The sequence below is a fragment of the Aricia agestis genome, chromosome Z (assembly GCF_905147365.1).
Source record: "Aricia agestis chromosome Z, ilAriAges1.1, whole genome shotgun sequence".
NCBI classification, from domain to species: domain Eukaryota; kingdom Metazoa; phylum Arthropoda; class Insecta; order Lepidoptera; family Lycaenidae; genus Aricia; species Aricia agestis.
This window is the reverse complement of record NC_056428.1, coordinates 44,807-105,754: the sequence shown is the minus strand read 5'-3', so window position 1 is coordinate 105,754 and position 60,948 is coordinate 44,807. Positions and strand designations below refer to the sequence as shown.

Sequence of the window (60,948 nt, the reverse complement as noted above, 5' to 3'; positions counted from 1 at the left end):
TGCGAATACGTATTTTTACGTAACGACGCCGTAAGGAAACCACTTCAAACACCGTACGACGGGCCGTACAAAGTTCTCCGACGAGAAGAAAAATACTTCGTAATACAACTACCCGATCGCACAGCAACAGTATCCATCGATCGTTTGAAGCCCGCCTACATACTGAGTGAAGATTACCTCAGCGAGTCAACGAGCAATGTACAACAGTCACCGGTAATTCTCAACTTACCTAATACCAATTTACCTGTTACCTTACCTTCACATACCAATAATTTACCTCAAAATACCTCATTACCCTTACCCGTTACCTCATTACCTTTACCTGTTACCTCACAACCATTACCAAGTGCAACACCGATCAAGCAGAAGTTACCAGCAAGTCCAGCACAGAAGACAACAAGAACAGGCCGTGTCGTCAGACTGCCGGTACGCTTCGCTTGAGGGGGAGCACTGTAGCAGTACCTACGTTCGTGCGCCGATTGAAACAAAGAAAACAACGCGCTCTGAAAAGAACGCACGCCGTCTTTGTATACGTTCGTTATAGAAGTTGAAACACAGAAGAAAATCGCTCTGCAAAGAACGTACGTTCGCAATGACAAGAGAAACAGCTGTCCGTGTAATAATACCGGACATGAACCGGCCTTGAAAAAGGCATTTTTCTAATAAGAATTCTTCGCAACAACACTACGCGTCTTCACATCGCGGCTACGTCGAGCGAGGGATCTTCGCAGCGTGGCTACGGTCTTCATGGCGTTTGCAGAGCTTCCATCTTCACAAAATGGCGGCACTACAATTATTACCGGCACGGCGTCGACCGGCAGCGAGACGTCGTCGGTATGGAATGCGCGCGCGGACTGAATTCGCGGCCCGCGAGAGCCCATATTTATACTCGGGCGATGCCAGCGCCGCGCGCCGCGGCGCGGCCAGTTTCTCGCGCGGCAATCATAATTACCTTGTAAATATTTCTTATTCAATTTTTTTCCCTTTCTAATTTTTGTAAATGTTTTTATCCCTTTCTGTACATCTCTTTCTAATTGTAATAGCCAATCACAATCAATCTTTTAACCTTTGTACATTTTGTAATAATAATAATTAACTCATTTTTTTGTATATAAGCAGCGCATTTTTGTAAATAAATCACTTCAGTTCACCACAGTATATCGAGTTTTACTCTATACTCCTCCGACCTCTAGTGAACTCTTAGAGAGACCAACCGGTCCTCTAAAGCTGCTTCGCGACGCGCGCGGTGCTACCCTGCTTTCGAGGAAACTCGGGAGCATTAAGCGTAACCAAAGGTGTGCGCGCGCGGCACCTGGTTAATGTCCTCGACACGGGATAGTCAAACGTGTCTCCGTGGGTATCAGAAGGTTACATAAAATTTGTGATGTACCCGAAGTTGGTCACACCCGGTTACACTCGGCCACATCTGTGACCGCATGTAACCGATCGCTACCGGAGACACGTCCGTTAACGTGTATCACTCCACGCGACCGCGGATGTTGACTCGCAACTCACTAACACTAATTCCACTGTCTGTTCACCAATATCACTGTCTGCGCCTGGGAGCGTCCCGGCGATGGTAACGGCAGCCGACCGGTAGCTGCTTCGCGACGCGCGCGGTGCTGCCGCCAATGCCACTGTCTGATTCACAAATATCACTGACTGCGCCTGGGAGCGTCCCGGCGATGGTAATGGCAGCCGACCGATAGCTGCTTCGCGACGCGCGCGGTGCTACCCTGCGTTCGAGGGAACTCGGGAGCATTAAGCGTAACCAAAGGTGTGCGCGCGCGGCACCTGGTTAATGTCCTCGACACGGGATAGTCGAACGTGTCTCCGTGGGTATCAGAAGGTTACATAAAATTTGTGATGTACCCGAAGTTGGTCACACCCGGTTACACTCGGCCACATCTGTGACCGCATGTAACCGATCGCTACCGGAGACACGTCCGTTAACGTGTATCACTCCACGCGACCGCGGATGTTGACTCGCAACTCACTAACACTAATTCCACTGTCTGTTCACCAATATCACTGTCTGCGCCTGGGAGCGTCCCGGCGATGGTAACGGCAGCCGACCGGTAGCTGCTTCGCGACGCGCGCGGTGCTGCCGCCAATGCCACTGTCTGATTCACAAATATCACTGACTGCGCCTGGGAGCGTCCCGGCGATGGTAACGGCAGCCGACCGATAGCTGCTTCGCAACGCGCGCGGGGCTACCCTGCGTTCGAGGGAACTCGGGAGCATTAAGCGTAACCAAAGGTGTGCTCGCGCGGCACCTGGTTAATGTCCTCGACACGGGATAGTCGAACGTGTCTCCGTGGGTATCAGAAGGTTACATAAAATTTGTGATGTACCCGAAGTTGGTCACACCCGGTACACTCGGCCACATCTGTGACCGCATGTAACCGATCGCTACCGGAGACACGTCCGTTAACGTGTATCACTCCACGCGACCGCGGATGTTGACTCGCGACTCACTAACACTAATTCCACTGTCTGTTCACCAATATCACTGTCTGCGCCTGGGAGCGTACCGGCGATGGTAACGGCAGACGACCGGTAGCTGCTTCGCGACGCGCGCGGTGCTGCCGCCAATGCCACTGTCTGATTCACAAATATCACTGACTGCGCCTGGGAGCGTCCCGGCGGTGGTAACGGCAGCCGACCGATAGCTGCTTCGCGACGCGCGCGGTGCTACCCTGCGTTCGAGGGAACTCGGGAGCATTAAGCGTAACCAAAGGTGTGCGCGCGCGGCACCTGGTTAATGTCCTCGACACGGGATAGTCGAACGTGTCTCCGTGGGTATCAGAAGGTTACATAAAATTTGTGATGTAACCGAAGTTGGTCACACCCGGTTACACTCGGCCACATCTGTGACCGCATGTAACCGATCGCTACCGGAGACACGTCCGTCCTCGGCCGCGGTCGGCGCGAGACTAGGTTAGGTTAGGTTAGGTTAGGTTTGCCAGTGCCCGGTAGACCGCAGTCGGAATTGCTTCCGCTGTGGAAAACCGGAGCACAAGGCCGCCGAGTGCCGGGAGAAGCAACCCAACTGCTTCTCCTGCGAAGCACTCGGCAAGGAGAGCGGGCACGTCCTGGGAAGCGGCGGCTGTCCAACAGGCAAGAAGCCGCCCCCCGCTTCGAAAAAGCGCCGCAGGAGAGGAGCTCCCTCCGACAAGGCTCGGCCGCATGAGCCTGGAGCCGGTGGTGCCGGGGTTAGTCAGCCCCGGCCCGCCATGGAGGTGGAGCAGTAGGACCGCGGGCGGTTGATCGGGGGATCACCGTTCGCACCAAGGGCCCCGAGAAGAAAGCTCCCTAGATGCCCGGGGAGCTCTCGGTGATGGAAAGCGGCGGCAGAACATCAGCCGCCGCAACGGAGATGTGCCGGACGCGGCTAGCACCGTGGGACGCGGAGTTTTGTAAAGAGTACCCGTGTCCCACTGGAATGGTGCAGGAAGGAGGGCATGGGGGGGTTTTAGTGGGTAAACCTCGTAGAGGGAGTCCCACATACCCCCGCCCCTTCCCCCGAGGGGGCGGGGGATACGTAACGTATTTCCCCTCCTCAAAAAAAACAAAAAAAAAAAAAAGGTTAGGTTAGGTTAGGTTAGGTTAGGTTAGGTTAGGTTAGGTTAGGTTGGGGGTGATACCGGTTCCTCCGAGTTGGTGTCCCTGGGCCCCTGGGTGCGCCATCCCGCCCTTTACACGGGGTGAGGTACTCAGGGTGGCTGATCGCCGGTCTATTTCTATCTTTATCTCTTTTTATTAGTTCTCTTGTGTGCTTATTATATTTTATATATTCTATCCTTTCAACGTCTTTTCTTCTCTATCTTTCACTTTATTTATTCCTTCTCTACATCAGCGTGTGTTTGTGTGAATAATATGTCAGTGAGTGTTTGTGTGACGGATGGACCCGTGGGTCCCCAAATCAGGGTTCTGGTGCCCGGCCGTGGGTTGCGTGACGAGAGGGTGTCTACGTCGCAAGGGCACTGGGGCGGAACCACCCCAAATTGGTCAGGTCAGATCGGCCTTAACGATCAACAATGGAGAAGCGCATTGAAAAAATAAGTCCCCGGGCGGGTACCGACTCAGTCGGAGAATCCCGCACTCCTGGTTCACAATCAGGAGTCTGGCCCACGTATACGGGGGGTGCCATCATTGCGTGTGAAGAGGGGGCCGCTACGGCGGCGAGTAGTGTGGAAGAGGGCGCGATTACGCGCGATAGTCCGGGACCGGTGCTCCTCACCGCACCGGCAACGGACTCGATCTGCTTTACCAATGACCTATGCTCAGCAAAACGGACACCGACGGTGCTCTTGGAACGGATTGACGACTCCGACTGTTCTGCCTACACCATGAGGACAGCCGGAAGCTCTCGCGCTTCATCACGCGATCGAGCAGGTGGGAGTTTGAGGGGCAAGCGAAGACTGTCTTTGTCCTTGTCCGGCTCAGACGACGGAGGCTCCGAAAGGTCTTTCCGCTCGGAAACTCGGAAGAGGAAATCCGCCAAAAGAGGACGAGGACGCCCCCCTACATCAGGGGATTATATAGAGATGGCTGCAGCTAAACGGAATCTCCTTGAATTGGAGCAAGAGGATCTCCGTTTGCAGGCTGAAAAAGACGTAGCTAAGGCGCTCAAGCTAGCTCAGCGAAAAGCAGCTCAAGCTGCGAAAATACAGGCCGAAAAAGCGGCATTTGAAAAACTCCCGCCCGCCACCAAACTTAAAGTTATGGGGGAGCAGGGCCTAGAGTTAATCAAAATGGTCCGCACGAAAAGTGGCAACCTGAAGGGTACCTTCACGAAGGCCCTGAGGGAAGGAGAAGCGAAGGTTGAGGAGTCTGTCCTAGGCCTCGCGACTCTCAGAGAGGAGACAATAAGGTTGGAGGCTGAAAACCTTCGCCTCCGGGAGGAACTTTCACGACTGCAGGAGGAGGCGAGTCTGGTACATGATACTCCATCAAGACCCCCTCCCCTGGTCGGTGAAACGAACAGAGCTCCAACACCAAAAAGCGGATCTGAAGAGTTGTCAGTCTCAATACTGCGGACCATGTTCGAGGAGTTCTCTCGCTCCATCATGGAAAGGACCTCGAACATGGTCAACGCACGCATCGAGGGACTGCAGGGACGCTTGCTCCCAGAAAAGAGGCTCCGTCCGCCGCTCGCAGCGGATCAAAGGAATAACGCAGCTGGTACTCGCCTTACTGAGGATTGGCCCACCATCCCACAGGCTGGGCCCCCCCGGCAATCGGCGACTCCAGCTCGGGCGACGACAGCTAGAGCAGCAGCGGCTCCATCACCACCAGCAGCTGCACCTGAAAACGCCAGGAAGGGAAAGAAGAAGATCCAAAAAGAGAAGCCGGCAGAACAACCGCCGGCCTCATCAGCTGCTGCTGTTCCCGGTCCCTCGACGGAAAGAGAGGGCTGGAGTACGGTGGTTCGAAAGAAAGGAAGGAGGAAAACTCAACCGGACGCGACAAACTCGGCTAAGACACAACTGGATACGACGAAGGCAGGGACTAAGGGGGCCTCCAAAGCTTTCCGAAGACCGAATCCCAGGAGCAGGCCGAGGAGGAGGAGAAACGTCGCTCCCACTGCGGCCGCGGTAGTCGTCACGCTACAGCACGACGCAGTGGAACGTGGCGCTAGCTACAAAGACGTCATTGAAAAGGCCCGCCAACAAATCAACCTGGCGGACCTGGGTCTGACAGAGGGCGTCCAATGCAGGCATACAGCCACAGGAGCCCGAATAATGGAACTCCCGAGCACCGCAACCAGTGAGATGGCTGACCGCTTTGCGGAGAGGCTGCGCAGTGTCTTGGCAGGAATAGCCAGAGTCGCCAGACCGGTAAAATGCTTTGACGTACGCATTTCTGGTCTGGACGACTCCGTAACGAAGGAGGATGTAATAGCTGCGGTTATTACAAGTACGACTTGCTCCCCGGAACACGTAAAGGGGGGCGACATCCGCGCCGGTCCCGGAGGAACCGGCACTATGTGGGTGCAGTGTCCCGTAGCTGCCGCCAACACCCTGGTGGCTGCGGGCCGCCTTCTCGTTGGCTGGAGCTCGGCGCGAGTTCAGCTATTAGAACCGCGTATTATGAAATGTTACCGTTGCCTGGAGGTGGGTCATACAGCGCGGCGATGTGAATCAGAGGTGGACAGGGGCCAGCTATGCTACCGGTGCGGTCAGGCGGGTCATAAGGCCTCCGACTGCCGTGCGAAGCCCCATTGCGTTGTCTGCGCAGCGGCGGGTAGAAACTCGAACCACACTGCGGGCGGTAAAGGATGTGCCCCTCCGAAGAAAGGGCGTAAAGGAAGAGCAAAGTCTCGAACGACGGGTCGGCCACAGGCCAGACAGGAGGAACTGATGGAGACCAATAATGGCTAGACAACCATCACAGTTTCTCCAGACGAACCTGAACCACTGCGCTGGCGCCCAGGATTTGCTCCTCCAGGTTCTTGCGCAGTGGCAGGTAGATGTCGCAATTGTGGCCGAGCCCTACTATGTCCCCACCCGCACCAACTGGATAGGAGACATGCCGGGTTCCATCGCCATTTACACTTCCGAAGCCGGCCCACCGCTTGTACAGCGGGACAGGGGCCAAGGATTTGTTGCGGTGGACTGGGGGGAGTACACGATCTTCGGCGTTTACTTCTCCCCCAATAAAAACCTCGCCGAATTCGAGGACTTCCTGGGCGAATTGCAGGCGGCAGCCTTGAGAGCGGCTCCTAGGCCCGTTCTTGTCGCCGGCGATTTTAACGCCAAGCATTCTGCCTGGGGGTCTCACGTGACTGACGCCCGTGGTGACGCCGTGTTGGAGTGGGCCATCATGACTGGTCTCTCGCTTTTAAACCGCGGGAACGCACCTACCTGCGTCCGGCATCAGGGGAGCTCAATTGTCGATCTCTCCTTTGCCAGTCCCGCGGTTGGAGATCTGGTCCATGACTGGAGAGTAGTTGGGGATGTCGAGACGCTGTCAGATCATCAATACATCCGATTTAGCGTCTCCCCCTCATGTGTAGTACAGGCTGACCTGCGACCACCAGCGAGTGCGCCCCAGTTTCCACGCTGGGCGCTGACGAAGATGGACAACGAGGCGCTCGACGAAGCGGTACTGATTGAGGCGTGGACACCAAAGCCTACAGCTCCCATCGCCGTCAATGAGGAGGCGCTCTGGTTTCGCGGGGCCCTCACCAGGATTTGCGATGCCGCGATGCCCCGTGCGAAGAGCCGCCCAGAGAAAAGACAGGTGTATTGGTGGACGGATGAGATCGCGGAGCTCCGGCACCAATGCATCAGGGCGCGCCGGCCGTACCAGAGGCAGCGAGTGCGCAGGACCAGGAATGAATCTCTAGAGAGGAGACTCGAGACAGAGTATAGAGCCGCCAAAAACGCGCTACGCGTGGCCATCAGGATGGCTAAAGAAACTGCTCGGGAGGAGATGCTGGAGGACCTTAATCGGGACCCATGGGGTCGTCCGTACCGTTCAGTGCGGAACAAGTTCGGCCGTGGTCCTCCAGCACTGGAGACATTGCCCCCAGAGCAGCTGCCTGATATCCTGTCGGCGCTTTTCCCAGCTGCGACAAACTTGGAGCCTCTCGAAGATATAGAGCCGGCCACAGGCGAGGAAGTGGCACCTGTATCGGAAAGCGAGATGGAGGCCGCCATTCTCAAACTAAGTGGGCGAAAGACTGCCCCAGGCCCCGATGGGATCCCTGGTCGAGTGTGGGTTAAGTCGATGGGCCCGCTCAAGGACAGAATGAGGGAACTATTTAGTGCATGTTTGGTGCAGGCGGAATTTCCTGAATGCTGGAAGGAAGGTAGGGTCGTTTTGCTGAGAAAGGAAGGTCGTCCCGCCGACTCTCCGTCGGCCTACAGACCTATCGTCCTACTGGACGAAGCCGGAAAACTCTTGGAGAGGGTGATTGCGTCTAGAGTCATAAAACACCTAGAGCGAGAGGGGCCAAACCTCTCTGAGGCGCAGTATGGCTTCCGGTCGCAACGCTCGACAATAGACGCAATCCTCCAGGTCAAGGAGCATACGGAGGAGCAGATTGCGAATGGCAAAGTAGTGTTGGCGGTGTCTTTTGACATCGCCAATGCCTTCAATACGTTGCCCTTTGAATCCATCGAGGCAGGCCTCCGATATCACAACGTGCCATGGTACCTCCGGAAGATCATCAGGAGGTACCTTAGAGGCCATGTGATAATCTGCGTCGGCCGCGACGGTGTTGTAGTCCGGATCGCGACTGAGTGCGGTGTTCCACAGGGGTCCGTCCTCGGCCCTCTCCTGTGGAACATTGGATTCGATCGCCTTCTGCGTGCGGCACTACTCCGAGGGCTCAGAATCGTAGCTTACGCCGACGACACTTTTATGCTGGCTCAAGGCGAGACGTACGAAGAAGCCATCCGCCTGGCAAGAGTCGGAGCGGCATTGGTGGTGGCACGCATTGAAGCGCTAGGGGTCCGAGTCGCGCTACACAAAACAGAGGCCATTTTCTTCCATGGCCCCCGAAGGCGCCCTCCTGCTAACTCGATCCTCCCCATTGGAGACATTCAGGTGCCGATCGGAACGGAACTGAAATACTTGGGTCTGGTGTTGGACTCCAGGTGGTCCTTCGTCGCTCATTTCCGCCGGTTGGTACCTCGACTAAAGAAGACGGCCGTAGCCCTTGGACGCCTCCTGCCCAACTTGGGGGGTCCTGGGTCAACTTGTCGGCGGCTCTATAACGGGGTACTTCAGTCCATGGCCCTGTATGGAGCTCCCGTCTGGGCGGAACATCTTAACGCCCAGACCAGGGCGCTACTACGAAGCCCACAGCGATCGATGGCGCTGCGAATCATCCGCGGATACCGCACCATATCCTGCGAAGCAGCGCTCATCCTCGCCAGAACTCCGCCTTGGGACTTGGAAGCGCGGGTTCTGAGCGAAATTTACTATCGCACGGTGGAGTTTAAGGAGAGAGGAGACAGAGTTTCCCTTGAACTGACCACACGGTGGAGGCGTCAGGCTCGCATAATTATAATGCGCACTTGGGAGGACAGGTTGGCGACTCCAACGGCTGGACGTGCAGTGGCGGCGGCATTTCGACCGCACCTGGAGACGTGGGTAACCCACTGCAAAGGCACCCTCACCTTCCGTATGGTGCAGATGTTGACTGGGCACGGGTGTTTCGGCCATTACCTGCATCGCACGGCTAGGAGAGAACCGACGACGCAGTGCCACCACTGCGATCACGGAGACGACACAGCGCAGCACACGCTCGAGGACTGCCCGGCATGGGCGGAGCAACGAGCGGTGCTCTGCGCAACCATCGGATACGACCTCAGTCTCCCGGCCATAGTGACAGCTATGGTTCGGTCGAGCCAAGGATATGACGCTATAGCCGACTTCTGCGAGGCTGTCATCTCGCAGAAAGAGGCTGCCGAACGGGAAAGAGAAGCGGACGTGGCTGCAGATCCCGTTCGAAGACGGCGCGGAGGGCGCAGGCGCGCTATACACGAACGCCAGCTCCCGCCGTAAACGGGGCTTGGGCGGAGGATTGGGGAATTCGCTGCCCATTGCACGAGCCCTGCCCGGTAGAAGAGCGCCCGGTGCCTCGGGCTGCTCCCCGGAGGTTTAAGCAGCTATTAGCTCGCAGCGGAGGAGTCTGTACAAGCAGACACCGCTAACTGGGCTGCCGCAGATATCGCCCCCGTAGGCGGGTCCGGTGGCCCAGCAGCGTAGCGGAGGAAGGAGGCACCGGTGGGTTTTAGTGGGTAAACCCGGGTGTTCCTCTTTACCGAAGCACCTGGGGAGCCCCACATATCCCGGCGGCCTTTCCCCCGGGTTGCCGGGAATGCGTAATGCATTTCCCACCGGAAAAAAAAAAAAAAAAAAAAAAAAAAAAAAAAAAAAAAAAAAAAAAAAAAAAAAAAAAAAAAAAAGGTTAGGTTAGGTTAGGTTCCCCCCGATGGTTGCACGCCTTGTCGTGGCGGTGGGGCTCTAGTAACCACGGCTTGGACAACCGCGGTGAAGCGAAGAGGCAACCAGGGCCGGCCGGTGTCGCCGCCTGGCCCGAGGAGGGCGCTCCCAGCGGACTGGAGGAGTCCGCTGCGGATGCGCACCGAGGTGGGGCCGCAGAGGAAGAGGCAAGTAGGTATTACGGTGCGCCGCTTGCCCTATCCTCTGCGGCCGAGGACGGATCGCGGGGGGGAGAGGCATTGTGGTAGGTTGCCGCTTTCCCTACCCCCCCTGCGAGCTGGCGGGGCCGTTCCGTTTGAACGGCATTGGTGGGGCCGCAGAGGAGGAGGCAAGTAGGTATTACGGTGCGCCGCTTGCCCTATCCTCTGCGGCCGAGGTGTGGTCGGTGGCAGAGCCACAGACCTGATCTGCCACATGGCCTCCAAGTAGCAGACTCGGGGGGCGTCTGCTACAGCCTTGGTGGGGGCCGAGGAGGAGGGCGCATGTGTTGTGCGCCCATCGTGGAGTCTTCGGGCCGCTGGCGGGGTCGCAGATGTGTGTATCGTTCCTGTGGCCCCGTCAATATGCGGCGTGGCGGAAGATGGGGGGGGGGTTTTAGTGGGTATACCGTGGTCTCATTAGCTACGGGAGTCCCACATAACCACTCGGGTCGCCCCCTGCGCCTGGGTGGTATGCGTAATGCATTTCCCCCTCCGGAAAAAAAAAAAAAAAAAAAAAAAAAAAAAAAAAAAAGGTTAGGTTAGGTTGGCGGCGATGGGGGCGATACCGGTCCGTCCACGTTCGTGTCCCTGGGCGCCTGGGTACGCCACCCCGCCCTTTACACGAAGTGACGTATCCAGGATGGCTGAACGCCGGTCTTTCCTGTCTTTCTCTCTTTTTATAGTTTGCTCTTCGTTTGTTGTTTCTTTTATTTTGTCTATCTTTTCACCGCCTTCTCTATGCTATCTTTCTCATTTTGGTTAACTCTTCTCTACATCAGCGTGTGTTTCTGCGTCTAAATGTGTGAGTGTGTTTGTGGATGGATGGACCCGTGGGTCCCTAATCCCCGGTTTGTGGTGCCCGGCCTTGGGATGCGTGGCGAGCAGGTGGCTTACGTCGCAAGGGCACTAGGGCAGAATCTCCCTCTAAAGATCACATCATGGAGAAACGCATCTTGGAAAATACTCCCCGGGCGGGTACCAGTTCCACTGGAGAATCCCGCACTCCCGGTTCTCCGGGAGTCTGCCGCACGTATACGGGGGCGGCACCAACTGCGTGTGAGGGTAAGGGGGCCGTTGCAACGGCGAAAGAAGGAGTGGGCGCGACAACGCGCGAGTTTCCGAAGCCGGCGCACCTAACCGCGCCGGCGGCGGACGCAATTACGGATGAGGACGTAGACTTCTCCGTCTACCAGCCTAACGGCTCGGAGCGGGTAAGGAGATTGGCGCAGAGAAAGAAGGAGCGGGGTTGTCCGATCCGAGACGTACCCAACCTGCCGCCTGTGCTGCAGTGGCGGGACGTTGCCGAGCCGAAACCCGGCACACCTGGACATGATGAAGAGGTCGGTATGGGGTTGACGCGTTCACCTCGCGTCGTTCTGCGTGACGTGATGCGCGAATTCTCCGTACCACCACCACAAGGACGAGACCATTCCACCGGACGTGACAGTGAGGACTGGCCCGCGGACTCCGACGATACTGCCTCGGACATATCAATGGACTCCGAGGGCCTGCCCACAATACCACCGGCTAGGACGCACCTGAAAAGGCGCAATTCAGATGACGACATGGAGCCGCCCATCAGTAAAGGGGCGGTGCCCAAAGCAAAGAAGGGACGTGGCCGGCCAGCAACCAACGGCCAATACGTCGGCTTTGGAAGAGCTCAAGCAGAGCTTAACAAGGAGAAGGAGGAGGAACGCCGGGCTACATTCAGGGCGAAAGTCGAGGAGGTAGCCCGGGCGGCGCGGGAAGCACGAGAGGCGAGGGAAGCGCGAGCCTCCCTTCGCGCAAGCCCTGTCCCGGCCGAGGACACGGATCAGACCAGCGCCGACCTGGCAGCTGACGTAGAGAGGGCCTTAGATATGGTGACCATGGTCGCCACAAGGTCCTCCAACCTGAAAGGGACCTACCAGCGGGCCCTCAAGGAGGCGGTCGCGTCTATCAAAGTGGCCGTCACCGAGATGAGGGGCCGCGGTATGAATGAGGAAATGCGGGCACTGGAGGCGCAAAATGACCGCCTTCTGCGCCAAGTGAACGTGATGCGCCGGGAGTTAGAGGAGCTCCGCCGTCGCGTCACTGGTCCCGCAGCTGACGACCTGCAAAAGATGTTGTCGGAGGTCTCACGATCCAACATTGAGACCTTCGGCAACATGCTTACTGCTAGGATTGCTGGCTTGGAGGACAGGCTCCTCCCGGAGCCCCGAAGAAGGCCGCCACTGGCGGCGGACAGTGCTGGTCCATTATCCGGCGCCCCACCAACAGCGGCCTCAAAAAAGAAGACACCGAAGCCGAAAAAGTCGGCGACGGCGAAGGCACCGGACGAGAGTTCGGCGGGCGGCGCGGCGGCTCCTTTACAGCCGCCAGCTGCTCCCGCGGAGAAGAGGGCTGTGAAGCCCCAAAAGAAGAGAAAGAAGCGACCATCAATGGCCGCTCAGGAGGCAGCTAAGGGGGGGCAGAACACTAACGCCCCTCCTGCCGAGGCCCCGTGGACCACAGTCGGTCCGCGCAGGTCTAAAAAGAAGAAAGGGGCAGCTACTCCAGCTAAAGCCACCCCCAAGAAAAAGAAGAGGGCGAAACTCCGTGCCCCCGCAACCGCGGCCATCACCGTCACGCTGATGGAGAGCGCCGCGGCGAAGGGGGTCACTTACAAAGATGTCCTTTTAAAGGCGAAAGACGCCGCAACGGCCGGGATGGTGGAACTCAACATCGACAAGCTTGAGTTCCGCTTCCGTCAGGCCCAAACCGGCGCGCGCGTTCTCACCATACCTGGTGTGGGCGCCAACGAGAAAGCGGACGCCCTCGCCGCAAAGATGCGGGAGGTGTTGGACCCGGAGGTGGCGAAGATCGGACGCCCGGTGAAATGCGTCGAAATGCGCATCGCCGGGCTGGACGACTCTGCGACGACCGCCGACGTCATCGAGGCGGTCTCGAGGGAGGGAGGGTGCCCGTCCAACTCTATCAGGACGGGCCCAATAAAGATTGGAAGGTGGGGCGACGGTTCGTTGTGGCTGAGCGTCCCCGTCGCGGCCGCTAAAAAGCTTATCGGCATGAAGCGGCTGCAAGTGGGCTGGGTTTCGGCGAAGGTAACACTGCTGGCCGCGAGGCCTATGCGGTGTTACCGATGCCTTGAGACCGGCCACCTGGCGACGACATGCCAGTGCCCGGTAGACCGCAGTCGGAATTGCTTCCGCTGTGGAAAACCGGAGCACAAGGCCGCCGAGTGCCGGGAGAAGCAACCCGACTGCTTCTCCTGCGAAGCACTCGGCAAGGAGAGCGGGCACGTCCTGGGAAGCGGTGGCTGTCCAACAGGCAAGAAGCCGCCCCCCGCTTCGAAAAAGCGCCGCAGGAGAGGAGCTCCCTCCGACAAGGCTCGGCCGCATGAGCCTGGAGCCGGTGGTGCCGGGGTTAGGTTAGGTTAGGTTAGGTTAGGTTAGGTTAGGTTAGGTTAGGTTAGGTTAGGTTAGGTTTTTTTTTTTTTTTTTTTTTTTTTTTTTTTTTTTTTTTAATGGCCCCTATATGGGACCTCTTGTTCCCCCATACATAATAAGGGACAATTGTTTGCATGTCACATTTTATCCTTAATTTGTTGACAAATTGTTTACATTAATCATTTTTACATTTACATATTATATACTTAAAGCTTAATACTACATCAATTTTTATTCGCGGGAGTGTTCGGTGCGAATTTGTTTTGCTGGAGTTATTTACTTACGAAATAATTCTTACAATTGAGTGGGATGCATGACGTACAGTTGCATATTGTTGGTATTTCTATAGCATTGAAATTCCATTAACATCTTATACATAATCTTATATACCTATATATAATTTTAATTTGGTTTGCTTTACATTTTATTTTTATAATATCTTTTTTATAATATCTATTTAGTACATATTTCTGATTCCTCAGTGTTGTTTACATTGTTATCTATAATTTACATATTATTGATCTCTATTTCTATCTTGGACTATATTATGGCTACCTTATAATTACCTATGTATAATTTTACAATTGTTTGTTACAGTTCTGTTTCATACTATCTTTTTGACACATTTTTTATATTTCTTTAGTATTGTTTACATCATTATATATAAGTTACATATTATATTCTTCTGTTATATTACATATCACACAATTACATATATTCAATTTCATAAACATCTGTACGTAAATACTTTTCTATGTTATAATATATTGTTCGTATAATAAATATTTAATAATATATTCTTATGTATAAAAATAATTGTTACTGCTTATTTATTTGCTTAGTCTATATATGCTTTGTTATTTTTATCATAACCATATATATGACAAGTGTTTTTTTTTTTTTTTTTTTTTTTTTTTTTTTTTTTTTCAATTTATAGTATTACATTGTTGATATAACTATTCTAAATTATATACTGCGTTTTTTGGGTCCCTTAAACTCAGTTTAAGGGATTTCCAATTTGCATTCCTTACATACTATATGTATAATTATATGATATACTATATTTATTTATTTTACATATATTTATTTTAAGTTGCTTACATAATATTATTAACGATGACTTATGGATTGTCAATGCTATTGGTCATCAGGGTCATATGCAACGGTTGCCCGTGCTATTGCGTCCCATCTCATTCGCACCGGACACTCCGCGCTGAACGCGTCGTGCTTGGTGTCTTTACAACCGTCTTTTTCACAATTAATACAGTTCGGATTTTCTTCCAATTTGTCACACTCAAATTTACGATGGTCCCCTCCGCAGTGGCTACACTTATCGGGTTCGGATTCGCTATTGCAATGTCGCCTCCCATGTCCGTACCCTAAACAGCGCGAGCACTGTATAAGGGGGGACTGGTCGGCGACACGCACCCGCTGCATGCCTATATAGACGTACCCGGCTTCTGTAAAGGTCTGCCACAGTCGAGGGGACAACGTACACACCACATGTTCTGTCTCTTGGTCTCTTCCCCTTCGCCTATACTTTACTTCAAAGTTGTATAAAACGCCCGGAGGTGGTACCGGTTGAAGGTGCTTATTTTGATGTCTAATGGCATAAAATATGTCGTCATCCGTTGTCGTCTTTAGCACCCCATACAGCACCACCTGCGGGTTTTTATTGGCTATCGTCTCTACGTTAAAATTACTATCACTTTTCTCTATTTTCTCTTTTATTTTATCTCTTTCATTTTTATCGCTAAAACCTATAATAACTTTTCGACCTTTCGCTCTTCTTATCCTATCTATTTTAATTCCTTCCTTGGTGGGCTCTATTATCTTTCCTACTTCCGACACAATGTCGGTCGTCGACATAAAATTTTCCTTATCAGTGACTACAAGGGAGTGGAGGGTCTTGGGCTTTGGCTGTCGCTTGCCGGCTATCACCGCGGGGGTGGCGGGCGGCGGGGTTTGTCTCCCGTCGCGCGCCACCTCCGCGTACGTAGCGGTTCGCGGCTCGGCCGAGGCCCTGGCCTCCCACTCCTCTATAGCACTGTTTACATTATTTTTAGATTCCTCTATTATAAATTTAGCCCTAGCTATACCTACTTCCTCTACCCTTACTGTTTGAGAGTCAAGCTGAGATCTTATTTCGTCGCTCAGCTTGCTTCCCAAGCACTGTAAATTACCTTTAAGCTTATCATACATTTCCTGGATAAGCGCCTTGCAATCACAGCCACAGCTTCCACTCTTGATCTCCCTGTCACACTGAACTCCTAAGTCCTTTGTCATTCTATCCTCTTTTCTCACTTTTTCTCGCATCTTATTAGATTCGAGGGCTTTTCCTATCCTATCCTGTATATTTTTCAAGTTGTCTGCCAAGCCAGACTTTAACTCTCCCTTCATGTTCCTAGTCTGGTTTAGCAGACTTATACTATGTTTCGTCAAACGAGATGTATCCATTAATATAGAATTAATGTCATCCAAATTATCGCTAGTGTCCATACTAAAAGTCTTGGAAGCCGGGCTGTCCTGCAGGCTGTCAAGCGAATGTCTATTTACTAGTTTTCGGGGTTGAGACCCTGGGCCACACGGCGTACGTACCGTTGCCATTTTAATTAACTAAGGGGGAACGCGTCAAATAATAAAATTGTATATAAAAATAATAATTGTAAAAATGTATAAGTTAAAATATATTTAGGCTAATTTTTTAAAAAGTAAATGTTTGGTTTATATTGATAGTAAATGACTAGAATTTTTGTAGTTTATTTGTTATTAATGTTTAAGACTCTACTTATAATAATTTATTCTAATTGCTTGTTATTTAGTGTTGTTTTATTTTACTTAGAAGCCAGTTATGTCCTAGGAAATATGAGCTGACTTTCGATATATATTGGCAGAACACAATTACGATACTTTTTGTTGCTATTTTATTTATGAAGGGACTTTAATATAGTTTTGTATGGGATATTTAGCCCCTGTCCAACTTTAATAGCAATTTCGCAAGAATTTTATTTAATTTTGCAGTGTTATACTAACAATGTTCATTAATTCTAGTCAATTATTTTTAGTTATTTTACTGTTCGTTCTAATGCTTGATTAGCCTATGTGTAAAAGTCGCTCCGCTTGGAGTTCCTTGTCTTAAATACGTCAAATAGGAATATCTTAGTCTATCGAGTACACCAAAAATGATGTAATCGGTCTACACTCTAATTTACTACTGTGTTATAACTAGTCCTAACTATATTTGTAAATATGTATATATTTCGTCTAAGAATTTGTATAAAATAAATACTTATAGAATGTTTACTGGTCAAAATACTTATACTTAGTTATCACAGCTGTCCTAATTCCTTTATAGGAGCGTTCCTAATATTATATAATCTATTTTTATAACTTAATATGTTTATATTTGTCAGTATTTTAAATTTAAATCGTTAGATTATATCTATAGAGAGTCAGTGTTTCTTAAAAGCAAGAAGCGAGTCAGCCTTTTTTCGTTGCTATTTATTTGTCGTAGGAACACTATTAAATTATATTAGAGTTTTAGAGCGTCAATATCTTAAAATTAAGCTATCGAATACACCAAATATGGTGATATTCGGTCTCATACGTCAAGAACTAATTATGATAATGCTATAAAATTGTAAATATCCCTAATTAAAGCTAATTTTTTATGAATTTTATATAATATCTATATTACTTAGTCAATAATTACTTATTTAATACTCAGTCTTAAAAACCTTATTTATCACAGTTAGTCCTTACGTCCTATATACTAGCAGTTGTTCCAAAAGGAGACAAACTGGTCCTAATCTAATTTCGGTTTTTAAAACCTCGTTCAGTCAACCTTTATTTAGAGTTTTTTGACGCTTCTCGTCGGCCGAATCGAAAAAACGCTATGTCAGTCGCAAGTTTATTTTTGTTTATTTGGTTTTTGGGTATTTTCTGGGTCCAAATCTTGTTTATTTTAAAGAAAAAGCTACTTCAATTTTGGAAAATGAAGCGCCTTTCGAAATTTAATAGCAAAGTTATTGACGTCCTTCCTACGGTTAGGTTTTTTTTTTTTTTTTTTTTTTTTTTTTTTTTTTTTTTTTTTTTTTTTTTTTCTAAACTCCACAGGCCTATATGGCCCGTGCCCTGATTAAATTTCTTTTGATATTAATATATTTTCTTTTTATGCTATCGTTTTGCGTCGGATTACATTTTCGGTTTACATTATTCGCCCTGAAGGGGCTCTATATGTCGTGACCTCTGGTGTTGTTGAGGGTCTTATTTCGTTGGCCACCTGGTTGGTGGCTGCTGTCATCTTCCCGGAAGTCATCTTCTTGACTGGGATGTCCTCGAAGTCTTGATCTTCCGGGGTGATGTCATCTTCTTGATTATTTTTATCTTTGGACCTCAGTTGGAGCCCAGTGGGTAAGTCCGGCATTTTCCACTTTCCTCACGATTTGTCTCCACCCTTTGCCTTTCGGTGTTTTGGCATTGGCTCGGGTGTATAGGGGTCACCAAAGCTGGGTGGAGTTTCTGGGATGTTAAAGGTGTTGGTCCATGCCGGTCCCGCTCGCTGGGTGAGGGGTGTGTTCTTTTGTGTCTATTGTTTTCTTCTTGATTGTTCATTGTCATGTCCTCTGCCCCCTGTTGGTGGTGGGGGCGTATTTGTTGGCCACCTGTTGGTGGCTGATGTCGTCTTCTTGATTGTTTATTGTCAGTCCGGTATTTTATCAGTTTTATATGCCATCATGGAGCTTTGGCCGAGACCAGTTTTTGATAGTGGAATGGTCCCGGTTCTTAATGGCCATCTTGGCGTTGTACTCCATGATGGCCTTAACAGGTGTTTCCATCACTCCCTTTATGAGTTTGCCCAGCGCGTCATCCGTGTCGTCGGTGTAGTAGACTAGATGTTCCGTGTGACGCGTCAGGGCAACCACCGCGTGTGAAGCACTGTCGTGTAGTTGCAACTTCCTCTTTTGCTGTTTGATGACGTAGACTCTCTTGTAACACAATCCCTGGGCCTCATGTATTGTAAGTACTTTTGAGGCCTCTCCTATACCGTAACCTGACTTCCTCAGAGTTGACTTTTCTAGCTGGGTGTAAGTCAGGTACAGGGTGTTGGTGTCGGTTTTAGGGATCTCCGTCCCGGTCATGGGTGTTATTGCCAGGGACTTGATGATGTTGCTTGAGGAGTAGATGCCCTTGTGTATTTGCTTCAGCGCCATAGCGACGTCTTGCGGGCACCTATGTGTACAGAGGAGATCTTTGGCTACATCTGCGAGGTGATACGGGCGATAGTAATACAGCTCGAAGAGATTATCCCGGTCAATGTAGGGGAGCTGGTTTACGTCCCCTATTAATAGCAGGCTCTCGGCTTTGATGATCTGCGCCGCCAGTATTATGGATCCGAAGTGACTCATAAGTGCTTCATCTACAAGCAGCCTCTTGCGTTTCAGGTCCTCGAGTCCCTTCGGTCCATTTACTAGGAGGGATGCGATTGTGCGCACCCTCCTCGAAGCTTCATGGCCTGCCTTTCCCCGGATTCTCTCCACGAGGTCTTTCTTTGCCTCGATTGTTGTCGTTACAACTACATCCTCTTCGGCGTTGAAGTTTTGGACTATCCACGTCGTTTTCCCGCAACCCGGGACCCCGTTTATCCAAGTTATTGCTGGGATCGTCCATTCGTCGGGGGGCTCTACCTCAGACAGGATCTGGGATGTTTGTAGGATCCTGTCTTCCAGCCATATTTCTGTCCCCCTGGTGGTAACGACGATGGGGTCGCGAGACGGAATGTTATAGACGGGTTGTCCTCTTCTTTTAGTCCGGTCTTCGTCCAGGAGGACTATTCCTGAGGTGGCGCTAAACGCCGCCATATGGGTAGTCATATCCTGTCCCCTAAGGACGGTCGCTGTGTTGTTGTTATAGACCGTTGCATGGGCCTCCTCTAGTTGGATTTGTAGGAGGCCATCTTTGCCTTTTTGGTACGACATCATGATGTCTTCGCATTCCTTGATTCTGATGGTCTTGTTTGCCTCCAGTACGGCTACATATTCCAGGAACGCGTTGATCATATGGTCTTCTTGTCGTACCACTTTCCTTAGGGTTGGACTCTTGACCAGGCCTGCCTGTGCCTTTGTTGGGCATTGTTTTATTGGTGCTTTCTGCGGTGGTTTTGGGGCTTTGGTAAATCTGCTGAGCGCGTTTGCTTGGGTGTCTGGGCTTCGGAATGTGTCTGGTCGTAGGGGCAGCTGTCTCTCGAGACCTTCTTGAGGCTCTCTCCTGAAGTGTTGGCTCTCCTTAGTGACCAGCCGATGGATTTGCTGGTCGACTTTGGCGGCGGATGTTTGTTGTTTGGCCGCGGTGACAATCTCTTTTTGTTTTTCAGCCGTCCTTAATCTCCTTAATTCCTTTTCCTTTTCAGCCCAGATTTCCGCGCTTGATTTCGGCGTCTCAGTAGATGGCCCTGGGAGTGATAGTGCACGTTCTGTGTTTTGTGGTGTCGATGATTTTCTCCAGTTTGTCAGCGAGTTTATCTTTTTCCTGATTCTTTGCAGCACATTTTGTCTAGAATTGGGATCGAGACTCTGCCCCGCATCTGAAGGTGTTGTAGGTTGTGGTTCTGTTGTTGGGCTTCGCTGTGGTTCCACTGTGGTCAGTCTTGATGTTGTCTCGGGTGGTCTGTTTGGTACTAGGAAGCTTAGATCTTGGGATCTCCCTTCATACACCACGATCTCGTGTTGGTCTGCTGCTCTGACGCACCCGAGATAGTCTGCCACCTCTCCTCTGTCGAAGTCCACACTCATGGTGTCCACACTAATTGTCCTTGGGCCGATGGTATTGCCGTTGGCTTCGGCTAGCCTCAACAAGAACGCGCAGGCTCTGGCAAATTGAGTTTCTTCGGTCGTTTTGTCGAATAGTAGCACAGATTTGTTTTTAGTGCGTACTATCCTACATGGTTGTCCGTCGATCATCTCCTCGCCCAGTTCCTCGTATTTCCTCCTCTTCATGGTCGTCCTTGTCGTGCTGCCTTTAAGTAAGAGAGCCAGCCCAGGTGAAATGGCGACTCTCTTGTTGCCAGCGGTGGAGCAGAAACTTATTCCCAATCTTTCATAGCTGTTATTCATGAACAGAACCACTTTCCTTGTTCTGATCGAAGGTGTTCCACTCTCTCCCTCTCTTAGCCATCTCAGTATATTGAACTGGGGAGCTACCGTTCTTTGTTGGAGTGGAACACTGGGGTCCGTAGGTTCCGTTCTTTGAAGGGTGCTATTTGTGCTGTCAGTGTTTTGTTGGTCTTGGAACCTCTTTTTAGCGATATTGAAAATCTTGTCTATGTAAGCCAGGAACACTTCTTTGGCGTGCTGGTCCTCCAAGTATTTATGTACGTCCGCTTCCTGTAGGTTGGTGTTCAGCTGTTGTTCTGTATCATACCTTTGGTGCAAGAAGCGGGGACAGTCGAAGATGATGTGCCATACCGTTTCTTCAGCGTCTGGATCGCACTCGCATCCTGGGCTTCCGATCAGTTTGAAGCGGTGCAGGTAGTGAGCAAATGCACCGTGTCCAGTCATGGCCTGGATGCGGGTGGGTGTGAGAGTTGTTGTTCTTACGAAGCGGTATGACTTCTCTATCTCAGGCAGGAATCTTTTCGTTGTTCCTCCGGTATCCGCGTTCGTATATCTGTCCTGCCATTTTCGTATTGATTCCTTACGGATCTTCCTCTTTATGTAGGACAGTGGGATTTGATCATAGTCCGGGGTTTCTTTGGTGTTCAGAGCCGCCTGTTTTGCGAGCTCGTCCGCTCTTTCGTTCCCGGACGTCCCTACGTGTGCGCGGAGCCAGAAGAATCTTACTCTTCTACCCTCTTCCTCGATGTCCTTAAGCCATCTTAGCCTACGGTTAGGTTAGGTTAGGTTAGGTTAGGTTAGGTTAGGTTAGGTTAGGTTAGGTTAGGTTAGGTTAGGTTAGGTTAGGTTAGGTTAGGTTAGGTTAGGTTAGGTTAGGTTAGGTTAGGTTAGGTTAGGTTAGGTTTTTTTTTTTTTTTTTTTTTTTTTTTTTTATACATCCCCCTAACATTATCAGGGCTTGTTTTCTGCTGTTTTTTTTTTTTTTTTTTTTTTTTCATTTTTTGCTCTTTTTAAATCTGTTTCTTTTGTTTATAATGGTCTTATAACTATTTATTACAATTTTTTGGTTCCTAGATTGATTTCGTACAATTATATTTGTTCTCGTTCTTACATCTAGTACATTGTATTACAATAGTAATTTGTCAACAATAAGTACTCTTCGTACGTGTCAATTCTTATAGTAACTTTGTAAAGTATACACTTATGAACATCAAGATGTTCCATAATTTCCAAAGATTATTACAGTAAAAGACTAGCACGATAAAATATAAATTCCAATTCAATACAATAATTTCAATAAAATAAAATGCAATACAATAAAATCTGATAATTATTAAAATTCAATGTCAAAAGTAAAACGATAAAACTACGGCACAACATTCAACTAACCCTAATATCACAGTAAAGCCTACATCTAACATCACACTCATTTATCACAGTTGATCTTATTTACATATTGAACAATATATTTACAGAAAGAGAGAAATATTTCCCTCTTTTTTCCCCCCAGGATGGAAGGCAGGCTCTCACCCGTCATCGATGTGCCCAATTTCTGCTCAATATCATATCTATTGCTAGCAAAAATCGGGCACTCGAATAACAGATGAGGAACCGTCTCCTCAACTCCGGGCTGACACGAACACGACGGATCCTCCTTCAACTTGAATCTGTTCAAGTAGAAGGCGAATCCGCCGTGGCCAGTCAGTATCTGTGTTGTGTGATGTGTAATGTCTATTTTCTTGACTATTTTGTGTGCAGCAGCAGCGCTTGGGAAAAAGAGCTTCGTGACTCCGGCCGTCCCTCCCACTTCATATCTCCTGTCCCATTCCTCAACCGTATCCTCTCTTAAGATACGCTTGACGAATGAAACAGGACACAGATCGTAGTCGGGTTTCCTTTTCGAGCCCAGAGCGGCCTCCTTGGCTAACTCGTCTACTCTCTCGTTCCCTCTCAACCCTGCGTGCGCCTTGATCCAAAACAAGGAGACCTCCCGCCTCTGCAATGCAGCTTTCCGGAGGGCCGCCCTTGTTTGCACCGCCAGGGGATGAGGGGAACTAAGAGTGACTGCCTGGAGTGCCGATCTAGAATCGCTAAGGATACCGACCTTTGCCATTCCACTCTTGCAGGCTTCAGTTACAGCTCTTTGGAGCGCTAGAAGTTCGGCCTGGTAGACGGTGCAATACGGCGGCAATGCAAGCTTGACGGCCTTCGTCTCGGCTTCACCCTTCCATACGGAGAGTGCGGCTCCGACTCGACCCTCAATCTTGCTGCCGTCCGTATATATCCTATGGACGTGGCTGTTAACCACGTCAGCATATGAGTCCTCATCTACCAACCCGAACCTCAGCTCTACCTGCTCTGCCGGATGTGGGTCCTCAATCGCAGGAGCCATTCGCTCCACCTCCCTGTCCCTCAACACCGGGTGTGACACCCCCTTCTTGATCTCATAAAGCCTCGATGCTTCGAGAATTCTGAGGTCAAGAGGGAGTATCCCAGCCAACAGCATTGCAGAGTTCAGGGAGACAGTTCGATATGCTCTGCAGATCTTCTGGGCAAAACCCCGTTGAACGGAGTTTAGCCTTTTTTGGACCCCCATCTTTTCCGCGGTGGGTGCCCACGCTGCTGATGCATACAAAATAGTCGGCTCTATTACGGCAATATATATAGTTCTAACTATCTGGGGGTTAAGCCCCCATCCTACTCTCGCCGCTTTTGCGAGCTGCTTATACCGTGCGATTGCCTTTTTACAGACATTGGTCACGTGGGTGTTGAATGTAAGGCCGCTGTCTATTGTCAAGCCCAGTACTTTAATGTTGTCGTAGTATTTCAGGTCGACACCTCCCATTGTTAGCCGAGGCACATCATATTTTAATTTCCGGGTAGAAAGGAGGGCGCACGTTTTATGGGGTGCAAATCTTAATTTGTTTTGTTCTCCCCATATTTTAATTTTTTCCAATACGGCATTAGCCTTAAGTTCTATTTCCAAAGCCGTGGTCCCCTCGAACACCAACACGATATCGTCTGCGAACGCCTGGTTGAAGACACCCATCTCCTCTAACAAAGTGAGCAAGGGGTCCAACAAGAGATCCCACAGGATCGGTCCACCGATGGACCCCTGCACGCATCCCTTGTTGGTCCCCCTGCCAACTTCCACTCCCGCATATCTTACATTCACTCTTCTGCCGCTCAAGTAGCTACTGAACACCCGCCTCAGGTTCCCCGGACACCCAACTTCAGCCAACCGAACCTTTATGGCTGGCCACCAAGCACTGTCGAAGGCCCCCTCTATGTCTAGCGATACCACAACAGAAATTTTCTTCTCCTCCCTCAGCTTTCTGATGTGGTTCACCAACCTATAGAGGGCGTCTTCGGTGCTCCTTTGGGGCATGAAGCCATATTGGTTGGGGCCTATTTTGGGCAACAGGTAGAACCTAAGTCGGGCGACCAGCATCTTCTCGAAGATTTTGCCGAGAACAGGAAGGAGGCCGATCGGTCGATAGGCTTTTGGTACCCGGTATGATTCCTTTCCCGGCTTCCTCAGCACCACCACTGTCGCCTGCTTCCACTTTTCGGGAAAGTAGCCGACAGTGAGGCACCTATTCAACAGGGCAAGGAACCATTCCGGGTTACAATCTACAGCGTGCTGGCAGATGTCGGACGTGAGACCATCCGCCCCGGGGGCCTTTTTGGGGTTGAAGGACCTTACGGCTCTCTTCAACTCCTCCATGATGAAAGGAGGGTCGTCCGGACCCGTCGGCGGTTCGGAGTCTAAAGACTCCGCACGCCGGCGTGTCCGTCGATGTTCCTCGCTTTCATCACTTTCCAGGTCCGCGGGGTAGAAGGTCTCCGCCAACAGTTCTGCGGAGCTTCGGGCGTCGAGGGTTTCACTGCCCCTTGTCAGGGGCAGATCCTCCTCCCTCCCTCCAACTCTGTTCAGCACTCTGTAGATGCCCTCCCAGACCCCCTCCCTATCCTGTTTTCGGCAAAACTCCTTCCAGCTCGCTACTTGAGCCTCTTTCACTGCACTCTCATACTTCTCTTTCGCTTCCAGGTACAACCCAACCACGCGGTTTCTGCGATCAGGCGCTGCGTTTCGGATCCTGCGTTTCCTCGTGGCGACCTCCTTCTTCATCTGCGCGAGCTCATCATTCCACCACGACAAGGTGAATTTCTGTGTGTGCTTTTTGGTCGGCATAGTGTCTCTGCATGTTTGTGTTATGGTTTCTGTGTAACTGTCTATTGCGTCATCTATTTGTTGTGTGCTTTGTATTGAGTCTATCGCTTGTACAGTCAATTGTCTGTCTGACATCAGCTGGGTCAGTTTCTCACGAAACTGAGTCCAGTTTGCCTTATGAGTGTTAAAGATGCGTGTGGTACGTATTATGTTCGTGCCTGTGGATTTATGTTGTGTGATGCCGAAGGAGATGCCGTTGTGGTCCGAGCTCGTCAGACCCTCCTCCACCTTCCAGTCGCCCACTCGGTCCAGCAGATCGTCGGAGCATGCTGTCACATCCACGAAACTAGTGTACCTTTTACCCCCTCTGACGGTGTCGTACGTGGGTATGTCTCCGGTGTTGAGTATGTGTAAGCTCATTGCTTCCAGTACAGCAGACACGTCTCTTCCTCGCGGGTCTTCCACATCGCCACCCCACCACGGGCTCTTTGCATTGGCATCGCCTCCCAAGACCATCTTATCGGATCCCAACTCTCTTCCTATCCGCATAAGATGGTCCAGGTAGGGCCCCACAGGCTTGTCGGGCTCGAAGTAGAAGGACACAACAACCATCTCCCAGGCTTTGGTTCGGAGGGTGGCCACAACAATGTTGTTGTTGCTGAGGCGCGTGTGCAGCTCGACGTCCAACGTGTCGTCGAATACTGCAACACACGCCTTGACAACACCGCCCCCTTCACCATCGCTCTGGTAGACCCTCACTCCGTTGTGTGTCCTCATACTCCGGGCCCCACCTATGTAGGGCTCCTGCAGCAGCGCTACGCAGGCCTTACGCTTGGTGGCTTCGAGCATTAGCTCCCTTGTGGCGATTTGGCTCCGCTGAAGGTTGGCCTGCAGAATTCGGTACTGGAAGTACTCACCGGGGACAACCTTAGCAATACGCTACCGCCGATCTGGCCAGAGCATCCCACCTCTTCCTTTCCGAACACTCTCTGTCGAAGGCGCTATGCTCCTCGTTGCCTCTCTTTGCCTTCGCGCAATTGATGCACTTGGGCTTCTCTCCCCGCCGCCACTTGTCGCATTCAGTCCTCAGATGAGGACCGGCGCAGTGGCTGCATCGCACCTGACTCTCCTCGCAGTGCCTCCTCGTGTGCCCATACCCCAGGCAACAGGAGCACTGCACCAACGGACTATGGTCCTCCACACGCACTCTGCCAAGCCCAATATGGGCATGGCCAACATTCACGCACCTCTTCCATACCTGTGGGCTGACTCTGGCCACGAGATGTTTTTGTAGGGGGTTCCTCGCATTCTTCACGTACGCTACTTCTACCTTTTTCTCCTCCCCCCTCAAGCCCTCAAAGATGTCTGCATTCTGGTTGCAGAACGCAGTGACGAAGTCAGCTACGTCGACCTTCATCACATCTTTGAATGCTAGAAGGGGGTTTTTGTTTCTCACATCTTCAACAATTAGTTCTTCATTGGTGCTCAACCTCTTCTTTACCTTATTCCTTTCTTCCTCATTTGCACAACCTATGACTACTCTAGTAACCGCGGCTTGGACAACCGCGGTGAAGCAAAGAGGCAACCAGGGCCGGCCGGTGTCGCCGCCTGGCCCGAGGAGGGCGCTCCCAGCGGACTGGAGGAGTCCGCTGCGGATGCGCACCGAGGTGGGGCCGCAGAGGAAGAGGCAAGTAGGTATTACGGTGCGCCGCTTGCCCTATCCTCTGCGGCCGAGGACGGATCGCGGGGGGGAGAGGCATTGTGGTAGGTTGCCGCTTTCCCTACCCCCCCTGCGAGCTGGCGGGGCCGTTCCGCTTGAACGGCATTGGTGGGGCCGCAGAGGAGGAGGCAAGAAGGTATTACGATGCGCCGCTTGCCCTATCCTCTGCGGCCGAGGTGTGGTCGGTGGCAGAGCCACAGACCTGATCTGCCACATGGCCTCCAAGTAGCAGACTCGGGGGGCGTCTGTTACAGCCTTGGTGGGGGCCGAGGAGGAGGGCGCATATGTTGTGCGCCCATCATGGAGTCTTCGGGCCGCTGGCGGGGTCGCAGATGTGTGTATCGTTCCTGTGGCCCCGTCAATATGCGGCGTGGCGGAAGAGGGGGGGGGGGGGGTTTTAGTGGGTATACCGTGGTCTCATTAACTACGGGAGTCCCACATAACCGCTCGGGTCGCCCCCTGCGCCTGGGTGGTATGCGTAATGCATTTCCCCCTCCGGAAAAAAAAAAAAAAAAAAAAAAAAAAAAAAAAAAAAGGTTTGCCCCAAAGGTAGGAGAGTCAGAGCAGACCAACGCCGCTCTGATTCAAAGTGTAGAGGTTTCGTTGGAGGCTGTAACAACTGTCGCCACGAAGTCTCAAAACCTGAAGGGCACTTTTGTGCGGGCCCTCAAGGAGGCAGTCGTCAGCATCAGGGCGGCCGTCACCGAGCTAAAGGGCCGATCGATGTCGGAGGAAATGAAGAGGTTGGAGGAGCAGAATGCGCGACTTCAGCAGCAAGTGACGGATTTGCGTCAGGAGCTGCAAGAGTTGCGCCGGCAACCACCTGCTCCCGCCGGCAAGGACCTGCAAGAGTTGTTAGCCGAGGTCTCCCGTTCTAACGTGGAGACCTTCGGCAATATGCTCAACGCGAGGCTTGCCGGCCTGGAGGATAGACTCCTCCCCGAACCACGAAGGAGACTGCCACTGGCGGCGGACAACGTTGACGTCCCGCCGCCAGAAGAAAGAGAGAAGACGCCGAAGCGCACAGTAACGGCTTCCCAAGTAGCCCCAGCCGCACAGGAATTGCCTGCGGCTGAGGCCAAGAAGAAGAAAAAGAAGAAGCGGCCATCAATGGCAGCTCAGGAAGCGGCACAGAGGGAAGCACATACCAGCTCGCTGCCCAATGAAGCCCAATGGACCACAATAGTCTCAAAGGGCCAGAAGAAGAAAAAGCAGGCGGCCACACCATCTAAGGCCGCCTCTGAGAAGACAAAGAAGAAGAAGCGGAAGGCTCGTATACGGAACCCTGCTACTGCGGCTGTCACTCTGACACTGGGGGCGTCGGCCGCGGAGCAGGGTCTCACGTACAGCAAGGTCCTGCTCGAGGCCCGATCGAAGATCAACCTGGCGGAACTCAACATCTCCAGGGGGGTCAGAATACGCAAGGCCCAAACTGGAGCGCGCATAATCGCTGTCGGTGGCGAGGGTGCGATGGAGAAAGCGGATGCCTTGGCTGCCATGCTTAAGGACGTTCTTAACTGTGATCAGGTGAAAGTCGCCCGGCCGATTCCGTGCGCGGAGATCCGCGTCGCCGGCCTGGACGACTCTGTGACGGCCGCCGAGGTCATCGAGGCGGTCGCACGAGAGGGAGGATGCTCGGCTGACCAAATAAGGTCGGGGCCAGTGAAAGAGGGGCCACGGGGGGACGGATCGTGTTGGGTCCGCCTCCCAGTCGCGGCCGCCAAGAAGCTCTCCAGCTCTGGGCGGTTGCGGGTTGGTTGGGTGTCGACGAGAGTGGCGTTGCTGGCCGCGAGGCCAACGCGCTGCTTCCGCTGCCAGGACACCGGCCACGTGGCTGCCAAGTGCCAGTGCCCGGTGGACCGTAGTGGGACTTGTTTCCGGTGCGGGAAACCGGGGCATAAGGCGGCGGAGTGCGGGGCTGCAGAGCCTAACTGCTCCCTGTGCGAGGCCGCTGGCAGGGTGGAAAGGGGGCACGTGCTGGGCAGATGCCCATCTGCTAAAAAGCCGGCCCCCGGAGAGGAGAAGGCCCCGTCTAAAAAGGCTCGGCAAAAGCCGAAGCCTAAGGGCAAGCGGGCTCCGCCCGTCTCTGCCGCGATGGAGATGGAGGCCTAGACCCGTGGGCGGCGATCGGGGGATCCCCGCCCGCATAAAGGGTCCCGAGAAGACAGCCCCCCTATAGCCCGGGGAGCTCTCGGTGAGGTCCGCGGCTCAAACCGCTCGAAGAAGGTGCCGGTTGCGGCAGCGCGCTGGGAGGGGCGGAGATGTAGTCGCTCCGCGGTTCCCGTCCCTCCCGCACAAGGCGCATGAAGGAGGGCTGGGGGGGTTTTAGTGGGTAGACCTGTGTAGGGAGTCCCACATACCCCCGCCCCTTCCCCCGAAGGGGCGGGGGATGCGTAATGCATTTCCCCTCCTCAAAAAAAAAAAAAAAAAAAAAAAAAAAAAAGGTTAGGTTAGGTTAGGTTGGGGGCGATACCGGTCCGTCCACGTTCGTGTCCCTGGGCGCCTGGGTGCGCCGCTCCGCCCTTTACACGGGGTGAGGCACTCAGGATGGCTGAACGCCGGTCTTTCACTATCTTTCTCTTCTTTGTGGTAGCATACTCTTCTTTGGTTTTGTTTTGTTTTATTTATGCTGTATCTCACCACCTTTTCTTCACTATCCTTCATTTTTAGTTACACTCTTCTATACATTATTGTCTGTTTGTGTGTGTAATTCCGTGTGTGCTTGAGTGATGGATGGGCCCGTGGGCCCCGAACCCTAAGCTGGTAACGTCCGGTGACGGGGTGCATGGCGAGTCGGTGACTACGCATTGAGGACGTGGGGCAGACTCACCCCCAATTGATCAAATATGGATAGTTGCAACGTGAAAAATATTCCCCGGGCGGGTACCAACCTAGTTGGAGAATCCCGCACCCCCTCAGAGGAGGGGGTCTGGCCCACGTATACGGGGGGCGCCACCGCTGCAATAGAGGAGAGGAGGAGAGAGACGAACGATGACTTTGGCACGATATTGGTTACTGATAAGCACGACGGAATGGCTGCAATGTTAACGGCTAGCGAAGGGGAAGGCTCCAGGCACACGACCCGAACACCGGTTGTGCAGCTGGAGCGAATACCGGATCTGAAAAATGGATCGCGGGTGACAACGCCCGTGTCCGATTTGGCTTTGACCACAGCGAGTGAGGGAGAGTGTGGATCGCGTGCGATTACGCCTGTGTCCACTGGTTTGTTTTATAAACCCGGAAGTGGAAGTGACGAGAGCGGTAGTGAGTCTGCTGCCTCTCAGAACAAGGATGAAACAAGGGACCGCTTTCGACGCAAGAGGCGCGGTAGCGAGTTGGAGGACAGTCCGGAGAAGGACAAAGGAGCGATCACGAAGACCTCCTCAAAACGTGGCAGAGGGAGACCACCGACCACCGGGAAGTACATCGGTTGGGCCAAGGCCAAAAAGGACCTCAATGACGAGCAGGTCAGAGCCATGGAGGTTGAAGTTGAGCGTGACATATTTGAGTCGGCTAAGAGGATTCCGCTGCAACGGTTGCACCGGCTGTCGGAATCCTCTGAAAACTCGGACAAGACTTTAGCAGTGGACAGGGAAGCGACGGCGGCCTCGGTAGGAGCGGTGGTCTCCGAGAGCTTAGTGGCCATCACAAACGTTGCCAAGAAGTCAAAGAACCTCAAAGGGACTTCTGTCGCGGCTCTAAATAAGGCAACTCAGGCATTACAGGAGGCGTTCGCGGTCATCATCAATCGAACGGCGTCAGACGAAAGAAGAGCTCTGGAGGCGGCAAACGCGCGCCTCTCCAAGGAGCTCGCTGGCATGAAGATGGAGCTGGAGGCGGTAAAGCGCAAACTTGCTGATGCCCTACCACAACCCGCTCCCGTCAGCAAGGGGCTGGATGTGGAAGAGCTCCTACAGCGAGCGGTGCGCGAGGCGGTCGCTGTGACCAGTGCCCGGATTGACGCGCGGATAGAGGGGCTCGAGGCCCGCCTCTTACCGGAGCCACGGATGAGGCCTCCTTTAGCTACAGATCGGAAGCGCGACGAAGCCCGAGATGCAACACCATCAGCGTCGAAGGCAAAAGAGAAGACTCCTGAGCCGGAGCCCGCGGTGTCGACTCTGTCGCCTCCGCTCAATCCCGGACCGGCTCTGAAACAAAAGAAAAAGAGAGTCAAAAAGTCGGCCGCAGCCATAGAAGCGGCAGCCGCTAGATGTGACAATGCCCCAACTATGACTGCGAAGGGACCAAATCCGATCGAACAATGGTCGGAAGTGGTCAAGCGAGGTGAAAAGGCACGGAAAAAGGAAGGAAGGAGGGAAGTGCCAAAGAAGAAAAGAAAGAAGAAGAAAGGAAGCCTCCGCGCTCCCAAATCTGCGGCGGTGGTAATTACACTGCAGCCAGAGGCAGAAAAGAGAGGCGTGACGTATAAGGACGTCATGGAGAGGGCTAAGCAACATCTTGATCTGGTTGCTCTTGAGATCCCTCATCTCAAGTTTAAGCGGGCCGTTACCGGGGCTCGCATGTACGAGATACCCGGGACGGCCAGCAAAGAAAAGGCCGATACTCTTGCGGGCAAGCTGAAGGAGGCCCTCGGGGAGACGGATGTCCGCATTTCTCGGCCGCAAAAGTGCGCCGAGCTGCGGATAACAGGCCTGGACGACTCCGCCTCTGCGGCAGAAATCGCCGCGGCCGTCGCAAGATGCGGTGGCTGCGCGGTCGACGACGTTAAGGTTGGCGAAATCCGGGTAGACCGGAGTGGACGCGGCGCGGCCTGGGTAAGGTGCCCGGTCGAGGCCGCCAAATCAGTGACAGCACCGAACGCCAAACTTTATGTCGGATGGACCGTGGTGCGCGTGACACTCTTGTCGGCGCGCATCATGAGGTGTTACCGGTGCCACGAAGCAGGACATACGCGGGCGACGTGCCCCTCTGAGACAGACCGCGGTGACCTCTGTTTCCGCTGTGGCCAGGCTGGCCACGCAATCAAGGAGTGCGGAAACCCTCCCCACTGCGCGGTGTGCGCGGCTAATGGGAGGAAGGCGGACCATATCGTGGGGAGCAAACCCTGCAAGATACCGCAGAAGACTGGAAAGGGCTCCAAAAAGAGTCAGCCACCCAAGGCTGCCACACCATCTACGGCAGCCTCAGGAGCGGGAGCGGCACCCATGGACGCTCAATAACGGCTCCTCTAAGGTTCTTGCAGGGGAACCTGAACCACAGCGCTCAGGCGCAAGATCTGTGGTCTCAGGAGGTACTGAAGAGGTCGATCGACGTCGGTGTGATCGCCGAGCCGTACCGGATCCTCCCTAGGGGTGACTGGTTGGGCGACGCGGACTCGACGGTGGCTTTGGTCTTCGGTCCCAAAATCGTGCCTCCATCTTCCAGGAGCACGACTCGGGGCCACGGCTTCGTCGTCGCGGACTTGGGAGCCCTCACCGTTGTGGGGGTTTACTTTTCCCCGAACAGACCCATCGCCGAGTTCGGGGCGTTCCTCCTCCGGCTCACCACCTTTGTGAGCGGAGCAGCCAATCCCGTGGTCGTTGCCGGAGACTTCAACGCGAAGTCCACGCGTTGGGGCTCCCCGGCCACGGACACGAGAGGCAGAGCCATGGCGGACTGGCTGGCAACTACGGGCCTGGTCGTGGCCAACAGAGGCGCCGTTAGCACGTGCGTCCGGTGGCAGGGGGAATCGATTGTGGACCTGACATTAGTGAGCCCATCAATCGCTCGCCGAATGAGTGGCTGGAGAGTCCTCGAGGAGGTCGAGACCCTCTCGGACCACCTCTACATAGGCTTTGACATTGCCTCCACTTCGGAAGCTGGTCACCGAATTCCACCTGGCGGCGGCCCAAGGTGGTCCCTGAGAGGTCTGGATCGAGACCTTCTCGAGGAGGCGGCGATCGTTGCGTCGATGTCCCCCCTCCCATCGGAAGACGTCGAGGAATGCGCGGAGTGGCTGAACGAGGCGGCTCGCAACATTTGCGACGCCTCGATGCCCCGTGCTGGACCAGTCGTGCCTCGGCGGCAGACCTACTGGTGGCGACCGGAGCTAAAACAACTCCGGCTAGAGTGTGTGGCTGCCCGCCGGCGATTCCAGCGATATCGCCGGCGGCGAAACAGGGTGGAGGCCGAAGAAGAGGCTATCCATGATGGCTACCGTTCAGCGCGTCATGCTCTGCGTGAGGCGATAAAGGTAGCGAAGAAGGAGGCATGGGAGGAGTTCCTGAACACCCTGGAACAGGACCCGTGGGGCAAGCCGTACAAATGGGTGAGGCAAAAGCTTCGCCCAGCTGCCCCACCGCTGACCCAGCACATGGAGCCGGACCTTCGTCGCTCCGTACTTTCGGCCCTATTTCCATCCAGGGCCGAGTGGTCCCCACCATCTATGCGACCACCTAGTGCGGAGTCTGACGACGAAGAGGAAGATGTGCCACCCGTGACGCCTGAAGAGCTGGCAGCAGCCGTGCACAAGATGAGCCTCAAAAACCGAGCTCCTGGATTGGACGGGGTCCCCGGTCGCGTCTGGGTGCTGGCCATAAAGCACTTGGAGGCGCAGGTGCTCGAGGTGTTCACCAAATGCCTGGTGCAGGGCCGAGTGCCGCGTCGTTGGAAGTCGGGCAAGCTGGTGTTGCTACGAAAAGACGGACGACCGGAGGACCAGCCGTCGGCCTACCGCCCTATCGTCCTTATCGACGAGATCTGTAAGACCCTGGAGAGGGTGATCGCGGGGCGCCTCAACCGCCACCTGGAAGGCGCCGGCCCGAACTTGAGCGACGCTCAGTTCGGGTTCAGATCTCGTCGCTCGACGATAGACGCGGTAGCGCGTGTGCGGCAGATTTCGGAGGAGGAAATCTCTCGGGGTGGGGTGGTGTTGGTTGTCTCGTTGGACATCACCAATGCGTTCAACACCCTGCCCTGGGAGACCATAAAAGAGGGACTACGGTACCATCGAGCGCCAAGATATTTGCGTCGTACCATCAGCAACTATCTATCGGAGCGCTCGGTGGAGTACCCCACCGAAGAAGGCTGGGAGGACCTGGAGGTGGACTGTGGCGTCCCGCAGGGTTCGTCTCTCGGTCCGGGCCTATGGGATATAGGCTACGACTACGTGCTCCGCGGCGCCAATCTTCCGGGCGTGGAGCTCGTTGCATACGCGGACGACACAGCGGTCGTCTGCCGCGCCAAGTCCCATCGAGAGGCGAAAATCCTGGCAACGGCAGCAGTCGCTCAGGTCGTGAGGAGGATCCAGGCTCTGGGTCTGACGGTGGCGTTGAACAAGTCGGAGGCCCTCTTGTTCCACGGGCCCAGAAACGCGCCGCCGCCGGACTTGGAAGTCATAGTGAGTGGAACGAGAATAAAGATAGCGCCTACAATGACCTACCTTGGTCTGGTCCTCGATAGCCGGTGGTCATTCAAGGAACACTTCCGCCGGCTATCCGAGAAAGTAAAGAAGTCTGCGGGTGCCCTTGCCTCGCTGCTCCCGAATCTCGGGGGCCCGAGTTTGGCTTGTCGGCGCCTCTACATGGGCGTTGTCCGTTCCATGGCAATGTATGGGGCGCCGATATGGGCAGAAAACCTGCTACCGGAGAATAGGCTGGCCCTGGGGCGGCTGCAGCGAGTGATGGCGACACGCGCGATTCGCGGGTACCGCACAATCTCCCGGGACGCGGCGTGCCTCCTCGCTGGCAGTGTCCCATGGGACCTCGACGCTCTTGCCCTCGCCGATGTGTACTGGCGTGGCGCTGAAGTCCGCGCGGGGGGCAGCAACCCCCTTCCGGACGCCGTCCGTCGGTGGAGGGATCGGGCCAGGGAAGTGACAATTGAGCTCTGGGAGGAACGGCTCCTGGAGCCTCAAGTAAGCGTGGCACTGGTGCTGGCCATGAGACCAGTACTGAGCGAGTGGTTGACCAGAAAGCACGGCGCGCTCTCGTTCCGACTCACGCAGGTGCTGACCGGACACGGCTGCTTCGGCCGTTACCTGTGTGAGATCGCGAACCGAGAAGAGAGTACGCGCTGTCACCACTGTGACTGTGACAGGGACACGGCGGAACACACCGTTTCTGCCTGTCCCTCCTGGACTGGACAACGGGCGGCCCTCACGGCCGCCATTGGATTTGACCTTTCGCTGCCCGCATTGGTTCGCGCCATGGTGGGCAGTGAACCTGGATGGACAGCGGTGCAGGACTTCTGCGAAGATGTCATCGCCGCGAAGGAGGAGGCCGAGCGTATGAGAGAGCTGGAGGCGCTCGACCCCCGCCGAAGAAGACGGCCGAGGCGACGACAGGTCATTGGTAATGACCACTTGCCGCCTTAGCCGGGGGGCTCGGGGCGGTGGTATGGGGATGCCGCCGCCCAACGAGTCGAGTCCCCGAGAGGGTCGCGATGCGCTGCGTACTCCTCGCGCATCGCGACAAAGGAGAGATAGGCCTATGCAAGCCCTGGGAGGGCCTCTGTTCGGCCTAAGGAGCGTACGAACAGTGCTCCAAGGAAGACGGGCCCGCTATTGATACGCGGGCACACGCATGCAGGACCGCGGACGAAGGCTCGCGCGTGCTCGCAACCCTGCATGTCATGAAGAGGAGTACCGCAGTGTTTTAGTGGGTAGGGCCGCGGCACCTACCATCTTCGCCGCGGCGAGCCCCACATATCCGCAGTGGGAGTCCCCATCCCCTGCGTCGAATGCGTCACTGCATTTCACTGCGTGAAAAAAAAAAAAAAAAAAAAAAAAAAAAAAAAAAAAAAAAAAAAAAAGGTTAGGTTGGGGGCGATACCGGTCCGTCCACGTTCGTGTCCCTGGGCGCCTGGGTGCGCCGCCCCGCCCTTTACACGGGGCGAGGCACTCAGGATGGCTGAACGCCGGTCTTTCACTATCTTTCTCTTCTATTTTGTAGCATACTCTTCTTTTGTTTTGTTTCATTCTTATTTGTTCTGTCTTTCACCAGCTTCTCTTCACTATCTTTCCTGTTTTGTTTTACTTCTTCTTTACAATAGTGAATGTTTCTGCGAATATGTCTGTGAGTGTTTGAGTGATGGATGGGCCCGTGGGCCCCGAACCCTAAACTGGTAGCGTCCGGTGACGGGGTGCATTGCGAGTGGGTGACTACGCAACGAGGACGCGGGGCAGAATCACCCCTAATTGATCAAATATGGAGTACAAGCATGTAGATAATTCTCCCAGGGTGGGTACCGGCATTGCCGGAGAATCCCACACTCCCGCTTCGGCGGGGGATCGGGCCGCGTATACTGGGGGCCCCAACCATGCTTTGGAGGAGGGAAGGAGGAGTGAGGACAACGACTTTGGCTACGGATTTTTGGATGATGATAAGCACAGCGATTTGGCTGCTATGGCGACGGCGAGTGAGGGTTCACGGGCGGGTACACCCGTTTCCACACGTGCAACCCGCTCGAAGTTTTACCGGAGAGGGGGAAGTGGGAGCGAAGACAGCGGAGATGAGTCCGCCATCTCCCGAAACCAGGATACGGACATTGAGAAGGAAAAGACCACGGCCACTTACCGGCGTAAAAGGCGCGGAAGTGAGCTAGAAGACAGTCCTGAAAAGGACAGAGGAGCAGCTCTCAAGCCCTCCTCGAAACGTGGTAGAGGGAGACCTCCCACGACTGGAAAATACGTCGGCCTGGCCAAGGCTCAAAAGGACTACAACGACGAGCTGATGAGGTCCATTGAGGTGGAGGCCGAACGACAAATAGTAGAGGCGGGAATGAAAGTACCGGTAGTACGGATGTCCCGAATGTCGGGGAACTCCAGCGGCTCGGATGTGACTGCGTTGGAGGAGAGGGAAGTCACGGCGGCCTCTTTGGGCGTCGTGATCGCGGAGAGTCTGGGGGCCATTGCCAGCGTGACCCAGAAATCCAAGAACCTGAAAGGGACTTCTGTCGCGACGCTCAAAAAAGCGACCAAGGCTCTAAGTGATGCTTTCTCGGTCATATTGGACAGAACGGCGTCGGACGACAAGAGAGCCTTGGAGGCGGCGAACGCGCGCCTCTCCAAGGAACTCGCAGAAATGAAGGTGGAATTGGAGGCCGTCAAGCGCAAGCTGGCTGACTCCCGACCACAGCCCGCTCCCATTTCCAAGGAGTTAGATGTGGAGGAGATTTTACAGCGAGCGGTGCGCGAGGCGGTCTCAGTGACCAGTGCCCGGCTAGACGCGCGAATAGAGGGTCTTGAGGCCCGCCTCCTTCCGGAGCTACGCCTGAGGCCTCCTCTAGCCGCGGACAGAAGACGCGACGAAGCCCGAGACGAAACAACATCAGCGTCGAAGGCCATAGAGAGGACTCCTGAGCCGGAGCCCACGGTGTCGACATTGTCGCCTCCGCTAAATCCCGGTCCTGCTTTAAAACAGAAAAGGAAGAGAGTAAAGAAGTCGGCCGCGGCCGTAGAAGCGGCAGCCGCCAGACGCGATGCTGCCCCATCTACGGCTGCGATGGGACCAAATCCGGCTGAGCAATGGTCGGAAGTGGCTAAGAGAGGAGGAAAGGCTCAGAAGAAGGGCGAAGGCAGGAAAGACGGGTCTATTCGGAAAGGACAGGCTAAGAAAAAGAAGAAGAGAAAGAGTCTCCGCGCTCCTAAAACTGCCGCTGTGGTAATCACACTGCAGGCAGACGCGGAAAAGAGAGGCGTCACGTACAAAGACGTGATGGACAAGGCCAAGGGGAGTCTCGATATCGTCACCCTCGAGATCCCCGCAGTCAAGTTTAAACGGGCGGTGACCGGGGCCCGTATGTACGAGGTCTCGGGAACGGCCTGCAAGGAAAAGGCGGATGCCTTAGCAAGTAAGCTGAGGGAGGTCCTAGGAGAGACAGATGTTCGCATCTCTCGGCCGCAGAAGTGCGCCGAGCTGCGCATAACAGGCCTGGACGACTCCGCCTCTGCGGCAGAAATCGCCGCGGCCGTCGCAAGATGTAGTGACTGCACGGTCGATGACGTCAAGGTTGGCGAAATCCGGGTAGACCGGAGCGGACGCGGCTCGGCCTGGGTAAGGTGCCCGGTCGAAGCCGCCAAATTATTGACAGCACCGAACACCAAACTATATGTCGGTTGGACCGTGGTGCGCGTGACACTCTTGTCAGCGCGCATCATGAGGTGTTACCGGTGCCACGAAGCGGGACATACGCGGGCGACATGCCCCTCTGAGACAGACCGCGGAGACCTCTGTTTCCGCTGTGGCCAGGCTGGCCACGTAATCAAGGAGTGCGGAAACCCTCCCCACTGCGCGGTATGCGCGGCTAACGGGAGGAAGGCAGACCATATCGTGGGGAGCAAACCCTGCAAGGTACCGCAGAAGACTGGAAAGGGTTCAAAGAAGAGCCAGTCGCCCAAGGCTGTCACACCATCTACGGCAGCCTCAGGAGCGGGAGTGGCACCCATGGACGCCCAATAACGGCCCCACTTAGGTTCTTGCAGGGGAACCTGAACCACAGCGCTCAAGCACAGGATCTGTGGTCTCAGGAGCTGCTGAAGAGGTCGATTGACGTCGGAGTGATTGCCGAGCCGTACCGGATCCTCCCTAGGGGTGACTGGCTGGGCGACGCAGACTCGACGGTGGCTTTGGTCTTCGGTTCCAAAATCGTGCCTCCATCTTCAAGGAGGTCGACTCGGGGCCACGGCTTCGTCGTCGCGGACTTGGGGGCCCTCACCGTTGTGGGGGTCTACTTTTCCCCGAACAGACCCATCGCCGAGTTCGAGGCGTTTCTCCTCCGGCTCACCACCTTTGTGAGCGGGGCAGCCAATCCCGTGGTCGTCGCCGGGGACTTCAACGCGAAGTCCACGCGCTGGGGTTCCCCGGTGACGGACGCGAGAGGCAGAGCAGTAACGGACTGGATGACAACCACCGGCCTGATCGTAGCCAATAGAGGTGCCGCTAGCACCTGCGTCCGGCGGCAGGGTGAATCAGTTGTGGACCTGACGCTAGTAAGTCCAACAATTGCCCGCCGAATAAGCGGCTGGAAGGTCCTCGGAGAGGTCGAGACTCTCTCGGACCACCTATACATAGGTTTCGAAATAGTCTCGGTGTCGGAACCTGGCCGCCGATTTCCATCCGGTGGCGGCCCAAGGTGGTCCCTGAGAGGTCTGGATCGAGACCTTCTCGAGGAGGCGGCCATCGTCGCATCGTGGGCACCTCTGCCGTCGGACGACGTCGAGGAGTGCGCGGAGTGGCTGAATGAGGCGGTTCGCAACATTTGCGACGCCTCGATGCCCCGCGCCGGACCCGTCATGCCTCGGCGTCAGACTTACTGGTGGCGCCCGGAGCTTAGGCAACTCCGTCAGGAATGCGTGGCCGCACGACGCCGCTACTTGCGGTACCGTCGTCGACGGATGAGACAGGAGGCGGAAGAAGAAGCTGTTTACAACGGCTACCGACTGGCGCGCCAGGCGTTACGTGAGGCCATAAAGGCGGCAAAGAAGGAGGCCTGGGAAGAGTTCCTCAGCACCCTGGAACAGGACCCGTGGGGCAAGCCGTACAAATGGGTGAGGCAAAAGCTTCGCCCGGCTGCCCCACCGCTGACCCAGCACATAGAGCCGGACCTTCGTCGCTCCGTACTCTCGGCCCTATTTCCATCTGGGGCCGAGTGGTCCCCGCCATCAATGCGACCACCTAGTGCGGAGTCAGACGATGAGGAGAATGTACCGCCCGTGACGGCTGGAGAGCTGGCGGCCGCGGTTCATAAAATGAGCCTTAAAAACAAGGCTCCCGGATTAGATGGGGTCCCCGGTCGTGTCTGGGTGCTAGCAATGCGGCACATGGAAGCTCATGTACTCGAGCTATTCACCAAGTGCTTGGTGCAGGGGCGTATCCCACGCCGCTGGAAGACAGGAAAGCTCGTTTTGCTCCGTAAACACGGACGACCGGAGGACCAGCCGTCAGCCTACCGCCCAATCGTCTTGATCGACGAGATCTGCAAAACCCTGGAGAGGGTCATCGTAAGGCGCCTCACTCAACATCTAGAAGGCGCCGGCCCGAACTTGAGCGATGCTCAGTTCGGGTTCAGATCTCGTCGATCGACGATGGATGCGGTGGCGCGGATACGGCAAATCTCGGAGGAGGAGATCTCCCGGGGCGGGGTGGTGCTGGTAGTCTCACTGGACATAACCAACGCATTTAACACCCTGCCCTGGGAAACAATTAAGGAGGGACTTCGGTACCACCGAGTGCCCAGATATCTTCGCCGAACAATCGGCAACTATCTGTCGGAGCGCTCGGTGCAGTACCCAACCGAAGAGGGCTGGGAGGAGCTGGAGGTAGACTGCGGCGTCCCGCAGGGTTCGGCTCTCGGTCCGGAACTGTGGGACATAGGATATGACCACGTGCTGCGCGGTGCCACTCTTCCAGGCGTGGAGCTCGTCGCGTATGCAGACGACACTGGGGTCGTGTGCCGCGCCAAAACACACCGCGAAGCGACAATCCTGGCGACGGCGGCAGTCGCACAGGTGGTACGAAGGATCCAGGCCTTGGGACTGACGGTGGCGCTGAACAAATCGGAGGCCCTGTTGTTCCACGGGCCTAGAAACGCGCCTCCGCCGGGCCTGGCGGTGATAGTAGGCGGAACCAGAATACAGGTGGCACCGACAATGACCTACCTAGGCCTGGTTCTCGACAGCCGGTGGTCTTTTAAGGAACACTTCCGCCGGCTGTCAGAGAAGGTGAAGAAGTCCGCGGGAGCCCTAGCCTCGTTGCTCCCAAATCTCGGGGGCCCGAGCTTGACTTGTCGGCGTCTCTACATGGGTGTAGTTCGATCTATGGTCATGTACGGGGCGCCGATCTGGGCGGATAGTTTGCTGCCGGAGAACAGGCTGGCCCTGGGACGGCTGCAGCGAGTGATGGCGACGCGAGCAGTCCGAGGATATCGTACTATCTCTCGCGACGCATCGTGCCTCCTTGCTGGCAGCGTCCCTTGGGACTTGGACGCTCAAACCCTCGCCGAAGTGTACTGGCGTGGCGCAGCGGTCCGCGCGGGGGGAAGCAACCCCTTACCGGACGCCGTACGTCGGTGGAGGGACCGAGCTAGGGAAGTGGCGATTGAGCGATGGGAGGAGCGACTCCTGGAGCCACAAACCAGCGTGGACTTGGTGCAGGCCATTCGCCCAGTACTGAAAGAGTGGTTAACAAGAAAGTACGGCGCGCTCTCGTTCCGACTCACGCAGGTGTTGACCGGACACGGCTGTTTCGGCCGTTACCTGTGTGAGATCGCGAACCGAGAGGAGAGTACGCGCTGTCACCACTGTGACGATGACCGGGATACGGCGGAACATACTGTCTCTGTCTGTCCCGCCTGGACAATACAACGGGCGGCCCTCACGGCCGCCATTGGATTCGACATCTCGCTGCCCGCGCTGGTTCGCGCCATGGTGGGCAGTGAACCCGGATGGTCAGCGGTGCAGACCTTCTGTGAAGAGGTCATCGCCGCGAAGGAGGAGGCCGAGCGAGTGAGGGAGCTGGAGGCGCTCGACCCCCGCCGAAGAAGACGGCCGAGACGACGACGGGTCATCAACGATGATTACTTGCCGACTTAGCCGGGGGGCTTGGGGCGGCGGCATGGGGATGCCGTCGCCCAACGAGTCGAGTCCCCGAGTGGGTCGCGATGCGCTGCGTATTCTTCGCGCATCGCGACACCGTAGAGAGATGGGCCTACGCAAGCCCCGAGAGGGCCTCTGTTCGGCCTTTAGGAGCCTTAGTGCTCCTCAGAAGACGGGCCTGCCGTGACACGCAGGCAAGGACATGCAGGACCGCGGACGAAGGCTCACGCGTGCTCGCAACCCTGCATGGGATGTAGAAGAATACCGTCGGGTTTTAGTGGGTAGGGCTGCGGTCAATTCACCATCTTCACGACCGCAGCGAGCCCCACATACTCGCTGGGGAGTCCCCGATCCCCGCGAGATGCGTCAAGGCATTTCCCGACGCAAAAAAAAAAAAAAAAAAAAAAAAAAAAAAAAAAAAAAAAAAAGGTTAGGTTAGGTTAGGTTAGGTTAGGTTAGGTTAGGTTAGGTTAGGTTAGGTTAGGTTGGGGGCGATACCGGTCCGTCCACGTTCGTGTCCCTGGGCGCCTGGGTACGCCACCCCGCCCTTTACACGAAGTGACGTATCCAGGATGGCTGAACACCGGTCTTTCCTGTCTTTCTCTCTTTTTATAGCTTACTCTTCGTTTGTTGTTTATTTTATTTCGTCTATCTTTTCACCACCTTCTCTACTCTATCTTTCTGGTTTTATTTAACTCTTCTTTACACCAGCGTGTGTTTCTGCGTCTATATGTGTGTGTGTTTGTGGATGGATGGACCCGTGGGTCCCTAATCCCCGGTTGGTGGTGCCCGGCCTTGGGATGCGTGGCGAGCAGGTGGCTTACGTCGCAAGGGCACTAGGGCAGAATCTCCCTTAACAGATCAAAACATGGAGACACGCACTTTTGAAAATTCTCCCCGGGCGGGTACCAGTTCTACTGGAGAATCCCGCACTCCCGGTTCGCCGGGAGTCTGCCGCACGTATACGGGGGCGGCACAAAATGCGTTGGAGGGTAAGGGGGCCGTTACAACGGCGAAAGAAGGAGAGGGCGCGACTATGCGCGATTGTCCGAAGCCGGCGCACCTAACCGCGCCGGCGGCGGACGTTTTGACCGACGAAGACGTCGATTTCTCCGTGTACCAACCCAATGCGTCGGAACGGATTGTGAGATTGGCGCAGAGGAAGAAGGAGCGGGGCTGTCCGATCCGGGACTTACCCAATTTGCCGCCTGTACTGCGGTGGCGGGACGTCTACGAGACGAAGCCCAGCACACCTCCTCCAACAGGACGAGACGAAGAGGTCGGTATGGGGTTGATGCGCTCACCTCGCGTTGTTTTGCGCGACGTGATGCGCGAATTCTCCTTGCCGCCTCCACAAGGACGTGACTATTCTACCGGACGTGACAGTGAGGACTGGCCTGCGGACTCCGACGATACTGCCTCAGACATATCGATGGACTCCGAGGGCCTGCCCACAATCCCACCGGAAAGGACTCGCCTGAAAAGGCGTAATTCGGACTCGGAAGATATGGGGCCGCCCATCAGTAAGGAGGCGGTGCCCAAAGCGAAGAAAGGACGTGGCCGGCCACCAACCACCGGCCAATATGTCGGCCTTGCGAAGGCTCAAGCCGATTTGAACAAGGAGAAGGAGGAGGAACGCCGGGCCGCCTTCAGGGCGAAAGTCGAGGAGGTGGCCCGGGCGGCGCGGGAGGCACGAGAAGCGAGAGAGGCGCGAGCCTCCCTTCGCGCAAGCCCTGCCCCGGCCGAGGACACGGAGCAGACAAGCGCCGGCCTGGCAGCCGACGTAGAGAGGGCCTTGGAGATGGTGACCATGGTCGCCACAAGGTCCTCCAACCTGAAGGGAACTTACCAGCGGGCTCTTAAGGAGGCGGTCGCATCTATCAAGGTGGCCGTCACCGAGATGAGGGGCCGCGGTAAAAACGAAGAGATACGGGCACTGGAGGCGCAAAACGACCGCCTTCTACGCCAAGTTAACGCGATGCGCCGGGAGTTAGAAGAGCTCCGCCGTCGCGTTACTGGTCCCGCAGCCGACGACCTGCAAAAGATGTTGTCGGAGGTCTCACGTTCCAACATTGAGACCTTCGGCAACATGCTAAATGCAAGGATTGCCGGCCTGGAGGACAGGCTTCTTCCGGAGCCTAGAAGGAGACCGCCGCTGGCAGCGGATGGCGTGGGCACTTCAGCCAGCGCCCCAATAACAGTGGCTAAAAAGAAGACGCCGAAACCGAAGAAGGTGGTGACGGCTAAAGAACCGGACAGGAATTCGGCGGAAGGCGCGGTGGCTCCTTTACAGCCGCCCGCCGCTCCAAAAGAGAAGGAAACTGAAAGGCCAAAGAAGAAGAAGAGGAAGAAGCGGCCAACAATGGCCGCTCAGGAAGCGACAAAGGGGGGGCAGAACATCAACGCCCCTCCCGCCGAGGCCCCGTGGACCACCATTGGCCCGCAAAGGCAGAAGAAGAAAGGGGCGGCTACTCCAGCTAAAGCCGCCCCAAGAAAGAAGAAGAAGAAGGCCAAACTCCGTGTTCCAGCCACCGCAGCGATCACTCTCACGTTGGGGGCGAACGCCGCGGAGAAGGGCGTCACATACAGTGACGTCCTATTAAAGGCTAAGAATGCGGTGAAGGCCAGCGGACTGGCAGAGCTGGACATCCAAAAGCTCCAGCTCCGCTTCCGTCTAGCTCAGACCGGCGCGCGGGTCCTCACCATTCCTGGTGAGGGCGCCCAAGAAAAGGCGGACTCCCTCGCTGAGAAGCTGAGGGAAGTTCTCGACCCTGACGTTGTGAAAGTCGGACGCCCGGCGAAATGCGTTGAAATGCGCATCGCCGGGCTGGACGACTCGGCTACGACCGCCGAGGTCCTCGAGGCGGTGTCTAGAGAAGGTGGGTGCCCGGCCAACTCCATCAGGTCAGGCCCAATAAGGAAGGGAAGGTGGGGTGACGGCTCGTTATGGCTGAGCGTCCCCGTCGCGGCCGCCAAAAAGCTACTAAGCTTGGGGCGGTTGCGAGTGGGCTGGGTTTCGGCGAAGGTGACACTGCTGGCCGCGAGGCCAAAGCGGTGTTACCGATGCCTCGACACCGGCCACCTTGCTACGACGTGCCAGTGCCCGGTAGACCGCAGTCGGAATTGTTTCCGCTGTGGGAAGCCGGAGCACAAGGCAGCCGAGTGCCGGGAGAAGCAGCCCAATTGCTTCTTCTGCGAGGCACTCGGCAAGGACAAGGACCACGTGCTGGGTAGTAGCGGCTGCGTCACCGCGAAGCCGCTCCCCAGCACCAAGCGCCGGAAAAGACGTCGAGCTCCCTCCGACAAGGCTCGGCCGAAAGAGCCTGGAGCCGGCGGTGCTGGGGTTAGTCAGCCCCAGCCCGCCATGGAGGTGGAGCCATAGGCCCGTGGGCGGTTGATCGGGGGATCACCGCCCGCACGAAGGGCCCCGAGAAGAAAGCTCCCTAGATGCCCGGGGAGCTCTCGGTGAAGAAAGGCGGCGGCAGAACACCAGCCGCCGCAGTGGAGTAGTGCCGGATGCGGCGAATGGACGTGTGGGGTGCGGAAGTCCAGTTTTAGTCCCCGCGCCCCACGATGGCCAGAAGGAGGGCATGGGGGGGTTTTAGTGGGTAAACCTCGTGTAGGGAGTCCCACATACCCCCGCCCCTTCCCCCGAAGGGGTGGGGGATACGTAACGTATTTCCCCTCCTTAAAAAAAAAAAAAAAAAAAAAAAAAAAAAAAAAAAAAAAAAAAGGTTAGGTTAGGTTAGGTTGGGGGCGGGGGCGATACCGGTCCGTCCACGTCGTGTCCCTGGGCACCTCCCCCGTGCCATCGTGAGCGTTTTCACGGTGACACGGGAGGGGTGGCTGAACGCCGGTATGGGCGAGTGTTTGTGTGTGTGTTTGGCTGCGCCCACAGTGTGACGAAAGGGCCCGCGACCCGGGGTGTCGGAGTTTTGAAGTATGGGTGATCGTAATAAGCCAAGTATTCTCCGGGTGGGTCCCGGCTCCTCAGGAGCCGGAGAATCCCATGCGCCGTCTTCGGACGGTGGCCGGCCCTCGTATACGGAGGGGCCACTTATTGCGAGGAAGGACGAGGGGGCCGTTAAGGCGGCGAGGAAGGACGAGGAGGCCGCTAAGGTGGCGAGACAGCGGGCCATTTTGGCTGCGTTGGGAGGAGGAGGAGACAGCGCGAAGAAGCGCGACAGCCCGAAACCGGCGCCCATTACCGCGCCGGCAGCGGAGCTTCTAACGGATGAAGACATCGACTTCAGTCAGCCGCAGCCTAACGGCGTTGAGCGGATGCTGAAGTTGATGCAGAAGAAGAAGCTGAGAGGCGACAAGGATCTTCCGCGTGTCCTTTTGACACGCGACGTGAAAATGCCGCCTCCAAGCACCGGAAAGGACCCGATTGGTAGAGACTCCTCTCGCGGTAGAGTCTCCCAACATGGACGTGACTTACCCGGACATGACAGCGAGGACTGGCTCTCGGACTCCAGTGAGATGTCTGGCATATCGCTGGACTCCGAGGGCTTGCCCGCATTCTCGGATTTGACGCGCCGGAAGAGGCGCTCTGACGACGACATGGCGCCGCCCCTCAGTAAAGGAGCGGTGCCCAAACCCAAAAGAGGACGCGGCCGCCCGCCAACGACCGGACAATATGTCGGCTTGGCGAAGGCACAGGCCGATCTGAATAGGGAAAAGGAGGAGGCCCTTCGACTCCAGGCAGAGGAGGAGGTAGCCGAGGCGGCCAGGGCGGCGCGAGAGACGCGTTCTTCGCTCCTTGCGAGCCCCGCCGCCATGGAAGAAGACAGGCTAGAGCAGACCAACTACGCTCTGGCCCAATGTGTTGAGACTTCGCTGGGAACGATCTCCATGGTCGCAGCGAAGTCGAATAACCTCAAGGGGACGTTCCAGCGGCTCCTCAAGGAGGCGGTCAGCGACATACGCGCCACCGTCGCTGAAATGAGAAGTCGCGGAGCGACCGAAGAGATGAAGGCCCTCGAGGCTCAGAATGCGCGGCTCCAGAATGAAGTGGAGTCTTTGCGCAAAGAGTTAGAGGAGCTACGCCGTCAGGTGTTGAAGCCGGCCGAGCAGGATATGCGCCAGCTGTTGTCTGAGGTCTCTCGATCTAACGTGGAGACCTTCAGCAACATGCTGAACGCTCGGCTGGCCGGACTGGAGAGTCGGCTCCTTCCAGAGCCTCGACTGCGCCCTCCGCTCGCGGCGGACAGAGCCCGGAGTATTACGCCGGCTCCCGTCGAGAGTGTAGAGGCTCCACCGGATGTGACGCCGGAGCCCCCGAAGCAGAAGGCCAAGGGGAAGCCGGCCCCAAGGAAGACACGGCAGCCAGCCGCCGCAGCGGCCCCGCAAGAGGCCACTCCCGCGCCCAAGGCGCCCAAGGCCAAAAAGGGCCGGAAGAAGAAGCGGCCGTCGATGGCCGCTCTGGAAGCGACACAAGGGGGAGCGAACACCAGCTCCCCTCGTACTGAGGCCCCGTGGACCACGGTAGGTCCAAAGGGCAAGAAGAAGAAAGGGACGGCTACAATACCTACAGCCGCCCCGAAGAAGAAGGGAAAGCCAAGGCTTCGCGTCCCCGCCACTGCGGCTGTCGCTCTCACAATAGAAGAGTCGGCCGTGAAGGCGGGTATGACGTACGCCAAGGCGCTTGAGACGGCCCGGCGGGCAGTGAACATCGCGGAACTTGACATTCCGCAAGTCCGCTTCCGCCGGGCCCGAACCGGTGGGCGCCTCCTCGCGATTTCCGGCGAGGGCGCAAGAGAAAAGGCGGACGCCTTTGCCGCGAGGCTGAGGACCGTCCTGCCACCCGAGGTGAAGGTCGGACGGCCGGTGGCAAGCGCGGAGATGCGCATCGCCGGCCTCGATGACTCCGTGACGACCGCAGAAGTGGTAGAGGCGGTCGCACTGGAAGGAAGGTGCCAGGCCGGAGATGTCCGGGCGGGGCCGATTAGAGAGGGGCCACGGGGGGACGGGTCGTGTTGGATCCGCCTCCCAGTCGCGGCCGCCAAGAAGCTCTCGAGCTCTGGGCGGTTGCGTATCGGTTGGGTGTCGGCGAGGGTGGCGTTGCTGGCCGCGAGGCCGACGCGCTGCTTCCGCTGCCAGGACACCGGCCACGTGGCTGCCAAGTGCCAGTGCCCGGTGGACCGTAGCCGGACTTGTTTTCGGTGCGGGAAACCGGGGCACAAGGCGGCGGAGTGCGGGGCTGCAGCACCAAACTGCGCCCTGTGCGAGGCCGCTGGCAGGGCCGAAAGGGGGCACGAGCTGGGTAGATGCCCATCTACGTCAAAGCCGGCCCCCGGAGAAGACAAGGCGCCGACCAAAAAGGCTCGACACAAAAAGTCGAGACCTAAAGGCGCGCGGGCCCCGCCCGCTCCCGCCCGAATGGAGACGGACGCCTAGACCCGTGGGCGGTGATCGGGGGATCCCGCCCACAGTATGGGTCCCGAGAGGACAGCCCCCCTATAGCCCGGGGGGCTCTCGGTGAGGTACGCGGCTCAAGCCGCTTGAAGAAGGTGCCGGTTGCGGCTGCGCGCTGGGAGGGGCGGAGTTGTAGTCGCTCCGCGGTTTCCCGCCCCTCCCGCACTAGGCGCGTGACGGAGGGCTGGGGGGGTTTTAGTGGGTAGACCTCTTGTAGGGAGTCCCACATACCCCCGCCCCTTCCCCCGAGGGGGTGGGGGATACGCAAAGTATTTCCCCTCCTAAAAAAAAAAAAAAAAAAAAAAAAAAAAAAAAAAAAAGGTTAGGTTGGGGGCGATACCGGTCCGTCCACGTCGTGTCCCTGGGCACCTCCCCCGTGCCATCGTGAGCGTTTTCGCGGTGACACGGGAGGGGTGGCTGAACGCCGGTATGGGCGAGTGTTTGTGTGCGTGAATGGCTGCGCCCACAGTGTGACGAAAGGGCCCGCGACCCGGGGTGTCGGAGTTTGGGAAAGATGGATAGTCGCACTAAGAAAAGTATTCTCCGGGTGGGTCTCGGCTCCTCAGGGGCCGGGGAATCCCACACACCGTCTTCGGACGGTGGTCGGCCCGTGTATACGGAGGGGCCACTTATTGCGAGGAGGGAGGAGAGGAAGGAAGAGGAGAAAGGCGAAAGGAGGAAGGAGAGGAAAGGAAGCGCTAAGAAGCGCGCGGATCGCAAGCCGGTGGTGCTCCTTACCCCGCTGGAAAGATATCCGCACACCGATGAAGACAGCGAGGACTTCTACACGGAGTCCAGCAGCAATTTGTCGCTGGACTCCGTGGGGCTGCCCGCACAATCTGGACGTACGACTCCCCTAAAAAGGAGACTCCTGGACGAGACTGATGAGGCGCCGTCGACTAGTAAGGCGACGGTGCTCGAACCTAAAAGAGGACGTGGCCGGCCTCCAACGACCGGCCAATACGTCGGCCTGTCTAAGGCGCAGGCCGACTATAACCGCGAAAAGGAGGAGGCCCTCCGGCTCCAAGCCGAGGAGGAGATTGCCGAAGCAGCGAATGAGGCGAGGTGGTCGCATGCGTTTCTCCGCGCCGCCTTCAAGGATTCAGACCTCTCCGCCACTTCCCCGTCGGGAGAAGAGGCTAAGAAGGAATGGACGGGCGCGGACATAACGAAGACAGTGGAGGACACATTGAAGACCGTCGATATGATCGCCAGGAAGTCCACGAACCTTAAGGGAACATACCAAAAGTACCTTAAGGAATCGGTGGCGACCATACGGATGGTCTTCAATAAGTTGACGACCCTCTGCACAACAGAGGAAGTGAAGGTGCTGGAGGCCAGAAACACGCGCCTCGAAGAGCAAGTGGCGGCGCTACGCCAAGAGCTGGACGAGGTGCGGAAGAAGGCCTCGCAACCTACCGGAGATGACATGCGTCAGCTGTTGGCCGAGGTCTCCCGTACGAACGCGGAGACCTTCGGCAATATGCTGAACGCCAGGCTCGCCGGGCTGGAGGACCGCCTCCTGCCGGAGCCGAGACGCAGGCCACCGCTGGCGTCGGACGGAATTCGGGATGAGGACCTCCCAACCGCCCCCGCGAGTGTCGTTGCGCCTATGGAAGAAGAGGTGCCGGGACCCCCTCGGCCGAAAAAGGCGAAAGGGAAACCGGCCAAACCGGAGAAGACACAACCGCCCGTCGCTGCAGCGGCCCCTACAGAGGCTTCTGCTGCACCCACGGCGCCTGGGCCTTCAAAGGCCAAGAAGAAAAAGAAGAAGAAGCGGCCTTCTATGGCAGCCCAAGAGGCGGCACAAGGGGGAGCGACCATCAGCTCCCCTGGTACAGAGACCCCTTGGACCACGGTGGGTCCGAAGGGTGGGAAGAAGAAGGGGGCGGCTACACCATCTACAGCCGCCCCGAAGAAGAAGAAGAAGCCGAGGCTCCGCGTCCCCGCCACTGCGGCCGTCGCTCTCACTATTGAAGAGTCGGCCGTGAAGGCGGGTCTGACGTATGCCAAGGCTCTTGAGACGGCCCGGCGGGCGATAAGCATTGCGGAGTTTGATATTCCGCAAGTCCGCTACCGTCGGGCCCGAACTGGAGGGTGTCTTCTCACCATAGCTGGAGAGGGCGCAGGGAAGAAGGCGGACGCCTTTGCCGCAAGGCTCAAAACCGTCCTGCCTCAAGAAGTGAGGGTCGGACGGCCGGCTGCTTGCGCAGAGATGCGTGTCGCCGGCCTGGACGACTCTGTGACGGCCGCCGAAATCAAGGAAGCGGTCGCGGTTGATGGAGAGTGCCTGGCCGGAGATGTCCGGGTGGGGCCTATGAGGGAGGGGCCACGGGGGGACGGGTCTTGTTGGATCCGCCTCCCAGCCGCAGCCGCCAAGAAGCTCTCGAGCTCTGGGCGGTTGCGGGTTGGCTGGGTGTTGGCGAGAGTGACGTTGTTGGCCGCGAGGCCGACGCGTTGCTTCCGCTGTCAGGACACCGGCCACGTGGCTGCCAAGTGCCAGTGCCCGGTGGACCGTAGCCGGACTTGTTTCCGGTGCGGCAAACCGGGGCACAATGCGGTGGAGTGCGGGGCTGCAGAGCCAAACTGCGCCCTGTGCGAGGCCGCTGGCAGGGCAGAAAGGGGGCACGTGCTGGGCGGCAGAGGTTGTCCATCTGCCGCGAAAAAGCCGGCCCCCCGAGAAGAGAAGGCCCCGACCAAGAAAGCTCGGCATAAGCCGAAGCCTAAGGGCGTGCGGGCTCCGCCTGTCTCTGCCGATATGGAGACGGAGGCCTAGACCCGCGGGTGGCGATCGGGGGATCCCCGCCCGCATAAAGGGTCCCGAGAAGACAGCCCCTCTATAGCCCGGGGGGCTCTCGGTGAGGTACGCGGCTGAAGCCGCTGGAAGAAGGTGCCGGTTGCGGCAGCGCGCTGGGAGGGGCGGAGTTGTAGTCGCTCCGCGGTTCCCGTCCCTCCCGCACCAGGCGCTTGACGGAGGGCTGGGGGGGTTTTAGTGGGTAGACCTCTCGTAGGGAGTCCCACATACCCCCGCCCCTTTCCCCGAGGGGGCGGGGGATACGTAACGTATTTCCCCTCCTTAAAAAAAAAAAAAAAAAAAAAGGTTAGGTTAGGTTGGGGGCGATACCGGTCCGGGGGCGATACCGGTCCGTCCACGTTCGTGTCCCTGGGCGCCTGGGTACGCCACCCCGCCCTTTACACGAAGTGACGTATCCAGGATGGCTGAACACCGGTCTTTCCTGTCTTTCTCTCTTTGTATAGTTTACTCTTCGTTTGTTGTTTATTTTATTTTATCTGTCTTTTCATCACCTTTTCTACTCTATCTTTCTTGTTTTGTTCAACTCTTCTCTACATCAGCGTGTGTTTCCGTGTATATATGTGTGTGTGTTTGTGCGATGGATGGACCCGTGGGTCCCTAATCCCCGGTTTGTGGTGCCCGGCCTTGGGATGCGTGGCGAGCAGGTGGCTTACGTCACAAGGGCACTAGGGCAGAATCTCCCTTAACAGATCGAACCATGGAGACACGCAATTTTGAAAATTCTCCCCGGGCGGGTACCAGCAATGCTGGAGAATCCCGCACTCCCGGTCCGCCGGGAGTCTGCCGCACGTATACGGGGGCGGCACAAAATGCGTTGGAGGGTAAGGGGGCCGTTGCAACGGCGAAAGAAGGAGAGAGCGCGAAGACAAGCGCGAACCCGAATCCGGCGCACCTAACCGCGTCGGAGGCGGGTGCTATCACCGACGAAGACGTCGACTTTTCCGGTCCGCAGCCTAACGCAATAGACCGGATAAAGCGACTAATGCAGCGCAAGAAGGAGCGGAACTGCCCAGTACGCGACGCTGACCTGCCAGAGGTGTTGCGCTGGCGGGACGTCAAAATGACGCCACCCAGCACGCCTTCTGCGCTGCCACCCGGAGGAGACAATGAGGCTGGTGGGGATTTGACGCGCTCACCTCGCGTGGTTTTGCGCGACGTGATGCGCGAATTCTCCCTGCCGCCTCCACAAGGAATGGACTATACTGGCAATGACAGTGAGGACTGGCCCTTGGACTCTGACGATACTGTCTCTGACATATCAGTGGACTCCGAGGGCTTGCCCACAATCCCGGACAAGACACGCCGTAAAAGGCGCAACACTGAGGAGGACATGGCGCCGCCCATTGGCAGGGGAGCGGTGCCCAAGGCAAAGAGAGGACGTGGCCGGCCACCAACCACCGGCCAATACGTCGGCCTGGCTAAGGCCCAAGCGGACCTCAACCGGGAGAAGGAAGAGGAGCGCCGGGCTATTTTCAGGGCGAAGGTTGAGGAAGTAGCCCGGAAGGCACGGGAAGAGCGAGAGGCGAGGGAGGCGAGAGCTTCCCTTCGTGGAAGCCCTGCCCTTGCCGAGGACTCAGAGGAGACAGGCGCGGCCCTAGCGGCAGGCGTGGAGAGGGCCTTGGATATGGTGACAATGGTCGCCACAAGGTCCTCAAACCTGAAAGGGACGTACCAGCGGGCCCTCAAGGAGGCGGTCGCGTCCATCAAGGCGGCCGTCACCGAGATGAGAGGCCGCGGTCAAACAGAAGAAATGCGGGCACTGGAGGCGCAGAACGACCGCCTCCTGCGTCAAGTCAACGCGATGCGTAAGGAGCTGGAGGAGCTGCGCCGTCGCGTAACTGGGCCCGCAGCCGACGACCTGCAGAGGATGTTGTCGGAGGTCTCGCGTTCCAACATCGAGACCTTCGGCAACATGCTCAATGCGAGAATCGCCGGCCTGGAAGATAGGCTCCTTCCTGAGCCCAGAAGAAGACCGCCGCTGGCGGCAGACAGTGCTGGTGAAATATCCGGCGCCCCACCAACAGCGGCCCCGAAGAAGACGTCGAAGCCGAAGAAGACGGTGACGGCAAAGGCGCTGGACAAAGGTTCGGCAGGCGGTGCGGCGGCTCCTTTACAGCCGCCTCCTGCACCTACAGAGAAAGAGGCTGCAAAGCCTACGAAGAAGAAGAGGATGAAGCGGTCAACAATGGCCGCTCAGGCGGCGGCAAAGGGGGCGCAGAACACCAGCGCCCCTCCCGGCGAGGCTACGTGGATTACAGTCGGTCCACGCAGGCCCAAAAAGAAGAAAGGGGCGGCTAATGTAGCTAAGGCCACCCCTAGCAAGAAGAAGAAGAAGGCCAAGCTCCGTGCCCCCAACACCGCGGCAATCACCGTCACCTTGAGGGAGAGTGCCGCGGCGCAGGGGGTCACGTACCTCGACGTGCTGACGAAAGCCAAAGACGCGGTCAAAACCAGTGGACTGCAGGAGCTCCAGTTCCGCTTCCGACTGGCTCAGACCGGCGCGCGTGTCCTCACCATCCCCGGCGAGGGCGCCCAGGAGAAGGCAGATGTTCTCGCTGCCAGAATGCGGGATGTACTGGACCCTGAAGTGGTGAAGATCGGCCGCCCGGCGAAATGTGTCGAAATGCGCATCGCCGGGCTGGACGACTCAGCGACGACCGCCGACGTCATCAAGGCGGTCTCAAGGGAAGGAGGTTGCCCGTCCAACTCCATCAGGACGGGCCCAATAAAGATTGGAAGGTGGGGCGACGGCTCGTTGTGGCTGAGCGTCCCCGTCGCGGCCGCAAAAAAGCTGATTAGCATGAAGCGGCTGCGAGTGGGCTGGGTGTCGGCCAAGGTGACATTGCTGGCCAAGAGGCCTATGCGGTGTTACCGGTGCCTTGACACCGGCCACCTGGCGACGTCATGCCAGTGCCCGGTGGACCGCAGCCGGAATTGTTTCCGCTGTGGGAAACCGGGGCACAAGGCCGCCGAGTGCCGGGAGAAGCATCCAAACTGCTTCTTCTGTGAGGCACTCGGCAAGGAGAGCGGGCACGTCCTGGGAAGCGGCGGCTGTTTAACAGCCAAGAAGCCGCCCCCCGCTACGAAAAAGCGCCGCAGGAGAGGAGCTCCCTCCGACAAGGCTCGGCCGCATGAGCCTGGAGCCGGTGGTGCCGGGGTTAGTCAGCCCCAGCCCGCCATGGAGGTGGAGCAATAGGCCCGCGGGCGGTTGATCGGGGGATCACCGCCCGCACCAAGGGCTCCGAGAGAAAAGCTCCCTAGGTGCCCGGGGAGCTCTCGGTGAAGAAAGGCGGCGGCAGAACACCAGCCGCCGCAACGGAGTCGTGCCGGATGCGGCGAACGGCTGTGTGGGGTGCGGAAGTCTATAATTAGTGCCCGCGCCCCACGATGGCCGGAAGGAGGGCATGGGGGGGTTTTAGTGGGTAAACCTCTGTAGGGAGTCCCACATACCCCCGCCCCTTCCCCCGAAGGGGTGGGGGATACGTAACGTATTTCCCCTCCTCAAAAAAAAAAAAAAAAAAAAAAAAAGGTTAGGTTAGGTTCTTGCCCCCCGAGAAGAGAAGGCCCCGTCCAGGAAGGCTCGGCAAAAGCCGAAGCCCAAGGGCGCGCGGGCTCCGCCCGTCTCTGCCGCTATGGAGACGGAGGCCTAGACCCGCGGGCGGTGATCGGGGGATTCCCGCCCGCATAAAGGGTCCCGAGAAGACAGCCCCCCTATAGCCCGGGGGGCTCTCGGTGAGGTCAGCGGCTCAAGCCGCTCGAAGAAGGTGCCGGTTGCGGCAGCGCGCTGGGAGGGGCGGAGTTGTAGTCGCTCCGCGGTTCCCGTCCCTCCCGCACTAGGCGCATGACGAAGGGCTGGGGGGGTTTTAGTGGGTAGACCTCTTGTAGGGAGTCCCACATACCCCCGCCCCTTCCCCCGAGGGGGCGGGGGATACGCAAAGTATTTCCCCTCCCAAAAAAAAAAAAAAAAAAAAAAAAAAAAAAGTTTAGGTTAGGTTGGGGGCGATACCGGTCCGTCCACGTCGTGTCCCTGGGCACCTCCCCCGTGCCATCGTGAGCGTTTTCACGGTGAGACGGGAGGGGTGGCTGAACGCCGGTATGGGCGAGTGTTTGTGTGTGTGTTTGGCTGCGCCCACAGTGTGACGAAAGGGCCCGCGACCCGGGGTGTCGGAGTTTTGCGAATGATGGCAGATCGTATTAGGCAAAGTATTCTCCGGGTGGGTCCCGGCTCCTCAGGAGCCGGAGAATCCCATGCGCCGTCTTCGGACGGTGGCCGGCCCGTGTATACGGAGGGGCCAACTAATGCGAGGAAGGACGAGGGGGCCGCTAAGGCGGTGAAGAAGGAAGAGGAGGCCGCTAAAGCGGCGAGACAGAGGGCCATTTTGGCGGCGTTAGGAGGAGGAGGAAGTGACAGCGCGAAGAAGCGCGACAGCCCGAAGCCGGCGCCCATTACCACGCCGGCGGCGGAGCTTCTAACGGACGAGGACATCGACTTCAGTCAGCCGCAGCCCAACGGCGTTGAGCGGATGCTGAAGTTGATGCAGAAGAAGAAGTTGAGAGGCGACAAGGATCTGCCGCGTGTTCTTTTGACACGCGACGTGAAAATGCCGCCTCCAAGCACCGGAAAGGACCCGACTGGTAGAGACTCCCCTCGCGGTAGAGTCTCCCAGCATGGACGTGACTTACCCGGACATGACAGCGAGGACTGGCTCTCGGACTCCAGTGAGATGTCTGGCATATCGCTGGACTCCGAGGGTTTGCCCGCATTCTCGGATTTGATGCGCCGGAAGAGGCGCTCTGACGACGACATGGCGCCGCCCCTCAGTAAAGGAGCGGTGCCCAAACCCAAAAGAGGACGCGGCCGCCCGCCAACGACCGGACAATATGTCGGCTTGGCGAAGGCACAGGCCGATCTGAATAGGGAAAAGGAGGAGGCCCTTCGACTCCAGGCAGAGGAGGAGGTGGCCGAGGCGGCCAGGGCGGCGCGAGAGACGCGTTCTTCGCTCCTTGCGAGCCCCGCCGCCATGGAAGAAGACAGGCCAGAGCAGACCAACTACGCTCTGGCCCAATGTGTTGAGACTTCGCTGGGAACGATCTCCATGGTCGCAGCGAAGTCGAATAACCTCAAGGGGACGTTCCAGCGGCTCCTCAAGGAGGCGGTCAGCGATATACGCGCCACCGTCGCCGAAATGAGAAGTCGCGGAGCGACCGAAGAGATGAGGGCCCTCGAGGCTCAGAATGCGCGGCTCCAGAATGAAGTGGAGTCTTTGCGCAAAGAGCTAGAGGAGCTACGCCGTCAGGTGTTGAAGCCGGCCGAGCAGGATATGCGCCAGCTGTTGTCTGAGGTCTCTCGATCTAACGTGGAGACCTTCAGCAACATGCTGAACGCTCGGCTGGCTGGACTGGAGAGTCGGCTCCTTCCAGAGCCTCGACTGCGCCCTCCGCTCGCGGCGGACAGAGCCCGGAGTATTACGCCGGCTCCCGTCGAGAGTGTAGAGGCTCCACCGGATGAGACGCCGGAGCCCCCGAAGCAGAAGGCCAAGGGGAAACCGGCCCCAAAGAAGACACGGCAGCCAGCCGCAGTGGCCCCGCAAGAGGCCCCTGCCGCGCCCGAGGCGCCCAAGGCCAAGAAGGGCCGGAAGAAGAAGCGGCCGTCAATGGCCGCTCAGGAGGCGGCACAGGGGGGAGCGAACACCAGCTCCCCTCGTACTGAGACCCCTTGGACCAAGGTGGGCCCAAAGGGTAAGAAGAAGAAGGGGGCGGCTACACCATCTACAGCCGCCCCGAAGAAGAGAAAGCCAAGGCTTCGCGTCCCCGCCACTGCGGCCGTTGCTCTGACCATAGAGGAGTCGGCCATGAAGGCGGGTATGACATACGCCAAGGCGCTTGAGACGGCCCGGCGGGCGGTTAACATCGCGGAACTTGACATTCCGCAAGTCCGCTTCCGCCGGGCCCGAACCGGAGGGCGCCTCCTCGCGATTTCTGGCGAGGGCGCAAATGAAAAGGCGGACGCCTTTGCCGCGAGGCTGAGGACCGTCCTGCCACCAGGGGTGAAGGTCGGACGGCCGGTTGCAAGCGCGGAGATGCGCATCGCCGGCCTAGATGACTCCGTGACGACCGCAGAAGTGGTAGAGGCGGTCGCACTGGATGGAGGGTGCCAGGCCGGAGATATTCGGGCGGGGCCAATTAGAGAGGGGCCACGGGGGGACGGGTCGTGTTGGATCCGCCTCCCAGTCGCGGCCGCCAAGAAGCTCTCGAGCTCTGGGCGGTTGCGTATTGGTTGGGTGTCGGCGAGGGTGGCGTTGCTGGTCGCGAGGCCGACGCGCTGCTTCCGCTGCCAGGACACCGGCCACGTGGCTGCCAAGTGCCAGTGCCCGGTGGACCGTAGCGGGACTTGCTTCCGGTGCGGGAAACCGGGGCACAAGGCGGCGGAGTGCGGGGCTGCAGCACCAAACTGCGCCCTGTGCGAGGCCGCTGGCAGGGCCGAAAGGGGGCACGAGCTGGGCAGATGTCCATCTGCTAAAAAGCCGGCCCCCGGAGAAGACAAGGCGCCGACCAAAAAGGCCCGACAGAAGTCGAGGCCAAGGGGCGCGCGGGCCCCGCCCGCTCCCGCCCGAATGGAGACGGACGCCTAGACCCGTGGGCGGTGATCGGGGGATCCCGCCCACAGTATGGGTCCCGAGAAGACAGCCCCCCTATAGCCCGGGGGGCTCTCGGTGAGGTACGCGGCTCAAGCCGCTTGAAGAAGGTGCCGGTTGCGGCTGCGCGCGGGGAGGGGCGGAGTTGTAGTCGCTCCGCGGTTCCCGCCCCTCCCGCACTAGGCGCGTGACGGAGGGCTTTTTAGGTTAGGTTAGGTTAGGTTAGGTTAGGTTAGGTTAGGTTGAGCTTGAATTTTCCGAGGCGAAGCCTATGCCAGCTGACGGATTTTTAAGTTCAGGGTGCCTATCGATGCGCCTATCGGTAGCCGATTTTTTGGTGTGCTTTGTGTCTCAAAAACCCGTGTGGTTTTTGAGATATCTCATTTTTGGTGTTTTTTGTATTAGTAGGGAGATTGTTAGTAGGTCATCTAAGTAAAAGTTCACTGGTTGACGAGTTTGTCCCAGTGTTCTTTTGCGAGGGTGACCCCCTAACGGGGGGGGATAGTTGTTGTAAATATAGTTTTAGTTTTACTCTCTTTTAGGTGTAATTTTTGTTAATATTTTTGGGTGTTGGCTAAGGTTAATTTTTAGTTTTAGGTTTAGGCTTGGGGTTTAAGTATTTGGTGATATACCGTGTCGCTGTCTACCAGAGTCTCTGGTGGGCTGTTTGACATAGTATGTCTAGAGGGGGAAATAAAAGTCAGGAGGGAGTAGGTGATGAAGGGGGGGAATCTGATGGGGGGGGGGATGGTTTTAATGCCTTTTATGGAGATGACAGGAGGACTGAGGATGAGGAGCTTTTTGCCTTAGACAGGAGTTTGGGCAAGAATAATGACAAGGAGATTGTTAAAAAGAAGGAGAAGGAAAAACGTGAGAAGGAGAAGAAAAAGTCTCAAAAGGGTACTGTCCGTGCAGGCATTACCCTTGATGAGATTTTGGGAACGGAATCGATTCCCTCGATGTCGGAGTCAGAGTTGGTTGCATCTAAGCGACTGTTTTCGGAGCTCTCTGGCTCCGAAATGGAGGAGACTGGTGACGAAAGGGTCTCAAAAACCCAGACGGCCAAGCGTGGTAGGATACGCGGCGCGGCGAACCGAGCCTCGACTGCTCGTCAAGAGCTTCGTGAGAGGACTGAGGTGGCAAGGGAAGCCGACTTTATAGCTTCCCTTGACAGTAGGTCTTTCAGGAAGGAAGTTGTCCTGGAGAGTTCTACTCCCCCGGGGCCACTTGACATCGATGTGGATACGATGGGCCCGGATGATTTGATGCGTGCTGCCGAGAGCAATCTTCAGGAGATTCTCGGCATCGCGAGCAAATCGTCCAATTTAAAAGGTGGGTATGCAAATAAAATAAAGCGTGCTACCTTGGCGGTTAGGATGGTGATTGACGCGCTTGGGGCGCGTACAGAAGCGGAGGAGACTCGCCGTCTCAAGGCTGACAACAACAGGCTGCAACGAGAATTGGCGAATCTCCGCGAAGAAGTGCGCGCCTACAAGCGTGACTTTGAGAAGAGTAGAAGCGAGGCAGCGAAGGAGAGAAGTTCTCCAATGTCCAGCGAACAGCTGGGCATCTTGGAGAAAAGTATCGCCCGCCTTGTTGGAAATTTGGTGGATGGACGACTCGCGGCTCTTGAGGATCGATTGCTGCCTCGCCCTGTTCTTCGACCGCCGTTGGCGGCGGATAAGAAGAAAGTGGCCTGTGAAAAGAGGGCTGCTGAAGCTGGTCCTCCAGTCGTGGTGTCACGGTCCCGTAACGCTTCGCCTGTGTTGGCATCCTCAGTGACGCGTCCTACAATTCGTGAGGAGTTTCCGGCATTGCCTGTGCGTCCAGACGTGCGTTCGGCTCCTCCTGCTAAGGCCAAGAAGGTCAAGGTGGCTAAACAAGCAGAGTGGTCGAGCTTTGGCCCATCCACCTCGAAGCAGGCGCCTGCTCCAGCAGCGGGCGCTGAGAAGGAGCCTTCTGCATCAGCACCCGCGATCGTTGCAAAGGAAGGGCCCTCGACGGAATGGACAGAAGTTGTCCGGAAGAAGGCCTCGTCAAAGAAGTCGGCGCCTAAACCACAACCCGTTAAGGCGCCGAAGATTGTGATGCCACGCTCCACGGCTGTGGTCGTCAAGTTGAGGCCGGAAGCGGTCCTCAATGGTGTGACCTACAGTTCCGCCCTACAAAAGGCGGAGGGGGCCATAGATTTAAAGGAGTTGGGGATTGGTCCCCTTCGTATAAGACAGGCAGCTACAGGAGCCAGAGTTATTGAAATTCCTGGCTCCACCAGCCATGAGAAGGCTGACTCACTAGCGGCCCGCCTCAAGGTGGTTCTGGCGGAACAAGCCGATGTCTCTAGGCCTGTGAAATGTTCCGATTTTAAGATCACGGGCCTATCTGATGCTGTGACCTCGGAATCTCTTAAGTCCGCGGTCGCTAGAGAAGGTGACTGTCTCCCCTCTCAGGTGTGGGTAGGGGAGATCCAAAGGGGCATCGTTGGAACGGGCTTTGCTCGCATGAGCTGCCCTGTGACGGCAGCCAAAAAATTGGTGTCGCTGGGCAGTATCGCTGTGGGGTGGAGCAAGGCCACGCTCCATCTGGTAAACGCACGCCCCAAGCACTGCTTCCGTTGCTTGGGCATGGGGCATTTTGCGGCGTTGTGCCCCCCGTCGAATAAAGATCGCAGCAATTTATGTTACCGCTGCGGTCTACCCGGACACAATTCGTCCGAGTGCTCGGTTAAGAAGCCGAAATGTGCAGTTTGCACGGATGCAGGTCGTCCAGCAGATCATGTGATGGGGGGCATGTCTTGCAACCCCCCACCAGTTCGTGGAAAAATTCGCTCCTCTCTAATAGAAGGGAGGAGTCTGGCGTCGCCTGAGGCCCAAATGTCCGACTAATGCCTGGACATTTGGGTTTCCTTCAAGGCAATGGAAACCACTCCGCCGCGGCTCAGGATCTCTTCCTGCAGTCGATAGCGGAGTGGAACATCGACGTGGCGGTGTTGGCGGAGCCCTATTATGTCCCTCCTCAGCCTCATTGGGCTGGGGATGATCAGGGCTCCGTCGCCATTTTGGTGAGGCCTGGCGCTGGCCCCCCCCTCATACCCAGAATGAGGGGTTCCGGGTACGTTGTGGCGGTTTGGGGAGAGTATGCCATAATCGGGGTGTATTTCTCCCCGAACCGTAGTTTAGCCGCCCTAGAGCAGTTCCTCGATGCTCTAGGGCCGCTAATTAGAAGACTAGCCCCCCTCCCCGTAATAGTGGCAGGGGACTTTAACGCCAAGTCCTCGGCGTGGGGTTCCCCTGTCACTGACCCGAAGGGGAGAGAGGTGGAGGAGTGGGCTCTGGTCTCGGGACTGTCTCTACTAAATACAGGGACAGTCCCGACTTGCGTGCGGCAGACGGGTGGTTCAGTGGTGGACCTGTCGTTCGCCACTCCCGCCGTCGCGCGTAGGGTGGAGAGGTGGAGGGTGGTGACGGGGGTGGAGACACTCTCGGACCATCGTTACATACGGTTCGAGGTGTCTTCGGCCTCCGCATCGAGTCCAGCATCGCGCTTCGGGGGACGTAATGAGTTCCCGCGTTGGGCTCTCTCAAAGCTCAACCGGGAACTGGCGGAAGAGGCAGCCATCGTCGGCCGTTGGAGTCTTCCGTCCTCTGAGGGAATGGGGGTGGACGAAATGGCTGGCTGTTTCGGCAACGTGCTTAATAGCGTTTGCCGAGCGGCCATGCCTAGACTGCGGGGTCACCCCCCATCCCGGAGGGCAGTCTACTGGTGGTCGACGGAGTTGGCCGAACTTCGCGCCGCCTGCAATACGGCGCGTCGCGCGTATACTCGCAGCAGGCGGCGCCGTCCCCAAGATGAGGAGCGCGATGACCGGCTGTATAGGGTCTACCGGGCAAAAAGGGAGATCCTGCAGCTGGCCATCAGTCGAGCCAAGGAGCGAGCGTGGCTGGAGTTGGTGGAGGG

General features: G+C 56.4%; 5 protein-coding genes across 5 annotated transcripts; all 5 read left to right on the top strand.

Annotated features, from left to right (window-relative positions):
* Positions 1 to 4,040: 4,040 nt before the first annotated feature.
* On the top strand, positions 4,041 to 9,522 carry LOC121739468. Its single transcript, XM_042131953.1, has 2 exons — positions 4,041 to 6,119; positions 6,409 to 9,522. Exons 1-2 carry the CDS (start codon positions 4,041 to 4,043, stop codon positions 9,520 to 9,522), a joined length of 5,193 nt encoding a protein of 1,730 aa, XP_041987887.1.
* Positions 9,523 to 29,440: 19,918 nt separating this feature from the next.
* LOC121739463 lies at positions 29,441 to 34,908 on the top strand. The gene is made up of 2 exons (XM_042131950.1): positions 29,441 to 31,732; positions 31,798 to 34,908. The coding sequence occupies exons 1-2, from the start codon at positions 29,441 to 29,443 to the stop codon at positions 34,906 to 34,908; spliced, it is 5,403 nt and encodes a 1,800-aa protein (XP_041987884.1).
* A 7,087-nt stretch (positions 34,909 to 41,995) lies between these two features.
* On the top strand, positions 41,996 to 44,509 carry LOC121739462. The gene has a single exon (XM_042131948.1). It carries the CDS (start codon positions 41,996 to 41,998, stop codon positions 44,507 to 44,509), a length of 2,514 nt encoding a protein of 837 aa, XP_041987882.1.
* A 1,181-nt stretch (positions 44,510 to 45,690) lies between these two features.
* LOC121739461 lies at positions 45,691 to 53,555 on the top strand. Its single transcript, XM_042131947.1, has 5 exons — positions 45,691 to 46,753; positions 48,111 to 49,504; positions 49,559 to 50,012; positions 51,049 to 53,195; positions 53,325 to 53,555. The coding sequence occupies exons 1-5, from the start codon at positions 45,691 to 45,693 to the stop codon at positions 53,553 to 53,555; spliced, it is 5,289 nt and encodes a 1,762-aa protein (XP_041987881.1).
* A 4,116-nt stretch (positions 53,556 to 57,671) lies between these two features.
* LOC121739459 lies at positions 57,672 to 59,876 on the top strand. The gene has a single exon (XM_042131946.1). It carries the CDS (start codon positions 57,672 to 57,674, stop codon positions 59,874 to 59,876), a length of 2,205 nt encoding a protein of 734 aa, XP_041987880.1.
* The last annotated feature ends 1,072 nt before the right edge of the window (positions 59,877 to 60,948 follow it).

Bases quoted from the DNA above. Each gene is read 5' to 3' on its own strand.
- LOC121739462 (XM_042131948.1), top strand. From the start codon at position 41,996: ATGGAGACACGCACTTTTGAAAATTCTCCCCGGGCGGGTACCAGTTCT.
- LOC121739459 (XM_042131946.1), top strand. From the start codon at position 57,672: ATGTCTAGAGGGGGAAATAAAAGTCAGGAGGGAGTAGGTGATGAAGGG.
- LOC121739468 (XM_042131953.1), top strand. From the start codon at position 4,041: ATGGAGAAGCGCATTGAAAAAATAAGTCCCCGGGCGGGTACCGACTCA. The intron at 6,120-6,408 runs GTGGGTCATACA...CAGTTTCTCCAG, and splicing joins AATGTTACCGTTGCCTGGAG to ACGAACCTGAACCACTGCGC.
- LOC121739461 (XM_042131947.1), top strand. From the start codon at position 45,691: ATGGCGCCGCCCCTCAGTAAAGGAGCGGTGCCCAAACCCAAAAGAGGA. The intron at 49,505-49,558 runs GTCGCTCTCACT...ACGTATGCCAAG, and splicing joins GCGTCCCCGCCACTGCGGCC to GCTCTTGAGACGGCCCGGCG. The intron at 50,013-51,048 runs GTCAGGACACCG...CTCCCTTAACAG, and splicing joins GCCGACGCGTTGCTTCCGCT to ATCGAACCATGGAGACACGC.
- LOC121739463 (XM_042131950.1), top strand. From the start codon at position 29,441: ATGGATAGTTGCAACGTGAAAAATATTCCCCGGGCGGGTACCAACCTA. The intron at 31,733-31,797 runs GCAGCCTCAGGA...AGGTTCTTGCAG, and splicing joins AGGCTGCCACACCATCTACG to GGGAACCTGAACCACAGCGC.